The sequence below is a fragment of the Capsicum annuum genome, chromosome 3 (assembly GCF_002878395.1).
Source record: "Capsicum annuum cultivar UCD-10X-F1 chromosome 3, UCD10Xv1.1, whole genome shotgun sequence".
Classification (NCBI taxonomy): Eukaryota; Viridiplantae; Streptophyta; class Magnoliopsida; order Solanales; family Solanaceae; genus Capsicum; species Capsicum annuum.
In genome coordinates, this window is record NC_061113.1 from 107,721,490 (window position 1) to 107,793,578 (window position 72,089).

Genomic DNA, 72,089 nt, shown 5'->3' on the forward strand with positions numbered 1-72,089 from the left:
CAAATTCTTAGTCATGTCCTTTGGTCTTACCGATGCCCCTACAGCCTTCATAGACTTGATGAATAGTGTGTTCAAGTAGTACTTCGACATGTTCGTCATAGTCTTCATAGATGATATTCTTGTCTACTCCCACAGTCAGCATGATCATGCAGACCATCTTAAAATAGTATTGCAGACTGTCATAAACCATCAACTATTCTCCAAATTTAGCAAGTGTGATTTTTTGCTAAGTTCAGTAGCCTTCCTTGGCCATAGCATTTTCGGTGATGGTATTAGAGTTGATCCCTAAAAGATCAAAGCAGTGAGAAACTGGCCTAGACCCATCTCTCCATCAGATATCAAGAGTTTCTTGGGCTTGGCTGGTTATTACCAACGGTTTGTTTGTTGAGGGATTTTCATCTATTGCATCCCCTATGTCCTGATTGACTCAAAAGAAATTCAAATTCTAGTGGTTAGATTCTTGTGAAAAGAGTTTTCAGGAGTTGAAAACTCAACTCACTACAACTTCAGTTTTGAACCTACTAGATAGTTCAGATGGGTTTGTGGTATATTATGATGTCTCTATAGTTGGTTTGGGGTGTGTTTTTGTGCAGAGAGGTAAGTTCATATCCTATGCCTCTAGACATCTTAAGACCCGTGAAAAGAACTATCCTACTCATGATCTTGAGTTAGTAGCAGTAGTGTTTGCCTTAAATATTTGGAGGCACTATTTGTATAGGGTGCACATTGATATGTTCACTGACTATAAGAGCCTGCAGTATGTGTTCTCTCAAAAAGGCCTAAACCTTCGTCAGAGAAGGTGGTTGGAGTTGTTGAAGGATTACAACATGAATGTCCTGTATCATCCAGGTAAAGCCAATGTAGTAGCTGATGCTCTTAGTAGGATGTAAATGGGGAGTGTTGCTCATGTGGAGGATGGTAAGAAGAAGCTAGGTCAGGAAGTTCATTAGCTTTACCGACTAGGTGTTCGCTTAGTCCATTCATCAGAAGGTAGTGTATGGGTATTGAGTAGTTCAGAATCATCCCTAGTTTCTGAGGTGAAAGAAATGCAGGAAAGGGATCCCAATCTAGTCAAGTTGAAGGAATCAGTCAGAGATCAGAAGATAGAGGTTTTATGCCAAGGAGGAGATAGTGTTTTGCGCTTCCACGGTTGGCTATGTGTGCCAGGTGTAGATGACTTGAGGCAGCGAATTCTTGCTGAAATGCATAGTGCATGCTACTCTATTCATCCATGGGACACTAAGATAAACCATGATTTATAGAAAATCTATTGGTGGAGTGGGATAAAGAGAGATATTGCAGAGTTTATGGATGAGTTCTCAATATGTCAACTGGTTAAGATTGAGCATAGAAGCCAAGTGGGTTTATGCAGTAGTTCAGTATTCCCACCTGGAAATGGGAAGAAGTGATCATAGACTTTGTGACAGGTTTGCCTCATACTCGTCATTAGCATGATTCAGTTTGGGTCATTGTAGACAGGATGACCAAATCAGCTCATTTCCGGTGTTTATGCCTCTTATTCAGCCAAGGATTACGCCAAAATCTATATCAAGGAGTTTGTCAGATTGTATAGTTTTTTGCTGTCCATTATCTCTGATAGAGGTACCTAGTTCACTTCTTATTTTGGGAAGGCATTCCAAAAGGGTCTTAGTACTAGAGTTCACCTCAGTACAACCTTTCATCCTCAGACAGATGGTCAAGCAGAAAGGACCATTCAGACTTTATAAGATATCCTGCGAGCTTGTGCAATAGACTTTAAAGGTAGTTGGAATGACCACTTGCCTTTGATTGAATTTACATATAACAATAGCTATCATTCAAACATTCAAATGGCTCCGTTTGAGGCACTTTATGGGAAAACGTGTAGATATCCCATTGATTGCTTTGAAGTGGGTGAGGACACAGTGGTAGGGCCTGAATTGGTATTTGATACCTTAGAGAAAGTTCAGTTGATCTGGGAAAGTCTTAAGATAGCTCAGATCCAACAGAAATGTACGCAGATTTATGCATAAAGGATCTCGAGCTCGAGATTGGTGAGTTTATGTATTTGAAAAACTCTCCTATGAAAAGAGTGAAGATGTTTGGAAAGAAGGGGAAACACATTCCCTGATATATTGGTCCTTATCGAATTCTCAATCATTTTGAAAAGGTAGCTTACCAGCTTGAGTTGCCTTCAGACTTAGCTTCAGTGCATCCAGTGATCCATATCTCCTTGCTTAAGAAATGCATAGGTGACCTTACAGTCATTGTTTCTATAGAAGGCATAGATATTCAGAACAACCTCTATTATGAAGAGACCCCAGTCAAAATTCTTGATTAGCAGATTTGCAGACTGAGGAACAAAGAAGTCCCTCTAGTCAAAGTTCTTTGGTAGAATCAGTCTATTGAGGGAGCTACTTGGGAAGTAAAGGCAGACATGAATACCAAGTATCCTCACCTCTTCTACGCAAATTCAGGATCAGCTCAAGGTAACAGTTTTCCTTTGAATTTACTCAGTTTCATATTCAGATATAGCTACCAACTTGGTATCAATTAATGTTGCATACTTAGTCATGCATTCACGAATCAGTTCAGTCATGTACTCATGCATCAGACATGCATGTCCAGTAAATATACTTAACTTATCAGTAATCCTAGTCATGCATTCATGAATCATGTTCAGTTATACACCCATGCACTAGATGTGCATGTTCAGTATGATAATTCAGTATATCAGTAATTTCTGTCATGAAGTTATGTTTAAGTTGTGCATGTCCAGTATCTAAATCCAGTCTATCAGTATTCTCAATTTAATCAGTCTCATTCGAGGATGAATGTTCCTAAGGGGGAGATATTGCAAGACCTCGCAAAATCCTAAGCTCAACTCAGTCTTTTAAGCTTGCTAAGGGGTCCCAGACTTAGAAAAATTCTAGCTAAGGATTCAGACTTTGTATTATTTTGGCCTTCGTAAGTTAGCAACTGTATTTCATGACTCTTATAACCATAAAATGTCAATCTTTAGGTTGATTCATGATCAGGAATGTTAGTAGGTGTTCTCGGATGAGTTTTGTATTTATTTGGACCTCATTTGAACCACGTTTGGGAATCCAAAATAGTAAATCAATGCGATCTCAGCACGACGCGGCGGCCATCACGTCAATCAATATTTTTTCTTGGCTCCTAGGGAACTAATGTAGACTCAATGTGGAACGTGTGCCATCACATCAATGCCAATGATACGGTGCATCGGTCTGTGTGTCGACAGTTTCGTTTTCAGTAATTAAAAAGCCACATCCTCAAGCATATTAGGGTCTTTTCCCTACCCCTATTCAGCCATAAAACTGAGATTCAACTCTTATTGAGCAAAATATACTTACTTTCTCTCAAATTGCTCAAGAACAAGAACCCTAGGTGATTTAATTTCAAAGCTAAGGCTCAAGGTTTCACCATTTTTCTTCAAGAATTTAGCAACCAAGGTATGTCAAGTGTTCATCCACGGGTTCCTTCCACCCTTGGAATCCAAGAAACTTTTTTAAATTTCAAGTAGCTTGATTTCATGCTTTCCGTGATTTGGATTCAAGTGTATTCATGATTATAATGTTGATTGGATTTATATTCCATGATTAAGTGCAAGATTTATGTAAAAACAACTATTATGTATGTAGTATCATGTGAATTCATGTTAAAGCCTTGAAATTGTGATGCTCATGTGTTGATTAGTACTATGTGTATATACGATGCCTTCCAAGGGTTTGATGAGTTTATCATGAGAAGTAAGTAAGGAAATTATATTATGTTAGCATGTATTCAAGTTCATGTCATGCAAGTGTTTGCTAGAATGTCCCAATGAAGGAATGATGATCAAGTAATTATTTATCATGTTTCAAGATTGTTCCATGTCTTATAATTTATGCTATCGAGTCTTGAGGTATTTAATACCCGACAATTTAGATTATTACCTAGAGCCATGGTCAGTCTTAGGATTGTATTGGTCATGTTATGATTTTTTGTACTCTCAGTCAGTTACAGAACTCAGAAAAAACTCAGTAGACTCAGTATCAGTCTATTCTAAATCAGTATTCAGTTCAAGCCTCAGTAAATTCAGCCAGTTAATAGAATTTTGTAGTATTCCATCGTCAATAAAACTCAGTGAACCCAGTTTACTTCAGTTTTGTTAGAAAGTATAATCAATAACAGTTCAGTCAAGCCTAGTGTGAACTAGAAATCAGTTTAGTGTCTATTCAGTTGGGAGTAGGATTCAACACCGAGTTAACACAGGGATGGGGGTATTCCTTCCAACAGAGGGTCTGACCTTTACTAGCAATCCCTGCGTTATAGAACTACGTAGCCAACGTAGGTTGAGATATCCTCCTGCCAAATTAGGGTTGATGCCTCTTGTACGAGTTTTCCTGCCAGTGAGGGTTGATGAAAGAGCTTCCTATCAAAGAGGATAATTCACAATTGTGTTCACCTATGGCACGATACTGGCACCCTTCCAACTGGGGTAATAGGTTGGACCTCAATCTATTCAAAAAGGGGCATGTCAGTTAGATGATTACCTCTCATAGTCTCAGTTTTAGTTCAGTCTCGGAATAGAACTTTGTTCAGTTCTACAGATTTAGGACTGTCAGATACAGTCACTCAGTTCAGTACGAAACTCAGCATAATTCCACAGGATCAAGTTTGCCAGATACAGTCCTTTAGTTATCAGCTCCACAGTATTAGTAAACTCAGATATTAGTAATTCAGAAATCAGTATCCAGTGTTATCACAACCTAAGATTACAGTATAAGTATTCATGCATGTACTTCTATTCAGTTATATTCATTTTATTTAGTCAGTATTGTTCATACATATGAAACTATTCATTTCAGCCTACCTCACTTTGCATACTAGTACATTCAATGTACTGATGCATACCTTTTTTTTACACTATGATATTTTATATCATAGGTTCAAAACGTGCGGGCTCCCGATCATAATTTGAGGACATGATGATTATTTTAGTATTTTAGCTTATTTCAGTAGTTCAGAGTTAGTTGGGGACTTTTCCCATCAACTTTATATCTCAAACAGTTTAGAGGCTTTTTTAGATAGATGTATTAGATTTGGTATTTGTTATACCGTATTTAGTTTTATTACAGTATTGAACCTTATGACATATTTTCTTCCTAATTTCCATATACTACAATATTATTATTCAGTTATTGTAGCAGGGATAAGTCTTGGGTTATCTTGCGCTACTCTGGGATTATGAGCATCGTCTAGCATCTGAGATACAGACTCGGGGCGTTACACATAGGGAAATGGTCATTGGATATTCTTACAAGCTAAATAAATAAAAAGTAAAAATCTAGAAACAAAAATGACCAACCCATGAAAATATAGGAACCATCAGAGTGCCCAAATATTACAACCCAAAGAAAAAATTAAAATCATTCAAAAGAACATAAAAACATCCAAAAATATCAATAATACATGCACAAATAAAATGAATACGGATATAGGCACCCCCAACTAAAGAGCTATTAGTGTCGTTACTGCATAAACAATCAAGCATAAAGAGAGATAAGGGTGCTCCCTGAAATCGTATTAAGAGTTGCTCTCTCTCTCAAACTTTGCATCATCACTTGTATCCTTAGGAATAGACCATTCAACTAGGGCCTCATTTTCACTCTCCACTTGGGAGGAAAGAAGTCTATCTCGAGGTCTTAGGAACTTCCAAAGGCCCTTCACCCCTTTTAAGATCTTACTGAAGAATTTATCTCTCTTCTTCTCCTTTTTTACCATCTTCTCATGTGAAAACCAAAGCTCTTGATGAGAATTCACGAAAGATGAGTACGCTTTCTCAAGCCTAGCAATGGTAGCTCCCTTCTTCTACTAGTCCTCCTGATACTTCCCATAATCAGAGCAGGACACATATGAGTGGCGGGTATTGAAGGGCTCTCCCAGCCCTGGGGAAAACCCGACATGAGCTTCCTAATGGTCATAATGTCAAAACCATTATCCTTAAGAGGCCTAACTATTAATGGACTGCAAGACTTAGGCTCCTCACATGTCGACTTTTCTAAGTTGATCTTCCTCTTCTAGCTTTTGCCCGGTGTGCCCTCACCTCAAAATTTTAGAGAATAGATGGGGGTGCTAGGGTACACCCAAGTATCTCTATGGTAATCCTCAACCTTGGCTCACCTACACAGTTCGATAATCAAAGAGGGGAAAGAGAGGTGTGTACCATCATTATTTTTGAAGAACTTTATCTCTGATAGCATAAGTCGACCAACATTTAATAGAATGCCATCTAAATGCAAGAAACCATCCTAGCCCGCATATCAGGAGATGATGTCATGTGGGTACAAGGAGAGACTGAACAACAAATAATAGTTAGCCAAATTTAAGCCTCGGCAGTGAAGTCATTCATGAATATGTTTCTTTCGATTGTAGCCCAAGAGACTTTCTTTTTGAGATATAACCTATCTTCCAACCAACTTCTCGGCTCACAACCCTTTGCTTTGAACTCATCCATGTTTGCATTCAGGATCCCATAGATGTCATTGATTAGATCTGCCCCAAAGTCCACATCCTTTCCCGTATCCTGATAATCCTGATGGATGGTTCTGAGAAAGATACTATGGTAAGGTTAGTGTAGAACTCTCAGTGTCACTGCTCATTCGCCTTTCAAGGATCTGGGGTAAAGCTCCACCACCATGTGGCCACAAGTCTATCATGAAATGCTGAAAGCTTTTCCTATACTTTCTCCAAGAATATTCCTCTCTTTGAAAGAAACTTTATTCTTGTAAGATCACCATAGTATTGAGTGTGGCACTCGGGGGCCATGAATTGGACTTGGTCGTAGTTTTCCATGATACAATCCTAAAAAACATGAGAACAACACAACCAAATTAATTATCGACATTTTCATGCATAAACTATGGTATGTTGTCAACTAAAGATTATGGGATCGTTGCTCGTTGGTGTTTAGACAAAACATTTAAGTGTAGAATTTTCACCCAGGCAAAAATTCAGCCTCAGGTATAGCAATCGCAGTCCATAGAGCCGCGATTGTGGTCCTGATGACTATAATCGCAGTATCTGAGACCAATTTCAAGCTAAAACTTTCAATGTCCAAAAATCCAAATTCTAAGCCAAATCATGTTCCAGAATAAGGATTTACTCTAAAATCATTGAACAACATTACTAGGTACTCAATCATGCCCTTAGAATGTTAAAACAGCTAGTGAAGACTTGTTTGGGCATTTTATCAAGAACTTGCTATGCACCCTTCATTTTACTAAACTTCACACATAGTTTGGGTACACAATACTTCTCCACGTGTGTGCACACCATATTCTAGTAGCTAACCACCACACACATTCATTTCAACCTAGATTTAATAATGAAAACCATAGATTTAGGACTTCCCTATAACATGCATTCTATGGCTCATTTTCAACAATTAAAGCATTAATTCAAGACACTTACTGGAGGAATAATGCAAGATGGATGCAAGGATACTTTTTGAATGCTAAAAATTTGGCCCTAAATGGGTACAAGTTGAGAGAAAAGTTGAGCAGGGAGTGCGAGGGAAATGGGGGATTAAGATGGTCATATAACTGATTTGATCATAATCACTATCAAGGGTCCATGATCGTGGACATGTAGGTGACTGCGATTGGGACAAGGGTACTATGATCGCGGTAAATGAGGGCATTTCTGCACCTTTATTTTCCCCTGTTCAGTTTATTACTCAATTTTGACACACTTTTCGCTGATTAGTCCAACATACTAAGATTTCACACTTTCCCCTTCTCAAACTCATTCAACGCACTCTATAGTTCCATAAATGCATGGATTAATCGAATGAAAAAGTTAAAATCTACAATACAAAATTAATAACAAAGGATATGAGCCACTTTCGTGGCATTAATAATAGCACCTTAGTTATTATCGTGGCATGATGTCTTCAATCTTTTTGAAGTTGGATCCTCAAGGGATCCATCATTCACTACCCAATCTTTAACATTGACAACCAACACTACTTGAAGTTTCATGGGTTGTTTCTTTATTGTGCATACCCAAAAGGACACTTCACCATCATTAACTCTAAACCTTATTTCCCCGAGCTCCAAATCGACAATGGATTTTTTGATGGAATGGAAAGGTCGAACAAGTATAATAGGTAACTCTTGGTCTATCTTATAATCTAACACCACAAAATTTACCAGAAGAATGAATTTATCCACTTTCACCAACATGTCGAACAAAACACTAATCGACTTTTTGATCAATCGGTCCTCCATCAAAAGCCTCATCGATGTTGGTGTAGGGGTACTCGAGCCAAAATCTCCTGTATATTTCAAATGGTATGAGTTTTATACTTACACCAAGATTACATAGATTTTTTTCAAACTTATGTGTCCCAATTATTCATGGATTGTAAAGGTCCTGAGGTCTTCCCTCTTTTCCGCCATTTTGCTACTCATGATAGAACTCTACAACCATGGGTGACTTCAATGGTGTAACCTTTAACAAGCTTCTTATTCAACATCAATTTCTTTATAAGCTTAGCATACCATGGAATCTCTTGAATAGTCTTGAGTAACGAGATATGGATAGAGAGGTTGCTAAGCTTAGCCATGAATTTCTTGAGCTTGTCGTTCTCTTCTTTTCTCTTAAACCTTTGGGGAAATGCCAGAGGGATTTGAATGGTGGGAAATACATCACCTAGCATCTTATCATTATCAACCACCTCATCATTAATTACCACTAGTTCTTTTTCATTTTCTTCTTCTTGAGATTTTCAAGATCTTTCTTTTGACTCAACTGCTAGATTTTTCTTTACATTCATTGTCTCAACCTTAGGCTATTTTTTACCCACATTTTCTCCCTCAATTTCCTTCAAATGATCATAAAGGGTCTTACCACTTTTAGTGACTATTTCTAACACTTGAGGTTCATTTTCCAGATTTACAAAAGGTTCACTAGTAAAACCACCTGTTTGGTTGAGTTGCAAAAGTTTGCCTTTTAATTCACGGACCATTTTGTTCGTTCCCTCCACTTTCTTCAAAATTCATGCCAAGACATCTTCGGTTTTGTATTTTTTGAGGTCAACGGGGTTACCTTTTTTGTTTTTTTCTGATAATGAGGAGACACATAATGATCATAGTCACAGTCTCTATCCCTCCAATCATGGTCATGATCACGACCCATCCAACCTTTATTCCCACCATGCCTTTGATAGGCGAGGAGGGGGGGGGGACCCCATAAATAATAGGACATATATCAAATCTCACCATCAAGCTTCTTGGCTTCATCATCATCATAGGCCTTAGATGCCATGGAATTTACTATTTTTGTGGGTGCGCCCATCACATACTTAGTTAAAAGCTCCAATTATGTCATCATTTTTGCAATGTTTTCCTCCTTCTCTTCCTCTCTCTTCTTTTGCTCTTTATCAACAAAGAAGGTAGTAGGGGATCATTTTGGTACCTTGACATCACGGGTGTACCAACCCCGATTTTGCTTGGTGACTTCCTCAAGCAAGTTTGTAGAAGCTTGATAATTCAGCTTCACAAGAAAGCCCCCCGCCGTATTGTCTACCATGGTTTTGTTGAGAGTATAGAGAGACTGATAGAAGATTTGGAGAACTATCTTCTCCGAGACCTCGTGCTTCGGACATTACCTACATTTTTGGTTGAATCTCTCCTACACCTCGTACAACGGTTCTCCATTCAATTGCCTAAGGTTAATAATTTCATCATGCAATTGGAGCATCTTGGAGGGTGGGAAATATAGGTCATAAAAGGCCATGTTAAGTTCATTCCATGAAGTAATTGATCTGGCCGGAAGAGAGCGAAGCCACAATACCGCCTCTCCCATTAGAGAGAATAGAAAGAGACACAAACAGATAAAATCTTGGGATATGTGTGCAATATCAAAGGGTGCACACACTTCTACGAAGTTCTACAAATGCAAGTTGGGGTCCTCATAGGTTTGTCCCCCCAAAAGTACATTCCTTCGTAGCATAAGCAACATGACATTTGTGACATAAAAGACACTGTTCCTATAAGTAGGTAGGATACGAATGACATTTGAACATCTAATGTCATTGAGTTGCTCTTCGTCATCAAGAAGGTCGCCGAAGGACCCGGCAATACTTGCATTGTCACTCATAGTTCCATGAACACTAAGGGAATCACCTAAAAAGAAAACAAAAACAACAACCAAAATAAATAAACACCACTATGGGTATACCTTAAATAAAAATAAACATCACATAAGTGAAAGCTAAATTTCACTCCCCGGCAACGATGCCATTTTGATAACGCTTACCTACACCGTTCAATTTGGTAAAGGACGGTCGTTTTCAATAGTTCAACTTACATTGAGGCTGAATCCACGAGGAGAGAAATTAGATTTCTAGTATTATGGGCATTAACAATTACTAAAAAAATATCTGTAATGTAAACAAAGTAATGTACATGATTTAAAATTAGGGGGGCGATTGATTTGGATCAAGGGTTTAGCACTATCAACTCAAGTTAACAAATTAAAGCAAAGCTTGTGATTAGAAATTCAATATGAGAAGGATCTTGGAATTATTTCTACCTAAGGGAAAGTTATACATGGGAACATGATGATTTGGTGAAAATTTTAGTTATTAGTGATACGGTAGGCTAAGTCGAAAGTCCTTGAGACTAGTTTGTCAATAAAACATCAAGAATATCACTTGTTGACCCTTTTGAGTACATAACATGTGTTTCAATTCTATCCACCAAATACCTCAATTGGGCATCCCTCTTTCTAGGAAGATGCCCAAGACATAACCAACTCTCTATTCACCCTTATTTCTAAGATAGTAAAAAGATAGCAAACTACATCCATCATTGTCCACTATTACTTCGTCCCCCACAACCCTCTTTCAAGGATGCCATGGGTTCCAAAAGTTCACCCGCATCCCTCTTTCAAGGATGATGTGAGCTTTCAGTAGTTTGGAGTTTTCACCCACAAACCCATTTTGGGCATTTAGGATTTTCACCGACAAATCCCAACTAATTAAACCTAGCAATATTAAATCCCATCTTCAGTATACTAGAATATACACAAATATATCACAATCCACAAACAATTGCACATTAGTTCAACATAATACCAAGGAAAATAAATTTAGCTAGTCATGAAGTAAAGAGGATGAAATATACCAAAAGGTTTATTCAAACATCCATCCTTCAATTTCACCAAATTCAAAGAAAGAAATTCAAATACAATTGTTGTCCAAGTTAGGGTTTGTATCTTAAAATTTAATTTCTCTCCAAAAGTTTACAAGTACCAAAATGAGAAAAGATTTTAGCCTCTTAAGGGTATTGGGGTGGGTTGTATATAATTACAAAACTGCCCCTAGGTACATTCCTACATTTCCGCAATCGCTGAAGCTTGTAAGTGATCGCGGCCATCACGACCGCGGTAAGAACACCACAATTACAACCTTTTGACTTGTCTTGATTGGCCACGATCGTGGTCCTCATAGCATGATCATAGTAACTGAGGCTGATTTTCTACTTCAAGTCTTGCAGCGACACTTCTCTTCTCCTCTTTTATCCTTTTTAGCTCATATTAACATCTTTCCATCTCATCACGTGTATGCCTATAAAATGTGGAAATTAGTGTATTGAACCACAAATTTGTCTCATTCATATATTTAAATCATAGTAGTGTGCACGAATGTTGAGTGCCAATGAGTGGTAAATTCACCACTCATTAGTGGGCCAGAAAAACCCACTTCTAATCCTTGAATTCCATGTTCAGGCAATTTATACCCCAGACTAGGATAAAGTATCCAAATTTAGTTCTTGATGGTACATAAGCCATAATCCATCCTAAGATATGAATCCTACATAAAAACATGAGCAATTAAGTCAATTCCACATAAATTATGATTTCAAGATCACTAAATAGTCCAAATAAGGCTCATCATACTAAGCATGCTTCCAATGCTTAAACCACATTACAAACCTAGCATTATATTATATCTATTCTAGAATTAGTTCACTCAAGAAAAAAGGCAATAGGATTCTAAAAGTATAATAAGCATTTCATTTTACGGGTAAAAAAAAACCCTCATCTAATCTGCAAACTTAAATAATCAAAACTAAGTCATTCTACCCATAATGAATCTTAACGTTTACATTCACATGGAATATGTAATACGTATCATCTTATCAAAAAGAGTAGACAGAAGCCCACCTTAAAGCCGAATTGCAAATCCATAAATTATTTACCAAATGCCCGTCTTCACTTCACGATCCTAAAATGTCATCACGCTATCAAAATCATAATCTACTCATCAATACGATAATAACAATACCCACATTGCACCATGGTGTTTCAAGTCCAAAAATGACATCAAAAGCCCCATGTGGGTCCTACTAATGGAAAACGCATTTCCAAGACCAATCCAACATCCATACATATGATCAAGAAATTATAATCCTCAAGAATGGGTGAAAACCAAGCTCAATTGGGGCTAAAATCAAGCCCTTAAACTATTAGGGTTTTGGTCAACAAATCATCAATATTAACCAAGAAGAGTTTGGAATATTACCTTAATTCGAATGATAAAAATTCAAATGATAATCACGAAAATAGATGTTAAAAAAGTTTTCCAATCACCTATGAAAATCAATTTGAGTTATCACTCATTAGGGCTTTCTCTCTCAAGGGATGGGTGAAAAATGAGCCGATAGCAACCTAAGGGGCCTATTTATACCCCTTCCAGGTTATCAGGTGTTGCAATCACACACCTAGGCTACAATTGCACTAATTGGCTACAGGAGAAGTTGATGCAATAACCATCAGCCTTAGTGCAATTTCACTATCTCCTCTACACACCATGTGCAATCAGCAGCACCAGATATCAGCTAAAATTTAGAAATTTTCCATGTTTTTGCTAAGGTTGCAAGATTCATTCGAAATTTGATATATGCAAATGAACTATGTAACCATACTAAATTCAACGTTTTGGACACAATGGCGAAGTCGAATTTTCCATCCAAATTTGTTTTGACCAAATGTGGATCCCACACCTATATTTCTAATTTTCCTACTTTCTGACCAATAGGTCAAAATGAGCTTGGGTGCATCGGGAACAAAACCAAAGGTCTACCAAGCCTAAAATCAATATTCTGGAGATGATAGCAAAATCAGAATTTGAATCCAAGATTAGTTTACTAAAGGTTTATCCTGGTGGCCATTTAGAACCAACAAAGATTTCTAAATAAGGAATTGTCTCTAAAAACTAAACGAACTACTTGGTAACCAAACCGTCAGTCCCAGCATGTCATAAATGACTTAGGGAAACTATGGGAAAGCTTTAACAGCAAAAATAAGTGGGGCTATGAAAAATGACCTAGAGGGTTATTACAATATCCACTACTAAAAGGAATTTCGTCCCCAAAAGTCAATGGACAGAAAGATCTCAAAATCTCAAAAGGATGAGGTACTAACCCCGCATGCTCTGAGCATGACTTCCCATATAACCTCACAAAGAGAGAATACTTTCGAGAGATTTTTCTATGGTATCCCTTTTTTAGCCAGCACTCTCACTTCTCCCAAACAACCAAAACTTAAACTTTAACCACCAACTGGCCTCCAACTAAACCAAAAAATATTGATGCATGCAGATATAGACCTCAACACACTAATATCATCTTGATACAAGTACAGTCCAATAAAGTCTTATCCAAACCCAAAATCAATTGAAGACATGAGTCATACCACCGACTCCAAATCCAAAGACAACCATCCTTTACCATTCCATACTATTAACTACTCCAAACTAGGAGAGAAATAACTTGAGACTTATTTGTGTAATCTCATTATTGACAACTCAAAGAACTGAGGTTGATCCGCTGAGAGTCCACATGACAAATATGAGAATAAGCCCATACGGTGCTATCTGGGCACATAAATAGAGAAATAAAGAAATGCAATTTATACCCATGCTACAACTAGTTCGGGTGGTAATCAAACTGAAATCAGAAGATCAAGGCATAACTATACCTCACTAAATTATCCGCTCTAGGATGTTCTATCAATCGAGAATGAAACCATATTGAATCCAACTCAAGTATTTTACTTCCACTGAGTATATCATCAAAAATTCTCAAAGGAATCTAAAGAACCAAGGTCAAAGCTGAAGGAACCATTACTGGGCCATTGGCTATCATTTGAACATTTATCAATTATCATCCAACTTAAGTTGAGAAGACCAAATAGGTGACCATGGAGTAGGCTCTACCGTCCTATAAATAAAATTTGAACTGAGACAAACCTAAAACAAAGGTTGCACACAAGCTCTACAAGTCCAAGTTGAAAGTTCAACACCAAGGATGAATTGCTCGATCTCAACTACTCAAATCAAACCTAAAGATGGGTAGGCATTCGTACTCCAACTCTATCATAACATCTAAATCTCCATTCCAAGGTGTCTACTCAAACACCGAACCAATAAGTCTATATTAATGTCAACTACTCATATCAAATTTAGTATCCAAATATGACACACCCAAGCTAAATTATGGTGAGCCAAAATAAAGACATAGCTAAAAAACAAAACTACCATAGGGATAAACCATCGACTAAAAACATAAAAAACTAACACTATATCAGCTAGAGGGAATAAAATATAGCCACAAACAAAAATTATGCTGAAGGATAAAACACCGACTAAGAAATGACACTAACGCACTCCATATCCATAGGAGCACATGAACTATCAAAAAATACTCAAGGACTCATAAAGGCCACAAACCATACAAGTCGTAGTAAAAACTGTAGCAACTCGGAGACACATAACTTTAGCCGAAAGCTACCCAGACCAATACTCCATCACGACAAAGAATACCCATAGGCACATATTACTAAGGAGAAACACTCCAACAAGCCTCATTAGGCCGAACAAACTATGAAATAGGAATTTTCTAAATCAACCCAAGTAGGACAATCATAACTCGATCAATCCATGAATCACCTCGCCGAGGAAGAAAATACCAATCTTGACACCAATGCCAAGGTCAAGACCACATCCAGGAAATAAACCAAGCAACTCAAGATAAAGAACTTCCAATTTGCCAACACAAAAAGCAAACCATAAGTAAGACCACCTACCTCTAACTCTAAAACTCCACTTTAAGCAAAAGCCATATCATGATAAGAAAAGAGTATCCAATCTCCACACATGTACCGAGAACAAACCAACACAAAGAGACATACCCAACTAATCTAAAAGGTGGATCCAAGACATCTCGATATCAATATCAAAACCACTATCGAGTGATGAAATAAACATAAGAAAAGAACAGATCCTAAGCTATTCAAGCTAAACAATGGGCTATATATAAGGGATGGCTGATGCAAAAACCTTCACAGCTTAGAAGGCAAGTCTAAGAATCTCAAACTCAAGAACAAACAATATAACTAAATTACCAACTCTATCACCATACAGAACCACTGAAGGTCATGCTATAATTGACTCCCCAGTCAATCTAACACAACCAACAAAAAGAAAAACAATCAACCTCATCTCGTTATAGGTAAGAATCATCAAGTTAGGATAGAGCTACTCAAGCCACCAATTAAGAATCACAAGGAATGAGATTCTAACTAGATAATACTAGTCTAAATAGCAACCCAATAAGGATCAATAACATCAAGAAATCACAATAATATCAATATTAATATAATAAATAAGCAGTACCAAAATGAAAATCAATAGCAAGTACCACTCAATGGCCGTAATAAATACAATGTGCCAAGATAAATGGGACTCAATCCTAAATGCTACACCCATATGGAGAAAATATCAATACAAATCTGCTCTATTCATTACTAAAAGAAATAAACCACAAGTGTAGTCATATAATCATGAATTTAATAATAAGGCACACAATAACCAATATGAACTCATCAAGGCATATAATCATCAATGGCTATAAAAACCCAATACACACACTTGACAAAAGGGTAAGTGCGAGAAATAAAAATACATCTATCATGGTGAAATTCGCAATAACATGCCTAATAGATCTAAAGACAGAATAAATCAAAATGGCTTCAAACTTAGAATGGTTGATTAAATCATCAACTGAGGCACTTAGCGCACTATCTCTAACTAAAGATGTCACAACATTACGAGGCTGTCTGAATAAGCTGAAAGACTAGAAATCCCAAGTCAGGGACACTCTCTAAACTAGTAACCAATCTTTCTATAGTTATAACAAACTTCTTAAGTTCTAACCTTGGTGAGAAACACAAACAATGATCAATGGCTAGCCAACTGATACTTAGAATAGTCTCTACCATAATGTCCATCCTTTTACAATCATAGCCTGTCTCGAGAACTCTAGGTTGGCAAAAAATACATGCTAACTCTGTCTGAACGACCAAATCGCATTTGGGGCACTTTCTAAATAAATGTCCCATCTCTACACAACCAAGACAAAAACCTAAAATACTCTGAGATACTACTCCGTATAATCCAAAATAGCCGCTATGGCTTGAAGTCCTTTATTGAAAGGTCTGCAAGATCTGATGAGAACTCTGTCTGCTATGATCACCATGAATAATCTAGGAACCACACATAGTCTAAAATACTACCTCTATAGAGTTGATGGGTTGTAAGTGAAGTTGACTTCTACCAGAAGGATCCTCACTCCTGGATAAATACTACTAGCACTATACTGACTGAATGGCCTCTTGTTGCCACCTCTTTAAGTATCAATACATGCTCTGTCTAAGGCCCTCACATAATTAACAACATAACTAGATCCCTAATGTTTAACCTCAAAGAGCTAAAGTAGTCATAAGCTCAATTGGAGCCTAAATTAGCCCTAAATATTTTGGCTGATATTGAAGATATTCAATATCCATCTCTAACTCTCTAGTCCAATATTGCACTAAAGATCTGTAATACATATCAAAGTCTCATCTGTATCTATCGACCATCTTGCATCGCTAGTTTAGAAATAGAATAGAGTCAAAGAATATGCTTGAGGTTCATAGCAATGTAGATATTGAACAAGGAGTCAAGAAATAAATTTCCTAAGAATGTCCCTATAGCCTCCTAAAGATAGGCTACAGATGTCTCTATACCAATCCATAGGACTCTACTAAATACTTAGCTCTTGTACTAACATATTGGTAAACGTAGGCTCTGATACAATTGTTTTCATGACCCAATACCTCAGGTTATGATGGCATTTACTATAACTCATAGCAGATAAGCCAAAGTCATAGTCCAAAATAGCTAGTAATGGACTACCTAAATATACAAAGGAAAGAAAGTAGGATAGATGTAATAAAAGATTAAATACATAATATAATCCCAAAACCTGGTGGTATTAGTACAAGAGCTTCTAATATATTAGGAGTACAAAAATAAAGCATTAAGGGAATTACACAGTTACAACTTATCTCTGAACACAACATAGAGACTAGTCTAATAAAAAAGATGGAGGAAAGTAATACTCTAAATGTCAGGAAATCATTCTATGTCTCTAAACCATGGTTGCTCTGCATGATGCATATATCAACGGTGATAACTTATACTATGATCTGCAGGCTACAGAAGTGTAGTATGAGTACTAAACACGTGGTACTCAATAAGAAACTACTAACTAAGATCCAAAGATAACACAGATACATATAACATATAAATAAAATGTAAACTACACCCAAGTGTTAAGAAATTATATAATAAATCTAGTGAGATAGTAAGGACAACTATTCTACTCATAGCCAAGAAACTAGCATATTAAGGCAAAGGAAATATCAAGGATGAACTATCTTATTCTAACCATAATCAGGAATCTCAATGCAACTACAATACCCCACAAGATACTAGATAAGTTTCCAACTATTAGTCACATATTTAAATAGTACAAAGCAATTCTCTCACACTAAGTACAAGTCACATGGCCATTTTAACACACTAAGATTTTTGAACAATTTATTTTTTGCCTTCCCATGTTTGAAATGTAGTTTTATGAATTGAAATATGTTTAGAAATATTAAAAGGGTAATCTGGGAGAGTTTTTGAATTTTTAGTAGAGGTTCAGGGTAATTTTGGACCACGGAGGTAGTATGCCTCTTTATTTTAGAGGTGTCATAGAGGCTGGCCCTCCATAATATGCAGCGTGTCATGGAGGTTAGCCTCTGCGATAGGTAACATGTCACAGATATTACCTTCTTTGATAGGCTTCTTGCCACGCTACAGTGTAAAATCGTGTAGCCTTCATTAAGGGGTGATGGGCTTTTTGGTCCTTTCTTCTTCTTCAATACCTAATCCACAAGTTAAAACATTAAAAGAGTCATTATTTGCCCCTTTTTAGTTAGTTAATAATGTTTAATCCTCTCTCATATTCAAGAACAAATATAAGGGGTTTTCTTTAAGGAATTCACTCTCCCAAGGTCTCAATTCCAAGTTCTCTTCAAGGATTTAAGCAACTTAGGTATGTGGGATATTTATCAATAGGTTCCTTTTTCCTATTATGCCCCAAAGTTTTACCAAAAATTTCAAGTTTAATTTATCCTTTATGCTTAGAGTTCTATGTAAACTATGAATTTTCTTGAATTGTAGCCGAATCTTGAAATTGAACTATTTAAGCATGTTGTCCTTATAAGATTAACATCATCCCATACTGATAATCATGGATTTCATTAGTTTAGTGATATATACTATGTTTTGGGTTATCAAATCATGAAGTTCCTTATAGTCTTCTAATAATGTTTTGTATTGAATAAATTATTCAGTGTTGGTGGATTATAAACACCGGATACCTATATGTTCATGTATGTTTAAGATTTTCAAGTCATAAGTCATTTAGTCCATGTTTGTATCATTATATTTGAATTATAAATGCGCTATTATTTTTAGAATACCATAATTGAGAAAATCAGTTATCAGTGCATATACTATTTTATGCTTCTGTGTCTATTCAATTGGGAGTAATACTTAGCACAGAGAGACCCTAGGGATGAAAGTTCACCCAGCAGTATAGGACTGAGACCTTTAGTAGAAGTCCCAAAGTTCCATAACTACATAGCAAACATAGGTTATTAGAGGTCACCCCCTAATTTAGGACTGACATTCTCTTAGGGGTCACCCACAAGTACAAGACTGACTCCCTAGTCCTTTGAGACATCAACTTTGTAGATCCATACCATCAGTTTCAGTACCTGTAGCAAGGTATTGACATCCTTCCAACTAGGGTTATAGGTTGGACCCTGATTAGCTTAGATTAGGGCATGTTAATTTAATGTTAGCTCACATAGTCTTAGTTTAGTATTTAGACCATATCAGTTTAGGTTTGAATCACCAAGTGTTCAGTTATTCAGTTTTACAGATTATGTTAGCACATATTTTACTTGTCTTACATTCATTTTACATGCTCAGTACTTTTATGTATTTCAATTAGTCCCATATTACATACCAGTACATTTAAAGTACTAATCGCATACTCTCTTTTGTGCTATGTTGTCTTATAACGTAGGTTTGGATGCTCAGTTCCCCGATCACCCTTAGTTCAGTGCCACTCAGTAGCAGTTGTGATGAGTCCTCATCCTTCGAGGATAAGTTAATTGTAGTTATTTTTAGTACTTTCTTTAATTTAGTCAGTCGGAGTTAGTTAGGGGTTTGTCCCATCAACTCCTCATGTTTTAGAGGCTTTAGACTTTTTTTTAGTTTTCTTTCTTACCAGAAGTTCTGACATATTGGGTATTGTTTTAGCGTTATATATTATCAAAGTTTTTACCAGTTAGCTTCTGCACATAATGTTTTATTATTACAATATTCAATGCTCACAGCAGATACCAGATCATGGGTTAGCTTAAGGTACTTTTAGCTTTAAGCACTATGTTAAAACTAGGGAATAGTCTCAGGTCATTACAGCTACACCATATATCCCTGGCTAATATATGAATAAAAGAAAAAAGAATGATATATATAACGGTATACAAATCCAAGAAATGAGTATATAATTTAATTAAATGAATGAAGGGATATATGGTAAAAGCATAGCTATATATAACTAGATATACATATACATATATACAAGGTCATCTCAAATCATAACCTAAAACATCATATCTTTATTTTTAAGACTTTATAATCCTAGCAGGATTTAGTGGTAACATATTCTGGATTTCCAATCCTTACGTTTAATCATGAGTTAATCAACATAATAATAAAATTATAGGATAGAAGAGACCAGAATGATACCTTAAATCTCATTATCAAATCAATAGCCAATCTATCACAAACTAGCCATAACAATGATAATAACGATATCAATAACAATGCGAGTAACTGGCTAGTTCAAACAACTAAATACCTAGCCAAGCATATCATGTACCCCCACCGCCCAAGGCTCAAAAGGTTTATTCAGCATACAATATATCACAAGGTATATTCATCACCCATACCTATGCAACCCCCCATATGGGATAATAGATATAAGCACATACTGGTGATAGACAATGCACATAAAAGAATAAAGAAAAAGTATATAATTAATATCACAATGGCATCATCATAACCATCTCCATTATAACCATCATCATCATCATAACCATTATCATCATAATCATCCTCCAGCCTTCCCAGGTAAATAATTTCTATACATAGGGTTAGCCAAACTCAAACCAAAAGATATACATAGAGGCACATCAATATAATCATCCACCGGCCTTGTCGGGTATTAAATCATCATCACAATGTCCTCCGACCTTGTCAGGTATCAATATCATCGTCATAATATCCTTCAATCTTGCTGGGGATAAGAGCATATCATCATAATCATCAATACATATATATAACATAAATAGAAAGATCTATCATTTGGTTATACCAAGAATTCATATCATCAATACAACATCTTCCTCTGTCCCATACTGAAGAGACATTTATAGATAGAATAGGAACACAGACTTAAGATATGGCAAAAAAGAGTGTAAATTCATAAATCTATTGCTCGGGGTAAACTCTGAAACGAAATAAATATAAGAGTGAAGAAGGTTTGGAATCTTTCACGATCGGATTAATTAGTAGTATCAAATCATAGACTGGGATCTGTCTTGGTCAAATAATTAAAAACATCATTATTAATTTCTTACACATAAGTTATTCATTAAGACAGACATTTGTTATTATGAATAAATCCATTTTAAGGTGAAAAGTGGGATTTAACCCTTATTTAGGAAAAATAGTAATAAGATAATCAAAGTATAGGTAATAACTTATCAATTACCTAATTAATACCTGATCATTAGCATAATAGAAAATTCATCATTTGAATATTCATTAGCTTATAAATAGCTTGATAAATAGTTCAACCATGGCACTATAGCTTATTCATACAATAGTTAATAACATAATTTATGGATTAGATTATATAATAGTCAAGGGCTCATTCAATAGTGTATTCGGTAGCCCAATCAATAGCTAAAATAATAACATATCCAATAGCTCATCATAAGCTTAACCAATAATTCATATATATAGCATAACCATTTAAGAATTACTTCCAATGTCATTCATCATAACCAACAAGTACCGAGGCATCTAAATATCACTAAATAACTATCTTCCTAGATGTACACAACTGTATCAAGAGTCTTCAATAACTATCGGACTAAGGTGGATCAAAATGCCCACTTCTAATCGTCAAAATCATTTACCAAGTAATATCTACCCAGACTAGGATAAGGTGTTTAAATCGACTATTGGATGTTGAACAAGCCACAACTAGTCCTACAATAGTAATTTTACCTAATATAGAGTAACTAGATCAATTTCACCTATGGTAAGGCAAATTGAGAAAGTTTTATCCTAAAATCAAGTGACCAAGGAAACATTCTCTTTAATTGAGTAACTAAGGTATTTTTATCCTAACAAGATCCTACAAGGTCAATTTCATCTAAGATAGGAATAACTAAGGCAATCATGCCCAAAATGATAGTAAAATAGCCTAAATGATCCAACAAATCCCAAATATTTCAATTTATCACATCAATATCTAAAAATCATCCCAAATCAAACACAATATCATAAAAATACTATGAAGTAGCTCAATCTAACAAGGGGTGAAACCTAGCCTACTTGGATGCCTAAGAATGCTTATACGGTCTGCCAAATAACCATTTTCCCTTTCGAAAAGCTTCTACAATATGCCAAGATATCAAAATCACATTATACTCATCAAACAATGAATAATTATACCCATACTTAACTATTATGCTTCAGATACAAAAATTACATCAAAACCCCATATGGGTTCCACTCACGAAAATTGCCTTTTCGAAACCAACCCAACTTTCTCATATACTCAAGGAATAATTACCCTAAAATTAGGTAAAATCCAAGCTAAATTGGGGATAAAAAAAGACCTCAAGGTTTTAGGGGTTTTTGAATAAGAAATCAAGAAAATCTACGAAGAAAAGAGTGAATTCTTCCCTTAAATCAAAAGATAATAGTGGAAACAAGTGTTAATCAAGCTTCCTAATAACCCACAAGCCTAAATTCTACTTAGTATCACTCATTAGTGTTTAATATCTCATTAAAAAATGATAAATGGCTAAATTCTCAAAATAAGGGCTCTAGTTATACCCAGCCCAGACCCTCGAGTTTTGGATCATGACCCGAGGCATGTGATCACCGCATCTTGTGGCTGCATAGGCTGGTTATGAATGGGGCCTACATACCATGATCTCACTAGTGCCCTGCTATGGGTATTGTGATCGGGATCCTTGGGCCATGATAGCGACGACACTAGCTGACAATTGAAACTCTCCGCCAACACCTCGAGATCTATCCAAAATCTTTTATACATAAATGAACTATGTAACCATACCAAATTTGATATTTTGAACTCAATAGTGCAGTCTAAATTTTGATCCAAGATCATTTAAACAAAATATGGGTCCCACACCTATATTCTATTTTCTTAACTTTCTGACCATAGGTCGAAATAAGACTGAGTGCCTCAAGATCCAAACTAAAAGTCCACCTAGCCTAAAATCAATATTCTAAAGTTATTGGAATAGTCAAAATTTGCATTCGAGATTATTTAACTGAGTTTTAACATGGTGGCCATTTGTAACCATCAAAAGACTTTAAAATAGGAAAATGGATCTAAAAACCAAATGAACTGTCAATTCAAGAAAGTCATAAGTGACTTGGCGTAGCTATAAATAGGCTCTAATGGTAAAAATAAGCGGATATATGAAAATGACCTATAGGGTTATTACATATAAACTATTGCTCTAGTCTTAAAATTCCATTATCGTTAATTATAAGCATGTTTACCATAGTTTTATATTAAGATTTCTTAGTATATGATTTATTATTTGACTTAACTATGGGGACGTGATTCTAGTATATAAATGATTAGGCACTTATTATTGTATTATTTAGATACTGGTAATGTCATGCATATTTTTAGGCGCATTTGTACTCACTTAGTGGTGCGATTACATCCAAAACATAAATTTACTATTGTTTTCTAAAAAGAGATTTATTCTCACGTTTTAGTTTTAAAGAGGAATTCTTTTATAATAAAATTGTACTATTTTATTTAATTATTTATGAGCTTTTGAAACTAAAGATGATGTTTTGAAAATTACATTGATATTGATTTTGGTGTGTTATTTATCCACTCTTTTACCACTACTATTTACTTTGGTCGAAAGAGATTTTGACCTTTTCTATTCTATTATGCTGATTTTATCCTAGAGTTGATCTCAAGCAATGAGTTTGGCATTTATAATACTTTTTATGATTTGAGTCTGGTATCTATGATACTATTTTTAGTTCATATTCGACAGTGATTAAGTACTTATTATGTTAAAGAACCAGTTTGAGTTCAGTACTTAGGGAAAGGGAGGATTCATGGATATGGTTTACTATTGGTTAATGTTGCATCTATTTATTTTTATGCATTTTCTATCACCGGTACAATTGTTTGGTGCTTATATCTATTGGCCTTATGGGGGATTGTATATGCATAATATATGACTGTTGTTTTCTAATTGTTTAATTGGACCTTCTAGGATTATGGAGGTCCGATTAGGTTATCGCTTGTCGAGACTAGATGATTAGTTTATTATTGGTTATAATGGTTAGTTCGTGGTAGGATGATTATAGATTGGTACCCAATATTTCTGGTATATTATTGATTCCTTTTTTTTTTCATAGTAAGATATTTTATTGTTAGATTATCTCATGTCTAAACATCCTTTGGTTAGAGACCCTGATTATGCTAGTATTGTCTTTCGTTCTTTTATATGATCCTTGAGAAGTTAGATTGGTTCCCTTAGGTTATTATCTTTGAGTTTAGTCCTACATGAGTTTATTCCTATATATATATTATCATATATCCGTCTCTTTACTTATTTATTCATATCGTATTATGTATGTTTTGGCCTTGTATGACTATTAAATATCCTTCCTTCACTGATTATTTGTATAATGGCTAGTAATCTACGATATTGTACTTTACTTTCTGAATATTTTTAGAATAGGATAGTTAAACTTTATTAGACTATTAACATGATTATGTTTAGTATCTTGGATAGTTTCCTATTGTTTATATTTATAAATTACGTGTTATTTATGCTTGTATTATCTTTGGAGCTCATTCAGGTTGATGCCTACTGAGCACCACCTGTTTGGTACTTATACTACAATTTCTAGCCTTTAGATCATTGTAATAGATTTTACCCTTGATGTGTTGATAGGAGATTCAGAGTGAGCTTTTGGCGTTTACAATATTCCTATTTTCTCTCGTATTGATTAGACTGATCTTTACTTTGAATTCAGTGATATCTTTGTATATGTATTTATTCTGCATTTCTACTTTGTACTTTGATTATAGTAAAAGCTCTTATTCTAAATTTACCAGGTCTTAGGGTTGTATTTTATATTATTCTTTTATTTAAATTTATTTTGTCATTTTCTTCATAGAAGACCCTTAAAATTTCAATCATTTTATTTTTGACCTTCTCGGGTTTGTAATATCAATTTTTCACTTGAATTATATTTAGGGATTAAAAGGGTAATTTGGGTAGTTTTGGAATTTTAGGTAGGGGTTCGGGATCATTTAGGGACCTCGAGGATGTGAGGGTCCACAATATTACCTTGTCACAGAGGATACCCTTCGTGATAACGGTATAGCGTGGAGGAAAATCTCGCGATAAGGTTGTGCCACATCGAGGGTTTAAAGTTTATCCAGTTTGTTTTTTTCACTTAGGGGTGAGAGGGTTTTGCTCTTTTCACCCTTTCCACGACTTACAAACATAAAAAGGACCTTCAATTTTCAATGATCAAACTCTACTTTATTCATGTTTAACTCTTCAACCAAGAAAGCTTAAGGGTTTCATAGATAATTCATCATCTAGGATCTAAAATTCAAATTGACTTTGAATTCTTGCATGTTTCAAGCATGTCACTCTTTCCTAAACCTTAATTTTACATTGTGTCATGAATTGGATGGTTTTTCATATGATTTAAATTGTGGGTTTTGAAATTAGGTTAAGTGGTTTTGGTCGTTAATGGTTGAATTACTTGTCCCATGTTTTGAATTAGTTCTTCATGCTTTAAATTGATATTTTTGGGACTAAATTATCACAATATTAAAATACTTGGAATGGGGAACATAGGTTTCCCCAATTTGGATGAATTTTGACTTGGAATTGAATGAACCTCAACCCACTTTACGAATATGATTGAAATTATGAAAATTGTATGGTTTAACTTATTTTTGAACTCAATGCACTGTATTAATGGATATAAAAAGGGATTTAAATGGCCTTGGTAGCCATGGATTGGATTTTAATGGAACTTGAGAGTCAATATGGATTGTGTGAATTGGTTTGGCATGTTTAATTTAGTTTACAAGCACACTAGTATGGCGATACTAAGTGGTAAATGCCTTAATGAATGACTTTTAGGTTACTAGTTGATTGTATGTCTAAATTGTTTTAATTTGGGCTTAAAGGAGGTTGTGTAGCTCATCGTGAAGGTGGAGGTCCCGAGGGGACCAATACTGGAAATCATGTTTACTGGCATGGGGGTATTTATGATTGTATGCATAGTTCACACTTTATATATATATATATATATATATATATATATTTTGGAATAACTGGGGTCATGGATTCCCTAGCCTTTCCTTGGGTTTTCTTAGTTCATATGGTTAACATTCGTTGGGACCTTTTTAGAAAGGAGAGCTAAACCCAAATAGCCTGTAGGTGTCTTTAGGATGGATAAAGTTACATAGTCTAGGTTAATGGTTGAAAAACTCTCATGCTCATGACCTTTTACCATATCCCACATCCTATATATGTGTATATGGATGTGTGTGTGTGGTTTTGACTGATTTTGAACATTTCATTATGTTCTTAATTTTTCATGAGTTACATGCTAGTGCTTATCATACTGACTATCCTAGGATTCTACATCATTTCATGATATAGGTTTCGAAGATATTTCTATTGCTTTTATGCAACGTTAGGTAGATTAGTATGTTCGTAGAGTTGATGTGAAGTAGTGATCCTCTATCTTTTAGAAGTCCTTATCATTTTCTTATTCTTTCTGTATTGAGTTAGTACCTTAGGATTTTTTTGGTTTCGAGTAGAGTAATTTTAGAGGTGTATAGCGTGCCACACTTATAAGGAAGAGGTTACAAGGTATTTAGGAATGTTTTCCTTTCTTGTGTTCTATTTTAGGCTATAGAGTCTAGTGTTATGAAACTTCTCCAACTCATGGATTCCTCGAGCTTCAGATCATGCCTCCCGAAGATCAGACAATCATTGAAACTCTGATGGGAACTTTGTCCTACCTAAGGAAAATATGGTGGGGCCCTATGTATGAAGTACAAACTCGATCTAGGGTCCCTTTTCTGAATTGTGTAGCTTAATACGGAGTTCTATCTATCCCCACTAGACCTTCTTGGGCTTTTCGGGGTGGTGATTGTTATAATCAGCTACTTCAGGGGGGACATCTCTAATGAGGAGTTCCACGGGTCTATTCATTTTCTTACTCAATTGGTGATATCTCAGTCTTATCAGTCAGATCATGTAGGTTCTGTTGCTCCATCATTTGGGGTTACTCAGGTTGGCCAATTCATGAGGTTGAATCCCCTAACCTTCACCATCTCTAAGGTTAAGAAGTATTCTTAGGGGATTGTGGATGAGATAGAGAAGATTTTCAGAGTGATACATGCTACTGATTCTGAAGGTGTAAAGTTTGTTGCATATTAGCTGAAAGATGTATCTTATTAGTGGTATAAAGAGTGGGAAAAGTTATGGGGTGATGATCTAGATCTGACATTATCGGATGTATTTTTGGGTGCCTTACTTGATCATTTCTTTCCTCACGAATTAAGGAAAACTAAGACTGAGGAGTTTGTGAATCTGAAGTAAGATAAGATGAGTGTGAAATAGTATGCCTTGAAATTTCAGTAGCAATCTCGTTATGCTCCAGAGTTGGTGTCTAGTTAGAGATCTAAGATGAGGTATTTTCCTTATGGGTTTTCCTATGACTTGGTACTCGAGTGTAAGGCTATAATATTGAACAATGATATGGACATCTCTAGACTTATGGTTTATATGCAGTAAGTTGAGAATAAAAAGAAAAAATAGGCAAAAATAGGTGAGAGGAAGAACCAAAAGTTCAAGTATTCAGAGCACGGTGAGGGGCATCAGAATTATGGGAAAGATGGTAAAAAGTGGACCAAGAAGTAGAACTAGGAAAATTCTTATTCATTTCCTAGTGCTAACTATCCTAAGCCTTTGAGTGATCATCATTCTCATGCTAGTAGTGGTTCTAAGGCACAAGGTGCCTAGTCTAAGGCTAGTGGAGCTCAGTCAGCCCCACCTTATCCTTCTTATAGATTTTGTAGGCAGCTTCATCATGGTTATTGTGATGATGAGAGTAATCAATGTTATAATTGTGGTTAGTCGGGCCATATGCAATAAGATTATCCTTCAGCCAGAGTTTCCACTAGGGCTAATAAGGTTTTGATTGCCACTTCTTTATCTCATGCGCCCAAGGGTGCTAGTTCTGGTATTGGCACTAGCTGAAATTGCCTCTATGTACTTGCTACTTACCAGGAATCTGATACATCTTCAAATATTATTACCAGTATGTTATAGCTTTTTTCCATTGATGTGCATTGGTTGCTTGATTTGGGTTCTACCCTTTCTTATATAACCCCTTATGTGGCTATGCATTTTGGTTTTAGTCCTAAAAGTATTTTCGACACGTTTTTTGTTTCTACTCTGATAGGTGACCCTATAGTTGCTAGAAAAATCTATAGGGGTTGTGTGGTGTCTATCTTTTATAGGGAGACATTGGTAGATTTAATAAAGTTGGATATGGTAAACTTTCATGTTATCTTGGAGATAGATTGGTTCATTCATGATATGTTTCTTTGGATTGTAGAAACCAAAAGGTTATTTTTCACTTTCCTAATAACCTGATATTAGAAAGGAGGCGAGTTCCTTAGTGCGTAAAGGGAGGTTCACCTTTTGTGTTAGAGCTCAAAAATTAATCTTAAAAGGGTGTCTATATCATCTGGTTTAGGTTAAGGATTCTGATTCTGAAATTCTTTCTTTGTAATTTGTCCTTCTATTTAATGAGTTTCTTGATGTGTTTCCTGATGATCTTCCTAGAATTCCTCTAGATAGGTAAATAGACTTTGGGATTGATCTTCTATCGGATACTCATCCTATTTCCATTCCTCCTTATAGAATGGCTCCGGCAGAACTAAAAAAGCTAAAGGAGCAGTTAAAAGATCCTCTTGATAAAGGGTTCATTCATCCTAGCGTTTCCCCATGGGATTGTCCTATACTTTTTGTGAGAAATAAAGATGGATCTCTTCGGATATATATAGATTATAGTCAGCTGAATAATGTGATAGTGAATAATAAGTACCCTCTCCCTAGGATTGATGACCTTTTTTATCAGTGTCTATATGCTAGATATTTTTCAAAGATTGATCTTCGTTAGGGTTATCAATATTTAAAATTAGGAAGGTTGATATTCCCAATGCTGCTTTTTGAACTCGATATGGTTATTATGAGGTTTTGGTGATGTCATTCGGGTTGACTAATTCTCTGATTCCTTTCATGGATCTTATTAATTGGGTTTTCAAGTAGTTTCTAGATTTGTTTGTGAAACTCTTTATTGATGACCTATTGGTTTACTGTAAAAGTAAGAAAGATCATGTCAATCACCTTTGAATTATATTACAGACCCTTAAGGACCAAAAGTTGTACGCTTTTCTAATTGTGAGTTTTGGTCGAATGTTGTGACTTTTTGGGGGTATGTAGTTTCAAGTGAAGGGATCAAGGTGGATCCACATAAAGTTGAGGCGATTAAGAGGTGGCCTAGACCCACGACTCTGATCGACATTATAAGGTTTTTTGGCTTGGCTAGGTATTATAAGAGGTTTGTAAATAGTTTCTCTTCTATTGCTTCCTCATTGATAAGATTGACTCAGAATAAGGTTAAGTTCTTGTGGTCCGATACCTGTGAGGATAGTTTTAAGAAGTTGAAGGATAGGTTAACTTCTGTATCAATTTTGACCTTACCTGGGGTACCAAGGGGTTTGTTGTATATTGTGATGTGTCCCATGTGGGATTAGGTTGCATCTTCATGCAGCATGTTATGGTTGTGGACTATGCTTCTTGGCAGCTTAAGGTTCATTAGGGGAATTATCAAACCCATGACTTGGAGATGGCGTTTATGGTATTTACCTTGAAGATTTGGCACCATTATGTGTATAGGGTATATGTATATATCTATTCAGATCATAAGAGCTTGCAGTATGTGTTTCTAAGAAGGAGGTACATCTTCAGATCATATGAGCTTGCAGTATGTGTTTCTAAGAAGGAGGTATATCTCATGAAGAGGAGGTGGCTTGAATTACTTAAGGATTATGACATAAGGCTTTACTACTATCTAGGTAAAGATAATGTTGTTGCTGATGGTCTTATCAGGTTATCTATAGAGAGCTTATCCCATATTGATGTGGATAAAAGAGAATTAGTAAAGGACATTCATAGATTGGCTAACTTGGGAGTTCATCTTTTGGACTCTCAACATGGGGGAGTCTTTGTTCAAAAAGTGGTTAAATTATCTCTTAGAGCTGAGGTGAAAAAGAAGCAGACTTTAGATCCCAGACCTATGCAGATTAAGGATGATGTGGGTCAGCAAAAGTTTATGGCTTTTGAGATTGGGGAGATGGTATTTTGAGTAACCACTGTAAGTTTTGTGTTCCAAATGTTGATGGATTGAGGGAAAGAATTTTGATTGAGGCTCATGAGTCTAGGTATATAGTTCATTTGGGTTTGATGAAGATGTACCACAACTTGAAGGAGATCTATTGGTGGAACAACATGAAGAGGGATATATGAAATTTTTCTAAGTGTATAGTTTGTTAGCAAGTTAAGGTTGAGCTCTTGCAGCCTGTTGGCATATCTCAAGTGGTAGAGTTGCCTATATGAAAGTGGGAGATGATCAATACAGATTTCATTACAGGTCTTTTGCGGTCTCTCAATTAGTATGTTTCGATTTTGGTCATTGAGGATAGGATGACTAAGTCTACTCACTTTTTGCCTATGAGGACTAACTACATAAGAGAGGACTATGTGAAGTTGTTCGTTCAAGAGATTGTGAAGTTACACTGTGTAACGCCCCGAATCTGGTTCCCAGAATGCTACAAGGGGATCATGACACCGAAGAATCACAAGCTAACCCATGATTGATATTTGTAACTGGGCACTGCATAATATACTGTATAAATATGGAAAAAGAGGATGAAAGGCCATAAGATTCAGATGCCTGATAAAACATAACCTCTAGAAATATGGTATATCAGTACTAAAAAAACTGGAATAACTGTCTAAACATGCTATAGTCTGGAAGCCTCTAAACTGTCTAAAAACTTTGGAGTTGATGGGACATGTCCCCAACTAACTCTAGACTATTGAAATAATAAAGCAATAAAATAATCATGCCATCCTTGAATGATGAGGACTCACTTCTAGTCTGGCTGCTAAACATCTGATCTACTAAGGATGCTCTGGAGCTCGTGCTTCTGAACCAATGGTACAAAAACACCATAGCACAAATACATCAGTAAGATTGAATATACTGGTATTCAACTGAGGTAGGTTGAATGCAAGGGGTTTATATACACGAACAATACTAACTGACTGACTAACATGAATGTGAGAACACATGAATAAATATGTGAACTGTAACTGAAATCATGACATCACTGAATTAAAATACTGATAACATAAGTTTTTGTACAACTGATATACTATTATTTGAATGACTGTGTCTGACAGTCCTGCTTCTGATGGAACTAGATGAGTTCCACACTAAGAAGGGTGGTTGTATCTGACATTCCTAAATTCTGTAGAACTATCTGAGTGCTATTACTGAGACTGAGACTGAGACTGTAACTATAGGAAGTAGTCATCTAAATGACATGCCCCAAATAAGATAATATAATTGAGTTGGGGTCCAATTTATAACCCAATTAAAAGAGTGTCAATACCGCACCACTGGTAAGGACAAGCTGGGAGTAATCCGTCATCTAACAGGTACTCTAAGAAGAATGGTGGGACCTTTATATAACAGGTTAAGACGCCTAATCTACCTTCAACTAGAAGGTTTGATGTCTCAACCTATGCTGGCTACGTAGTTCTGGAGCGCGAAGATTGCTTCTAAGAGTCACACCCTCTAATAATAGGTGAGTTCCCATCCTTGTGTTTATCGGCGCTGAATCCTAATCCCATCTGAATAGACACTGAACATGATTAACTAAACTAAACTGGATTGCATTCATTGAGTTCCGTTGAGTGACGAAACACTATAGAGATTATTGAGTTTTCCTGAGTCACATGACTGACTGTGTTCTATGAATTATCGCTTGACTGAGAGTATCTGGAAAACATGACATTGGCTCTAGGCACACAGCTAAATTGTCGGGTACAAGTATCCCCAGGAATCGATAGCATAAAAATGACAAGACATGATACTTCTTGACACATGACCATAGACAATAATTCATAGTACAATCATTGGGGATTTTCATGAAGTATTCGCATGCTATAAGCTTACACATGAATAGGAATGCATGCAAACATATCATAATTTCATAAGCCTAATCTCATGAGCATTACGTCAATCCATTACAAATTATAACAATAACATGAGAGTTATATCGAACATAAGGGAGAAACATGGATTCATCAATTTTGGTCATAAATGAGTCATGAGGCATAATTCCTATTCTCTTAGGTATTTTATCAAACACCTTGCGTGCATATCTTTAGGCTTATGAATGAATATTGAAATAATACATCATGGAAACATTTTACACCTCCAATGCAAGAACTTCAACATCATGCTAACATATTTTCATGATAGTAATTAAAGACTTCAACTTGGAATTCAAACAACAACATAAACAAGGATATAATTCAATTCATACCATGAAATCCAAAGTTTATATTTCAAATAGGGTTTCTTAAGATTCATAGGTGAAAGGAACCCATGAATCAATACTTGATATACTTGGGTGGATGATTTCTTGAAGATTGGTGGAGGAAAGCTGAAATTTTTGACTTGGAATTAAACATCAAGGGTTTCTTGTTCTTGTGGATTGATCTTCGAAAAAAACCCTAATTTGGTCTTGTGGATAAATAATAATATTATGAGCTCTGGTATGGTATAATTAGGGGTCAAAATGGTTGGAAAAAGACCCAAATACCCTTTTAAAAATGGCTTAAAATCACTGATCAGAAGTGGCGATGGTTTGGAAGACGGTCCGTCGCTGGCTCGACGGTCCGTCGGTGCTGACCATCGCACTTGGCCAGAACCTGAACTTTCTGCCTCATCTGTGATGGTTTAGGCAACGGTCCATCGCTAGCTTGATGGTCTGTCGGTCCTGACCATCACACTTGGCTAGAAGATTGGTTCACTACCTTAGCCGCAATGGCTTGGTTGACGGTCCATCGCTAGCTCGATGATCTGTTGGCCTGACCGTCACTTCTGGGCAGTTCCGATAGTTCTCTGTAAAACATCCATAACTTTTTACTTCGATACTAGATTTGGACAAAACTAGTATCGTTGGAAAGCTAATTTAATTTCCCACATGATAAAAAGTTGAAATTGGGGAAATCATATCTGATTTAAACATTAATAATTTATTAAGTAATCACTCACTCTTCTGGATACTAGATTTGACTTAAAAGAAAGTTTGGGGTACTATATTATCTCCCGCTTAGGAACATTCATCCTCGAATGGGACTGAATAGACTAGGAAGGCTGATAGATTGATCTTACTTAAGGGACGTCAATATTTGAGCATGTCTATATGACTGGAACTTCTGATATACTGAAATCTCATACTGAATATGCATGCCTCATGCATGGATATGTGATGGATAGTCTTCATGAATATATGACTGAAATTACTGAGAATCTGAGTTTCTCATGATGAGAATGCATATCTGATGTATGAATACGTGACTGACATGATATATGAACATACAACTAGATATGCAAGAGTATTTGATACCAAGTTTATAACTGAAATCTAAACATGAAACTAAATAAGATTAAGGAAAGCTATTACCTTGGGCTAAGTCTGAGTTTCTGGAGAAGAGGTGAGGATACTTGGTCCACATGTCTACTTCTGCTTCCCAAGTAGCTCCCTAAACGGACTAATTCCACTAAAGAACTTTGACTAGAGGGACTTCTTTGTTCCTCAGTCTACGAGTCTGGTAATCAAGAATTTTAACTGGAATCTCTTCATAAGATGGGTTGTTCTGAACATCAATTCCTTCTATAGGGAGTACAACTGATGGGCCACCTATACACTTCTTTAGCAAGAAGACATAGAACACTGGATGAACTAAGGCTAGATCTGAAGGCCATTCGAGCTCATAAGCTACCTTGCCGGAATAATTGAGAATTTTGAAGGGATCGACATATTAAGGACCGAGCTTTCCCTTTTGGCCGAAGTACACATAATTACCAATCTCAAACTCGAGATCCTTTCTGCGCATATGTGTGTACAATTTCTATCAACTCAGACCTATCTAAAGCCATTCTCTAGTCAACTAAATTTTCTCTAAGGAGTCGAATACCAAGTCAGGCCCTACTACTATGACCTTACCCATTTCAAACCAGCCGATTGGAGATCTGCACCTCCTACCATAGAAAGCTTTAAATGGAGCCATCTGAATACTAGAATGATATTTGTTGTTGTATGAAAACTCAATCAAAGGCAAGTGGTCATCCCAACTACCCTTAAAAACAATCGTACACGCCCTTAGCATATCTTTCAAGGTATGAATGATCCTTTCTACTTGACCATCTATTTAAGGATGAAAGGTTGTACTAAGAAAAACTCGGGTACCAAGACCCTTTTGGAATACTTTCTAGAAGTGAGAGGTGAAATGGGCACCTCTATCTGAATAATAGATTATGGAACACCGTGTAATTTGAACAACTCCCTGTATAGAGTCTGGTGTAATCCTCAGCTGAATAAGAGGTATGGACTAGAAGGAAATAAGCTAATTCGGTCATCTTATCTACAATGACCAAAATTGAATTATGCTGGCGATGAGTACGAGGCAAACCTTTCATAAAGTCCATGTTTACTTCTTCCCACTTCTAAGTAGGAATACTGAACTCCTGCATGGACCCACTAGGCTTCTGATGCTCTATCTTAACCTGTTAACATATAGAGCATTTAGCCATGAACTCAACAACATATCTCTTCATCCTACTCCACCAATAGATCTCCAGCAAATCGCGGTACATCTTAGTGGCCCCTAGATGAATCGAGTAGCGTGCACCATACGCTTCTGCAAGAATTCGTTGCCTCAAGTCATCTACACTTGGAACACACAGACAACCCTAACAACGGAGAACACCATCTCCCCCTTGGGATAAAACCTCTACCTTCTGATCTCTGACCAACTTTTTCAACTTAACAAGACTGGGATCTCTATCTTACTTTTCTTACACCTCGGATACTAGAGATGATTGTGAACTGTTCTAAACCCATATACTACCTTCTGTTTAGTTGACTAAGCGGACACCTCATCGGGTAAGATGATGAATTTCTTGAGCTAACTTTTTCTTACTATCCTCAATATGAGCAACACTACCCATAGACAGTCTACTGAGAGTATCGACCACTATATTTGCCTTGCCCGAATGATAAAGGACACTTATGTCAAAATTTCAAGAGCTCTAACCACCTTCTCTGATAGAGGTTAAGATATTTCTTAGAGAATACATACTAAAGGCTCTTGTGATCTGTGAACACATCTACATAAATGTTGTACAAGTAATGCCTCCAAATAGTTAAGGATAATACCTCGGCTGTTAACTCAAGATCATGAGTCAGATAATTCTTCTCATGGGGTTTAAGTTGCCTGGAGGCATAGCCTATGACCTTACTATGCTGCATAAGGAAAAAACCTAAACCTGCTCTAGATGCATCATAGTACACAAAGAATCCATCTAAACCATCTGGATGAGTCAAAACTGGAGCTGAGGTGAGTCGAGTATTCAACTCCTAAAAACTCTTTACGCATAAATCTGAGCACTAAAACTTGACTTTATTCTGAGTCAATCTGGAAATAGGGGATGCAATAGATGATAATCCTTTAACAAACCAATGGTAATAGCTAGACAAACCTAATAAACTCCTGATATTTAATGGAGAGATGGGTCTAGGCCAATTTCTCACTGCTTCGATCTTTTGAGGATCAATTCTAATGCCATCACTGGAGATGATATGACCAAGAAATGCTATTAACGTTAGTCAAAATTCGAACTTACTTAATTTGGTGAACATCTGATAATTTTTTAGAGTCTGCAATACTATTCTGAGATAGTCTGTATGATCATGCTCACTGTAGGAATAGACAAGAATGTCATCTACAAAGACTATGATGAACATGTCCAAGTACTGCTTGAACACACGGTTCATCAAGTCCATGAAAGCTGCTGGGGCATTGGTAAGACCAAAGGACATAACTAAGAATTTGAAGTGAACATACCAAGTATGAAAGGATATTTTTGAATGTCACATTCTCTGACTCTGAGCAAACGATAGCCTAATCTGAGGTCTATCTTAGAGAAGTAGCTGGCACCTTGAAGTTTGTCAAACAAGTCATCGATTCTGGGAAGTGGATACTTGTTCTTGATTATGACTTTATTGATCTGACGGTAATTTATACATATTCTGAGAGAACCGTCTTTCTTTCACACGAATAAAATAGGTGCGCCCTACGGGGATACACTGGGTCTAATGTATCCCTTATCTAGGAGATCCTTTAATTTCTTTTTCAATTCTTTGAGTTCTGCTAAGGCCATTTTGTATAGCAGAATAGATATAGGTGGAGTATCTAGAAGAAGACCAATGCCGAAGTCTATTTCCCTTTTGAAAGAAATTCCTGGTAGATCTTAGAGAAAGACATCTGAATATTCATTCACAACTAGGACTGATTCGATACTGGGAGTTTCAAAACTAGTGTCCTTAACTCAAACAAGATGATAGAGACATCCCTTAGATATCATTTTTCATGCCCAAAGGTAGGAAACAAGCTAACCTCTGAACGCTGAAGTACTACCCCTCCACTCTAGGATAGGCTTATTCGGAAACTAAAACTGGAAAACTTTATTTCTGCAGTCGACTGTGGCATAGCATGAATGAAGCTAATCTATGTTGAGAATGATATCAAATCAATCATCTCTAATTCGACTATGTCTGCTGATGTGACTTTCTGAAATATCATAACCAGATAGTTCCTATATACCCATTGAGCTGTGATAGTTTTACCCACTAGGGTAGAGACTAAGAAGGGTTCTGCTAGAATTTTGAGACTGAATCCAAAATCAACTTCTATATAAAGAGTAACAAAAGACAAAGAATCTATTGGATCTAGCAAAGCATAAACATGAAAGTGAAAGATCTATAACATACTAGTAACCACATCAGAAGAATTTTCCTTATCTTGTCGGGACTGAAGAGCATAGAGTCTATTTGGGTGTTGCCCACTAGTAGCACTGGAATAGGCACCCTACTAATTTGAGCGACCGGACTGAGTTGGAGGGAAATTATTCTAAGCCTGAGAAACTGGCTAGGGACAATCTCTGACTCTGTGGCCTGGCTTTCCATATACAAAGAAAATATCACTGCCAGCTCAGCAAGTATCCTGATGGTGCTTGCCATATACCTTAAAAAGAGGATAAGTTTGGGCACTGCTAACACTGCCCTGAGACTTAGAGCCTGTACCCTATCTCTATTTCCATCTCTAAATTTTAGAACTAGAGGACTAGGAGAGGAAGGAGCTAGAACGGATGACTTTGGGTGGAATTGAGAATGACTTCCAGCCTCTGACTTAGGCTTAGAAAAGTTGAAACTACCTGTCCTAGCTCCATTATTCTGCTTCTCCATCATCTTAATCTTTTGTTCTTCTATCTGTTGAGCATGGATCATAAGCCTGGCTATGTCCATCTCACTAATCAGCATTGCAGATCTTCACTCATTGATCATACTATCATTCACTCGAGAAACAAACTTACTCATCTTATCTCTGCTATCTACCATTGCATAAGGAGAATATCTAGCTAATTAAGTAAACTTAAGAGAACACTCTTTCACTATCCTATTGCCCAACCTGAGGTTGATAAATTCTAACACCTTAGCCTCTCTTGCCTCTAGGGGAAAGAATATACAAGAAAAATAGTGGCAGACTCCTCCCACTCTATGGGTCCTACATCTACACCCCTCTTGGCTTTCCACTATTTGAACCATATGTGAGCCACATCCTGCAATTGATATGCAACTAGCTCAGCACTCTCACTACCAGTAACTCCTATGATATTCGTAACCTTCTGAACCTGATCGAGCAATTCCTAAGGGTCTTCATTTGACTTAAATCCAAAAAATAATGGAGGATTCATTCGAGTGAAGTCTCGAATCCTGGCTACAGCTAAATTCACCACTGGGTCGGCCGAAACGACAGCTGGTCATTCATTCTAGGAAGCAACTGAATTAGTAAGAGTAGTGAATGTAGCTCTGAACTCTACATGAGAAATATGTTCGTCCAAAGGATCTGCTTGGACAGACTGTGGGGCTGACTGATTTCCATTTCTTCTCTTGGGAGGCATGTTCTGTAGAAGAAAGGGAGAAACGAATTAGACTGAGAGTTAAATTTGAGCTCATGCTCTCTCCCACGATATAATTTCTGAAAGAAGGGAAACTATTCCTAAAATATCTTATATCTTTCTGTACATAAATGTGGCACACAACATACCCATGCACCAAAATCTACTAGATGTGGCTTTCAAACTTACTAGAACACTATTAAACCTTAGGCTATGATACCAAGTCTATAACACCCCAAATCTGGTTCCCAGAATGCTACAAGGGGATCATGACACCGAAGAATCACAAGCTAACCCATGATTGATATTTGTAACTGGGCACTGCATAATATACTGTATAAATATGGAAAAAGAGGATGAAAGGCCATAAGATTCAGATGCCTGATAAAACATAACCTCTAGAAATATGGTATATCAATACCAAAATAAAACAGGAATAACTATCTGAACATGCTATAGTCTGGAAGCCTCTAAACTATCTAAAAACTTTGAAGTTGATGGGACATATCCTAAACTAACTCTAGACTACTAAAATAAAAAAGCAATAAAATAATAATGCTATTCTCGAATGATAAGGACTCACTACTAGTCTAGCTGTTGAACGTCTTATTTGAGTTCTGTAGAACTATCTGAGTTCTATTACTGAGACTGAGACTGTAACTGTGGGAAGTAGTCATATAACCGACATGCCCCAAATAAGATAATATAATTGAGCTGGGTTCCAATCTTTAACCCCAATTTAAAGGGTGTCAATACCGCACCACTAGTAAGGACAAGCTGGAAGTAATCCCTCATCTAAAAGGTACTCTAAAGAAAAGGGTGGGACCCTCATATAATAGGTTAAGCCACCTCATCTACTCTCAACTAGCAGGTTTGATATATTAACCTACACTGGATACGTAGTTCTGGAAAGCAAGGATTGCTTCTAAGAATCACACCCTCTAATAACAGGTGAGTTCCCATCCTTAGGCTTACTCGGTGTAGAATCCTACTTCCATCTGAATAGACACTTGACATGATTAACTGAACTGAACTAGACTGTTTTCATTGAGTTCCATTAACTAACAGAACACTACTGAGATTACTAATTATCTGAAATTACTGAGTTTTCCTAAGTCACATGACGGACTGAGTTCTATGAATCATGGCTTGACTTAGAGTATCTGAAAATCATAACACTGGCTTTAGGCACACAGCTAAATTATCGGGTACAAGTACCCCCAGGACTTGATAGCATAAAACTGACAAGATATGACACTTCTTTATACATGACCATAGACAATAATTTATAGTACAATCATTGAGGATTTTCCTGAAGTATTCAATGCTATAAGCTTACGCATGAATAGCAATACATGTAAACATATCATAATTTCATAAGCCTAATCTCATGAGAATTACGTCAATCTATTAAAAAGCATAAAAATAATGTGGGAATCATATCGAACATAAGGGAGAAACATGGATTCATCAATTTTGGTCACAAATGTATCATAAGGCATAATTCTTATTTTCTTAGGCATTTTATCAAACACCTTGCATGCATATCTTTAGGCTTAGGAATGAATATTGAAATAATATGTCATGGAAATATTTTACACTTTCAATATAAGAACTTCAACCACATGCTAACATATTTTCATAATAGTCTGTCACGACCCAAAATAGGGTTTGGTCGTGAAGAACATCCCGAACCATGAACGCCCAGGCGTGCTACTCTATTTGGTAATCATGCACAACATTATATAATAAAAGATGCAAAAATATAATCTAATATGGAAACATGGTCATACTCTGGATTTAGTTTAACAGTAAGGAATGAAATCCAAAATTGACTAAACAACATCTGGAACAGTCTGCAAAATCTCTACTACATAATCAAATGACAACTGTCTAAAATTGGGACAAGGCCCCCTATAGACCTAAACCAAAATAAATAACTTAATCTGAAAGAAACAAGCCTTCTGGAATTAAGTAGGCTCACCAATTGCACACTTTACTGTTGTCTGAAAACTCTACTATTTAGCAGAACCTCTGAACTGAGCTTTAGACCCTGGGAGTTAGGGGGATAATATAAATATACTGGTACGCAGAGCAAATCCAAAATAATAATTTATATTCAACATATATGATAGAAATTTAAAATAGTCCATAAACATATCATATGGTAAGAAATCACATGGGCATTTTTGAAAGACTCTGAAAAATCATCTGAATTCTGTGACACTCTTTGTTTTACTTTTTCTCTAGTTGGTAAACCCTACAACTCTGAAATTCTATGGGCTATATGGAATCCTCCATTGACTCGGTGAGGAAGCCTCTAACCCAAGTGTGCTGCAAGGGTTGGAGTCTCTGACTCTGGTATACCATACGACCGTCGCCAGAATAAGAATAATATACCCAGATCTGCAAATCACGGTTTAGGATAAGAGTTACTTAAAATCAAGCCTTCTTCGAGTAACCACCTAACCCTCTTTAGGCCCATTTTTAACTCTTTAAAACATGCATTCTCTGAAAATATATTCTGAAAACATACTCTATTATGGCATACATACTAATGGTATCGTCATACCATTGACTTGTAAGTCACATCTCTGAGCCATTATTAGCATATTAATATCTCTATTTTAAAAATATAAATTTGGGACCACCATATCAATAAATCATTTAAAGAACTCCTTTTCTAAAACGCATGTAAACACATTTCTGCAACTCTCTTTCTCAAGCTTTCAATGATGCAAGGTGGCCATGTCAAACTCTTAATCTCATGTAAATCTTTCTCTTTTAACAAAATATATTTACATCAAGAAAATCCCTCTCTTAAATCTCAAAAAACATGCTCAAAGTACTATGGTATTTGAGTAAACTATTTTCAAGTCATAAATCATACATTTTAATCAATTACCATAAGATCATAAACAAAAGGTTATCACAAAAGAGGGATTTTCATTATTTGAGCTCTCAAATAAATCTTTAATTTCAAGTTTCATACATATATTTATATGTATAAATCAATATAAGGGGATAAGGCCTACAGTCCACAACAACAATATCATTAAACATGCAATAAACATAATAAAATCATGGATTTCAAAACATTTTTAACAAATTCATGCTTGAAATATTTTAAATCAAAATTGAGTGTTTTTAATAAGCCCATGTAGTTTTAGAATAAACCCAACGTACCTTAATTTAGAAGATTTTGAATGAACTCTCGCGTTAGGGATAATAGATGTACGATTGCTGGGTGCTTCTTGTAGCCCTCGCAATAGGGATTTTGATTCTTGAAGAATTAAGGAAAAGCTATAGTTAAATCTTGAGATATGTTGATTTTTGAGTTGAAACCCTAAGGAGTGTTCTTGGTGATTTTGAGAGAAAATAAAGTTATTTTGGTGTTTGGAGGATTTAATCCCATGTTATGGCTGAATAGGGGGTGGAAAATACAATTTTTTCCCTTAAAAATGCAAAAATAGAAACCGAAAATTGGGTGCATGCGACAGAGTATACGTCGAACGCTAATGGCATGATGCTACTATCTCAGTAATGAAAATAGCCATAACTTTTTGTTCGGGTATCGAATTTTGGTAAAATTGATATCGCTGAAAAGCTAATTTGAAGATCTTTTATTTAATATATAGTAGGACCTCTAATTCATTATATACAAAGAGTTATCATCGATTGAAGTTAACCCAAGTTTCGACTCTCACTCAAACTCGAATGATAGGAATGCTTTCAACTCATCCTTGAGTTTGGTGACCTCTATGATCTCAATTCCTGCTCAAATAGGTTCCCATACTACAAAAGTTATTAAGATCCCAAATTTGCATAGGATTTATGGCTTTTGGACCATTTATGCATAGAAACGATGGTTTTCGTACCATGAAATCCAAAGTTTATATTTCAAATAGGGTTTCTTGAGCTTTATGGGTAAAAACAACCCATGAATCAACACTTAACATACCTGGGTGGATGATTTCTTAAAGATTGGTGAAGGAAAGCTTGAATTCTTGACTTGGAATTAAACACCTAGGGTTTCTTATTCATGGGGATTGATCTTTGAGAGAAACTCTAATTTGGTGTTGTGGATGAATAATAATGTTATGACCTCTGGTCTGGTATAATTAGGGATCAAACAGGTGGGAAAAGCCCATAATACCCTTTTAAAATTGCCAAAAATCGCTGATTGGAAGTAGTGATAGTTTGGGCAATGGTCCATCACTGGCTCGATAGTCCATTGGTGGGTCGATGTTTTGTCGTTCCTGACTATTGTACTTGGCCAGAACCTAAACTTTTTTCCTCATCTATGACGATTTGGGCGACAGTCCGTCGGTTTTGACCATCGTACTTAGCTAGAAGATTGGTTCACTACCTTAGCCACGATGGCTTGGGTGATGGTCCATCACTAGCTCGATGGACCGTCGACCTGACCATCGCTTCTGGGTAGTTTCGACAGTTCTAGGCAGTTTCAATAGTTCTCTATAAAATGTCCATAACTTTTTACTTCGATACCGTATTTGGACGAAATTGTTATAGTTGGAGAGCTAATTCAATTTACCATATGATAAAAAGTTAGAATTATTGAAATTTTATCTGATTTAAACAATAAAAATTTAGGAAGCAATCAATAACTCTTCTGGATACTAGATTTGACTTTAAGAAAGTTCAGGGTATTACATATTGTGTCCTAGTGTCCATTATTTCAGACTGTTGTAAGCAATTTTCATCTTACTTCTAGTATTATTTTCAGAAAGGTTTGGGTACATAGGTGAACCTTAGCACCACTTTCCACACTCAAATAAATGGATAAGTGGAATAGACAATTCAGAGTTTGGAGGATATGATAAGGGTGGGCGTGATTAAATTTAAGATAAGTTGGGTTGATCATTTGCCTCTTATTATATTGCATATAACAACAGTTATCATATGAGCATTCAGATGGTTCCTTTTGAGGCTCTTTATGGTGGTAGGTGTAGGTTTCTTATTGGAAGGTTTGAGGTTGGTGAGACTAGGTAGTTTGGTACTGACTTGATTCACTAAGTAATAGAGAAGGTAAAAGTCTTAAGACTATTTAAATTCATCAAAAGTCCTATACATATGTAGGACGAACAGAGTTAGAGTTCAAAGTAAGTCATTGAGTATTCTTTAAGGTATCTCTTATGAAAGGACTCATGAGGTTTGGGAAGAAGGGGAATCGCAGTCCCTATTACGTTGGTCCATATCAAATTTAGAGAAATATTGAGTATGTCACATATTAATTAGATTTACCTATGAGTTTAGGTTCCATTCATCCTGTGTTTCATGTGTCCATGCTGAAAAATTATGTGGGTGATCCTTCCTTGATAGCACCTATTGAGGATGTTGGTATTATGGATTCATTTTCTTATGAGGCAGCCCAAATAAAGATAGTGGATAGGTAACTTCATAGATTGAGGACTAAGGATGCAGCTCTGGTAATGGTTCTTTGGAGAAACCAAAAGGTAGAAGAGTCTATATGGGAAGCTGAGGATGATATCCGTTATTGTTACTCGAGTCGAATGAAAGTTCTTGAGGTATGAGTTTAATTTTCCTCTAGTTACTTTCTGAGTTTGTCATTAGATTCTGGTGTGTTCTTTTTATTCTCATGCTAAAAGTGTCCTAACTCATCATTCAGGGATGAATGATCCTGGGGGGAGAGAGGTAATATAAGACTCTTAAAAATTTAATCATTTTAATTTTGACTTTCCTGGGTTCCTAATATTGATTTTTGAATTGAATTATGTTTAGGAATGTTAAAAGGGTAATTTGGTAAAGTTCTAAAATTTTTAAAAAGGGTTTAGGTCATTTTGGGACCTGAGGTAGTGACGGTCCATGATATCATCCTGTCGTAGAAGATACCCTCTGTGATAATGAAGTGACATGGTGGATAACCTCCATAATAAGGCTGTGCCATACTGAGGGTTAAATTTTGTCCAATTTGATTTTTTCACTTAGGGGTTTGGTCTTTTCACTCTTTCCACAACTTATAAACATAAAAGGGACCCTTTTCCTTCAGTTTTTGAAGATCCAACTTTATTTTATTGATCTATAACTCTACACTTAGAAACTTAAGGGTTTCATAGAGAATTCTTCATCCAATTTCTAAACACTAAATTGAATTCAAATTCTTGTGTGTTTCAGGCATGTCTATCTCCCATAAACATTAATTTTACATTGTGGCATGAATTAAATAGCTTTCTATACGATTTAAATTGTGGGTTTTGAAATTGGGTTGAGGGGTATTGGTTGTTAATGGTTCAATTACTTGTCCCATGTTTTTAATTTATTATTCAAGCTTTAAATTAATATTTTTAGTACTAAATTAGTACAATATTTAAATTGTTTGAATGGAGAACATGGGTTTCCCCAAATTGGATGAATTTTGGCTTGGAATTGCATGAAGCTCAACCCACTTTATGAATTTGATTGAAATTATGGAAAATTGCATGGTTTAACTTGTTTTTGTACTCAACGCATTGGATTGATGGATAAGTGGATGTATAAACAAATTTAGACGGCCTTAGTGGCCATGGATTGGATTTTAATAGAACTTGGAAGTGAATGTGGATTGTGTGAATTGGTTTGGCATGTTTAATTTAGCTTGCAATTGTACTAGCATGATGATACCAAGTGGTAAATACCTTAATGAATTACTCCTTGGTTACTGGCTAATTGTATGTGAAAATTATTTTTAGATGGGCTTAAAGGGGGTTGGGTCACTCGCCATGAAGGTGGACGTCCTGGGGGACCAATACTGGAAACCATATTTGCCAGCATGGGGGTCTTTATGACCATGTGCATAGTTCATACTTTAGACATATATGTGTGTGTATGTGTGTTCTAATTTGGAATAGCTGGGAAGATGGATTCCCTGGTTCTTCCTCGGATTTTCCTGGAAAGCTGAACCCATATTACCTGTGGGTTCCCATAGGAGGGATAGATCTACATAGTCCAGGCTAATGGTTTTAAATCTCTCATGTTCTTGACCTTTTACCCTATCCCAACATCCTTTATATGTATATATGAATGCGTGCATATGGTTTTGACTAATTTTGGACATGGAATTACGTTATCACTTTTCCTGGGTTACATACTAGTGCTTATCCCACTGACAAGGACACTACAACATTTCATAATGTAGGGTCTAAAGATTTTTTTGTTGCTCCGGTGTAGCGTTAGGTGGATTAGCATGTTCGCTGAGTTATTGTAAAATGGTAAGCCTTTATCCTTCGGAAGGCCTTATCATTTCCTTATTCTTACTTTATTGAGTCGGTACTTTTGGATTCTTTTGTTCATAGTCGGGGGCATGTCCCAACTAATTACTATTCAAATTTTATAGGCTGCTATGGAAAAATGTAGGTTGGTTGGTTTTTATTTTGACTCTTAGTTTTCACAGAGTTATTATTTCATCTTCTTATTACTGTCTAATTGGCTTCTGCATTATTATTTTTATTATTATTGTGATCTTGAGGTTAGGTTAAGGGGGCAGTCTCTGGTCCATGGTGGACTTAATGTACCCATCACGGCCAGGACCTAGTTTAGGTTGTGACACTTTATTTCTCTTAATAGTCCATTATTAGCTATGTCAGACTATGGGTTGGCTTACCTACCAGTGGGTCATAGTAGGTGACATCATGACTTGAGATATTGGGTCGTGACAAATTGTTATCAGAGCATGTTTCTATAAGAGCTAAATGTCTAGTAGAGTCCTATGGATCAATATAGAGACATTTGTATCCTATCTTTAGGAGGCTAAAGGGCATTTTTAGAGTTTATTATTGCTTCAGCTTCTTAAGATTTAGCATTGGAAATTTTGAGCTTTTTTATGGGTACTTCATAGCTGGAGTTGATGTCCATTACATCGAAGGGTTCTCAGACAGTGTTGTGCTTGTTCGTGTTTAGCATAAAACTTTCTCTATTCCAGAGTATGATATTTTTTTCTCAAGTGGGCTAGACATACTCTGATACTACATCCGTTAGAGCATGACATAGTGTATGGATTGATTAGTGGGTTATCTTTGCCACTCCGCTTGGCATTGGAGGATTTGATTGCAAATGTATCCTTTTAATCTCAGGTTGGTGATCATGCGAGATCAACAAAAAGAGTATGTATTAAGACTTATGGAGATAGTGGTAAGAGGCAAGGTCATCAGCATAGTGTTATTTACATTCCATCTGGGAGTATGAATCCTCTCGATAGGGATTAACATCACTTGTATCCTGTTAGTTCCATACAAGTAGCATCTCAGACTATCGGTGGCTTGTAGAATAGTCGTGCTTGACATAGTGGGTAGAGTTATCTTTATACCTTGCCAAGTATTTAGTATAGATCTTTGGGACATGGTGGCCATTCTGGATCAGTAGGTATAGAACCTCAAATTATTCCAAGAGCCTATTTTGATCGTGCTGAGGTTGGTCATTGGTCTAGAGAGTGTCCCAAGCATTAATTGGGGTCAGCTCATATTTCTGAATAGGTTAAAGCTTCAGTGATTTGTTTCAACTACGAAGTGATCTGTCACTGGATTAAAGAGTGTACCCAACATGATATTATTAGTCATTCAACTTATTTAGATCAGTCTCATAGTGTAACACCCTGAATCTAGTACCCGGAATGCTACATGGTGCTCATGACCCTGAAGGACCACAACCTAACCCATGATTGATATCTGTAACTGAGCACTGCATAATATGATGTAAAAATGCAGAATTAAAGGCTGAAAGGCCATAAGGTTAAAATATATAATAAAAGATAAGATCTGGAAATACGGTACTTTATTACCAAAACAACTTAAATAACTGTGAAAATGCAACAGTCTGAAAGCCTCTAGACTATCTAAATAAGGAGTTGATGGGACATGTCCCCAATTAACTCAAAATGCTGAAATAACTAAGTACTAAAGATATGAAATAATCAAATCATATCATCCTCAAAAGATGAGGACTCACTGCAGACTCTGACTGCTGAAACTGGAATACCATAGATGATCTGGAGCTCGTGCTTCAAAACCTATGGTGTAAAAAAAATATAGCTCAAATGTGTCAGTACGATTGAATATACTGGTATACAAGTGAGGTAGGATGAATGCAAAGGGCTCATATGCATGAACAATGCTAACTGACTGTATTACATGATCGTGAGAATACATACATGAGTGTGTAACTATAACTGGATTCATGAGTAATATTGACTACTGAGTCTGAATACTGATAACATGAGTTATTAATAACTGATTTAACTTATACTGGGTGACTGTGTCTGACAATCTAAATTTTGATGGAATTAGCTAAGTTCCGTACTGAGATGAGTAACTGTATCTGACAGTCCTAGGTTCTGTAGAACTATTTGAGTTCTATTACTGAAACTGGGTGACTGTATCTGACAGCTCTGAATCTGTAACTGAAATTGTGGGAGAATTCATCTAACCGACATGCCCCTTTTTCTAAATAGATTTGGGGTCAAACCTGTAACCCCCAGTTGGAAAGGTGTCAATACTGCTCCACTGGTAAGGACAAGCTGTGAGAAATTACTCGTCTAATAGGTACTCTAAGGAGAATGGTGAGACCCTCATATAAAAGGTTAAGACACCTCATCTACCCTTAACTAGTAGGTTTCATGTCTCAAACTACGTTGGCTATGTAGTTCTGGAATGCAAGGATTGCTTCTAAGAATCACACCCTCTACTAACAGGTGAGTTCCCATCCTTACGCGCACTCTGTGCTGAATCCTACTCCCATTTGAATAGACACTGGACATGATTAACTGAACTATACTGGACTGAGTTCATTGAGTCCTATTAACTGATGGAATACTATTGAGATTTGATAACTAACTGAGATTACTGAGATTGCTGACTTTTCCTAAGTCATGTAACTGACTGAATTTTACTGAGTTCTAAAACTGAATGAGAATACTACTAATCATGGTGTGACTGAGAATTATCATGAAACCAATGCTAGCTCTAGGCACACAGCTAATTTGTCGGGTACAAGAACCCCCAGGACTCGATAGCATGAAACTGACAAGACATGACACTTCTTGAACACATAACCATGGTGAATAATCATAGTACTATCATTGGGGAGTGTCATGAAGTATTTGCATACCACAAGCTTTCATATGAATAAGAATGCATATACACATGTCATAATTCCCTAAGCCTAATCTCATGAGCATTTCATCAATCTATTACAAGGCATAACAATAGCATGGGAGTCATTTTGAACATAATGGTAACATGAATTCATCATTTAGGTTCTGTTGAGTCTTAATGCACAAGTATTGTTCTCTTAGGCATTTTATCAAACACCTAGTATGCATAACTTAAGTCTTAGGTATGATATCTAATTAATTCCACATGATTCCCTAATTCAACTCAATTTCATAAATTTCAACCTACATACTAGCATAGTTTCATAAACAACGCATAAAGATTCCAACTTGGGAATCCTACTACAATAACTACATGAACATAATCAATCCACAACATAAACATCACAATTCATAATTTAAAATTGTCTTCTTGAGCTTCATGGACGAAAGGAATCCATGAATTAATACTTGATATACCTTAGATGGAAAATTCTTGAAAACTAATGGTAGAATCTCTTGAATTTGAAGCTCCTATGAAAACCCTAGACTTGTTCTTGAGAGTATTTGAGAGTAACAATAATATTTTTGTGAAATAAGGGCTGAATATCATGTTATAGGCTTATATAGGGGTGGGAAATTGACCGTTTTGCCCTTATAATCATGGACATTTAATGACTGAAACTGGGCATTTACGCAATTGGTGACGCAACGCATTGATGCATCAATGCGATACCCAACGCATCGCGCCATGATCGCACCAAGCCTTAGTAGTTTTTTTAGCAGTTGTTGCAATAATGTTAACCAATGTGATAGACGACGCGGCGCACTAAGATCGCATTGGTTCACTATTTTGGGACACTAAACATGGTCTAAATGAGGTACAAAAAATCAAAAACTTATTCGGGAACACCTATTAACCGCTCTGATCATGAATTAACAAAAATACAGACCATTAAAAGACATTGAGGAGGTAAAATGAGATTTCCAACTTTCAAAGGCCAAAAATAAACTAAGTTTGAGAACTTAGCTAGAATTTTCTAAGTATGGGACCCCCTTGACAAGCTTAAAGGACTGATTTAAGCTTAGAAATTTAATGGAGTCTTACAATATCTCCTACTTGAGAAAATTTATCCTTAAATGAGACTGACTGAGATGGGGAAAATACAAACTGAAGTATATATAGGACATGAATAAATGAAACATGATTTCATGACTGACATGATTAATAAATTAAATATATCATACTGAACATGCATGTATGATGCATGTGTAATTGATTCATGAATGCATGACTGAGATTTCTGATAAGCTGACTTTTTTATAATGAGGTTACATATCTAAAGCATGAATATGTTACTAACATGATGCATAGACGTATGGATGAATATGCGATGGTATTTGATACCAAGTTTATAATAGAATTCTGAGCATAAAACTGAATACCAAGTTGGTAATTAAACTAAACATGATAACTGAGCAAGCTTAAGAAAAACTATTACCTTGGGCTGAGTCTGAGTTAGCGGAAAAAAGGTGAGGATACTTGGTCTGCATATCTGCTTCTACTTCCCAAGTAGCTCTCTCAACGGACTGATTCCGCCAAAGAACTTTGACTTGAGGGACTTGTTTGTTCCTTAGTCTACGAGTCTGGTAGTCAAGAATTTTGAGTAGAATTTCTTCATAAAAGAGGTTGTTCTAAACATCAATTCCCTCTATAGGGACTAAAACTGATGGGTCACCTATGCACTTATTGACCAAAGAGAAATGGAACACTAGATGAACTGAGGCTAGATCTAAAGGAAATTCGAGCTCATAAGCTACCTTGCCGAAACGACTGACAATTTTGAAGGGACCAATATATTGGGGACTGAGCTTTCTCTTTATGTTGATTCTCTTCATTCCCTTCATGGGAGGGATATTTAAGTAAACATAGTCACCAATCTCGAACTTGAGATCTTTTCTGCGCACATCTTCATAAGACTTCTGTCGTCTTTGAGCAGCCCATAGCCTTTCTATTATCAACTGGACTTTTTCTAAGGCATCAAATACTAAGTCAAGCCCTATAACTAAGGCCTAAATAACTTCAAACTAACCGATCAAAGATCTATATCTCCTACCATAGAGAGCTTCGAATGGAGCCATCTGAATGCTGGAATGATAGTTGTTGTTGTATGCAAACTCAATCTAAGGCAAGTGATCATCCCAACTACCCTTGAAATCAATTTCATATGCTCACAACATATCTTCTTAAGTATGAATTGTCGTTTCTATTTGACCATCTATCTAGGGATGAAAGGTTGTATTGAAATGAACTTACGTACCAAGACATTTTTGGAATGCTTTCTAGAAGTGAGAGGTAAACTGGGTACCTCTGTCTGAAATAATGGACAACGAAAAATTGTGTAATTTAACCAACTCGCTGATATAGAGTTTGGTGTAATCCTTGGCTGAATAAGAGGTATGAACTGAAAGGAAATAAGATAATTTGGTCATCCTATCTACAATGACACATACTGAATTATGTTGGCAACGAGTACGAGGCAAACCCATCATAAAGTCCATGTTCACTTCTTCCCACTTCCAAGTAGGAACACTGAACTCCTACATGGACCTATTAGGCTTCTGATGCACTAGCTGCAACATGTATTTTCATCCCACTCCACTAATACATCTCCTGCAAGTCGCGGTACATCTTAATGGCACCTGGATAAATAGAGTAGCGTGCACCATGCCCTTCTACGAGAATGTGCTTTCTTAAGTCATCTATACCTGGCATACAAAGATGACCCTGAGAATGTAAAACAGCATCTCCCCCATAGGAGAAAACCTCTACTTTCTGATCTTTGACTAATTCTTTCAACTTGATTAGACTGGGATATCTATCCTATTTTTCTTTAACCTCAAAAACTAGAGATGATTCTAAACTTTTCTAAACCCATATACCACTTTCTGCTGAATCGATAAGTGGACACCGAGTTTGGCAAGCTGATGAACTTATTGATGTAACTTCTTCTTACTGTCCTCAACATGAGCAACACTACCCATAGATAGTCTACTGAGGGTGTTGGCCACTACATTGTCCTTGCCCGACTGATAAAAGACACTCATGTCGTAATCTTTCAAGAGCTCTAACCTTCTTCTCTGACGGAGGTTGAGATATTTCTAAGAAAAGACATACTGAAGGATCTTATGATCTGTGAACATATCTACATGAACACCATATAAGTGATACCTTCAAATCTTTAAGACAAAAACTATGGCTGCTAACTCAAGATCGTGAGTAGGATAATTCTTCTCATGGGGTTTAAGTTCTTTGGAGGCGTAGGCTATGACCTTACCATGCTGCATGAGGACACAACCCAAGCCTACTGTGGATGTATCACAATACACTATGAACCCAACTATACCATCTGGAAGAGCTAAAATTGGAGTTGAGGTGAGTCGAGTCTTTAACTCCTAAAAACTCTTCTTGCAAGGATTTGACCACTAAAAATTTGACTTTCTTCTAAGTCAATCTGGACATAAGGGATGCAATTGAAGAAAATCCCTCAATAAACCATCTGTAATAACCAGGCAAACCTAAGAAGTTCCTGATATCTAATGGAGATATATGGTGAGGCCAGTCTTTTACTGCTTTAGTATTTTAAGGATTAACTTAAATGCCATCACCAAAAATGATATGACCAACGAATGCTACTAACCTTATCCAAAATTTGCACTTACTGAATTTGGTGAACTACTGATGATTTCTAAGAGTCTGCATTACTATTCTGAGATGGTCGATATGATCACGCTCACTACGGGAGTAAAAAAGGATGTCATCTATGAAGACAATGACGAATATGTCTAAGTACTTCTAGAACACATGATTCATCAAGTTTGTGAAAGTTGCTAGGGCATTGGAAGACCAAAGGACATAACTAAGAATTTAAACTGACCATACCGAGTATGGAATGCTATTTTTGGAATGTCACATTCTCTGACTCTAAGCTGATAATAGCCTGATCTGAGATCTATCTTAGAGAAATAGCTGGCACCCTAAAGTTAGTCAAAAAATTCATCGATTCTAGGAAGTGGATACTTTTTCTTGACCGTGACTTTATTGAGTTGATGGTAATCAATGCACATTCTGAGAGAACTATCTTTCTTTTGAACAAATAAGACTGGTGCACCCCATAGGGACACACTAGGTCTGATGAATCCCTTATCTAGGAGATTCTATAACTGTTCTTTCATTTCTCTACGTTTTATTGGTGCCATTCTGTATGGCGGAATAGATATATGCAGAGTATCTGGAAGAATATTAATACCGAAGTTTATTTCCCTTTCGGGAGAAATTCCTAGAACATCTTTGGGAAAGATATCTAAATATTCATTCACTACTGGGACTGATTCGAAACTGGGAGCTTCAGAACTAGACTCCTTTACTTGAACAAGATGATAGGCACATCCCTTAGATATTATTTTCTGTACCCGAAGGTAGGAAACAAACTGACCTCTAAAAATTGAAGTACTACCTCTCCACTATAGGACATGTTCATTCAGAAACTGAAACTGGACAATTCTATTTCTATATTCGACTATGGTATAGTAGGAATGAAACAATACATGATGAGAATGAAATCAAAATCAGTCATCTCTAATTTGACTAAGTCTACTGAAGTGATCTTTTAAGATACCATAACCAGTCTGTTCTTGTATACCTATTGGGCTATGATGGTTTTACCCACTGGGTGGAGATTGAGAAAGGCTCTGCTAGAATTTTAGGACTGACTCCGAAATCAACTGCAATATAAGGAGTAACAAAAGACAAATAAGCTCCTAGATCTAGCAAAGTGTAAATAAGCAAATGAAAGATCTATAATGTACCATTAGCCATACCAAGATAATTTTCTTGATCCTATCAGGAATGAAGAGCGTAGAGTCTGAGGCACAGTTATGCTGACCATGAGAACCTGGATAAGGACAATCTCTAACTTTTTTGCCTAGCTTGCCACATCTAAATCAAACATCACTGCCAACTCAGAAAATGTACCCTGATGGTGCTTTCCATATATCTGACAAAGTGGATAGGTTCGGGCACTGCTAACACTACCCTAAGACATAAATCCTAGCGCCCTATTTCTGTTGCTATCTCTAAATTTCGATATTGGAGCACTGGTTGAGGAAGGATATGGAATGATGACTTTGGGTGGAACTGAGAACAACTTCCACCCTCTGACTTAGGCTGAGAAAAGTTAAAACTACCTATCCTTGCTCTCTTATTTTGGTTCTCTATCATCTTCATCTTCTGCTCTTCTATTTTTTGAGCATAGATTATAAGCCTGGCTATGTCTATCTCACTAATCAACATTGCAAATCTGCACTCATTGACCAGACTATCATTCACCCCAGAAACAAACTTACTCATCTTAGCCCTATTGTCTAGCACTACATGAGGAGCGTATCTTGCTAGTTGAGTAAACTTAAGAGAATACTCTTTCAATCTCATATTTCCCTGCCTGAGGTTGATAAATTCTAGTACCTTAGCTTTCCTCAGCTCTAGGGGAAAATATCTATCAAGAAAAGCAGTGGAAAACTCCTCCCACTCTGTAGGCCCTGATTCACCAGCTCTCTCTACTTTCTACTATTTGAACTATGTGTGAGCCATATCTTACAACTGATATGTATCTAGCTTATCACTCTTAAAATCTAAAAGCCCCATGATATATGAAACCTTCTGAAGCTAATCAAGGAATTTCAGAGGGTTCTTATCTGACTTAGACCCAAAAAAGATGGTGGAGTCATTCAGCTGAAGTCCTAAATCCTAGATTTTGAGGTGTTAACCACTAGGTTAGGTGGAATAATAGTTGGTCATTCATTTTGGGTAGAAACTAAGTTAGCAAGAGTAGTGAGTGCAACTCTGAACTCTGCATGAGAAACATGTTTTCCCAAGGGATCTGCATGGACATGCTGAAGGGCTGACTGATTTTCGTTTCTTCTCTTGGAAAGCATGTTCTGTAGAAGAAAGGGAGAAATAAATTAGAATGATATTTATACTTGAGCTCATACTCACTGGCACGACATGAATACTGAAAGAAAGGAAACAGTTCCTAAAACATCTTATAGTTGCCTGTACATAAATATGGCGCACAACACACCTATGCATAAGACTCTACTAGATACGTCTTTTCGAATTCCTAGGACACTATTGAACCTTAGGCTCTGATACCAAGTTTGTAACACGCCGAATCTGGTACCCAAAATACTACATGGTGCTCATGACCCTAAAGTACCACAAGCTAATCCATGACTGATATTTATAACTGAGCACTACATAATTAGATGTAAAAATGTAGAATTAAAGGCTAAAAGGCCTTAAGGTTCAAATATATGATAAAACATAACATTTAGCAGTACAGTACATCATTACCAAAACAACTAAAATAATTATGAACATGTTATAGTCTTATTAAAGCCTCTAGACTGTCTGAATAAGGAGTTGATGGGATATATCCACAACAAACTCTAACTGCTAAAATAACTAAGTACTAAAGATATAAAATAACTAAATGATAACATCCTTGAATGATGAAGACTCACTGATGACTCTGACTGCTAAAACTAGAATGCTACTGATGCTCTGGAGCTCGTGCTTTTGAACCTATGGTATAAAAATACCATAGTTTAAATGTGTCAGTACGATTGAATATACTAGTATCCAAGTGAGGTAGGCTGAATGCAAATGGTTTATACATATGAATAATGCTAACTAACTATATAACATGATTGTGAGAATACATATATGTATGCAACTATAACTGGATTCATGAGTAATACTGACTACTGAGTCTGAATACTGATAATATAAATTACTGATAACTAATATAACTGATACTGGGCAACTGTGTCTGACAATCTAGGTTTTGATGGAACAAGCTAAGTGGCGACTGTGTCTGACAATCTAGGTTTTGATGGAACAAGCTAAGTTTTGTACTGAGCTAAGTCATTATATCTGACAGTCCTAGGTTCTGTAGAACTATCAGAGTTCTATTACTAAAACTGGGTGACTGTATTTGACAGTACTGATTCTGCAACTGAAACTGTGGGAGAATTCATCTAACCGACATACCCCTTTTTCTAAATAAATTTGGGGTCCAACATGTAACCCCAGTTAGAAGGGTGTCAATACTGCACCACTGGTAAGGACAAGCTATGAGAAATCCCTCGTCTAACAGGTACTCTAAGGAGAATAGTGGGACTCTCATATAATAGGTTAAGCCACCTCATCTACCCTCAACTAAAAGGTTTGATGTCTCAACCTACTCTGGCTACATAGTTTTGGAGTGCAAGGATTGCTTCTAAGGATGAGACCCTTTACTAACAGGTGAGTTCCCATCCTTGGGCTCACTTGGTACTGAATCCTACTCCCATCTGAATAGACACTGATCATAATTTATTGTACTGAACTGGACTGAGTTCATTGAGTTCCTTTAACTGACAGAATACTATTAAGATTTGATAATTGACTGAGATTACTGAGATTACTGAGTTTTCCTGAGTTATGTAACTGACTAAGTTCTACTGAGTTCTAAAATTGACTGAGAATACTACTAATCATGGCGTGACTGAGAGTTATCATAAAACTAATGTTGGCTCTAGGCACACAGCTAAGTTGTCGGGTACAAGTACCTGCAGGACTCGCTAGCATGAAATTAACAAGACATGACACTTCTTGAACACATAACCATGGTCAATAATTCATAGTACTATTATTGGGGATTTTCAGGAAGTATTTCCATACCACAAGCTTTCACATGAACAAGATTGCATATAAACATGTCATAATTCCCTAAGCCTAATCTCATTAGCATTTCATCAATCTATTACAAGGCATAACAATAGCATGGGAGTCATTTTGAACATAATGGTTATAGGAATTCATCATTTAGGTTCCTTTTGAGTCATAATGCACAAGTATGATTCTCTTAGGCATTTTATCAAATACCTAGTATGCATAACTTAAGGCTTAGGCATGATATCAAATTAATACCACATGATTTCCTAATTCAACTCAATTTCATAAATTTCAACCCACATACTAGCATAGTTTCATGAACTACACATAAAGATTCCAACTTGGGAATCCTACAACAATAACTACAGGAACATAATCAATCCACAACATAAACATCACAATTCATAATTTAAAATTGTCTTCTTGGGCTTCATGGATGAAAGAAATCCATGAATGAACACTTGACATACCTTGGATGGAAAATTCTTAAAACTAATGGTAGAATCTCTTAAATTTAAAGCTCCTATGAAAACCCTAGACTTGTTCTTGAGAGTATTTGAGTGCAACAATAATATTTTGGTGAAATAAGGGTTGAATCTCGTGTTATAGGCTTATATAGGGGTGGGAAATTGCCTTTTTTGCCCTTAAAAACATGGGCATTTAATTGTTTATATGAGCCTAATTCTTAATTTAAATGCATTACACTCCAGTATGTGTGATCGTACAGGTAATCTAATGAAAGCAACTTGAGACAAAGGTAGAAGAGAAGTAAAGAGGCAAAAATAGCAAAAGAGCTAAAGATTAGTCTCATGAGGTAACCCTCAGGTGTTGCGATTGCAACCTAATGGTTGATCGCCATCAGTCAGAAAATCATAAGGGCACAATCCCAGTTATACGCTATGTGATCACAAAATCATGATCGCAACCAATGGAAGGCGATTATGAGAGGCCATGAATTTTTCAAGGGAAAAATCAAAATTCCATAGAGTTGAATCCCAAAAGCATGAAAGGCAAACAACTTGCACAATTGGGGCATCTTTCATTCAAATTTTAGTTTAGGAGATAAAAAACACTCAAATTGTGAGTTGAGAGAACAATTTGTTAATTTTATTCCAAGGGATTTTGGTTGTAAATTTAGATTGAAGTTTGGGTTTACTCTTATTTGGAAAATTATGGATCAATTGAATTCTAATTTAGGTATATCTCCTCTCTTTAATTTCATGAGTAGCTAAATCGATATCTTAAGGTTATGTTCTATTAGGTAGTGAATTATGTGTGGTGGTTGATTGTTAACTCTATGGTTGAATTGAGAATTAAGGGTAAAAACCCCAATTTCCTTGAATCCTATATCATTCTTGAAAGAGGGATATGAGTGAAGAGTAATTGTAAAGAACACCTTGAATTAGCTTCTTGGTTAGCACTATCTTAGAAATAAGGGTTTTAGTTGAATTGGCTATGCTCATAAGCATCATCTTAGAAATAAGGATTCTAAGTTTGAGGTATTCAAAAGAATCCATGAGTTAAATTAAGTGTTGTACTGAAAGGTTAACACTAAGACCTTCAATCTAGCCTACCTAAAACTTGGACTAACTCTTGATTACCCATGTATGAACAATAATTAGGAAAACATAACCCTAAGATCTCTCTCAATTTTGTTACTTAACAATTGTTCGATCTCTTATAGTGGGATTTGGTGATTGTGTTCAACCAATTTCTACATTCCAACCCCTAATTTACTTTTATGTTTAATTTTAGTTTTGCATTACAGGTTAGCATATAGTTAAATCTCAACACACATTGGTGGTGAAATCTATCTTGCACTCCTCAAGGATTTGTTCCCAACTCTTGTTAGGTATATGTTTTGACAACGACTGTCTTCCATAGAATTGATGATGTAAGTTGAGCGTTATCAAAAAATGGTGTCATTACTGGAGTAAGGCTTAGTTTTCACAATTGTTGTATTGTTAGTGAACTTGGGTTAGTCATATTGATTTAGTTTACCTTTTTGTCATTTTTGTTCTTTGTTAGGTGATCTTCTATGTAATCATAACACCATAATCCACAATGGGAGCATTTTCAACTTATTTGATGGATACCTCGAGGATGAGGATTATCTTAATGATGTAGGAGTACAAGTGCCATCTGCATCCCATAGGCAGAGGGAAATGCGGTATTCCATGTCCTGAGTGTGATGCTTCACATATTACAAATTAAAGGTCTATTCGGGGGCCAAGCACAAAAAAGATGCAAACCTATATTTGATAAATTTCATTGAGGTGTGTACCCCATTTGATATTGCCCATATTACTCAAGAGTATATTCAGTTGAGGCTTTTCCTGTTCTCTTTAATGGGTGAAATAGTTTTGTTGTTGAGATTTCTACCCATCGTGTCTATTACATCTTGGGTCAAACTTGTAGAGGCCATTTTGGATAGATATTTTCCTCCATCTAGAATGCTACAACTAAGAGATGAAATCACAAATATTTTCCAACTTATTGGTGACTCTTTATATGAGGTGTTACAAAGGTTCATTGACAAACTTATGCAATTCCCTAACCATGAGGTCCTAGAGAAGATGCTTTTCCAGATCTTTTATAGGGCATTGGACCAACTAAACAAGATGGTTATGGACAATGCATCGAGTGGTTCTCTTATTGTCATATGGTGTTACAACAAATCTACTTGAGTAAGTCACTAAGCAAAATAGGGGATAGCATATCCGGGACTCTAAAGTAGCCATAGTTTCCCCCTCTAAATCTTATGTCAACAAAGAGCAAAGAAATAAGGATGATGAAAGAGATAAAAATATGGCCGCAATTAGATCTCCTCTCCAAACACTTAATGGGAGCACCGTCTAAGGCAGTCAATATTGTTTCCTCTCAAGGTGCTAAAACTTATTATGAGGATGAAGCTAAGGCACCTGATAAAGATTATGGTTTTTGGCAAACCATTCAAATGGTTCCCATCTTACCTACCAAAGGCAAGGCATAAATCAAAGTTAGACTGATCGAGGTTGAGATTGTTATTGGTGCGATAGAGAGAGGTATTGAGACAGAGAATGAAGGGACAAGGATAAAGGATATGATAGATATGTGCCCCCTCATGATTGTGTTAAGTACAAGGAATTAATCCTGGTGGACTCCAAAATAATTAAAATTAAGGATGTCCTTGCTTAAATTTTGATATGAGTTGAATGTATCGACAAAATGGTAAGGGATACAAAAAGTGACTTCTCTAAATTAAACCAAATGGTCATATGTAATTTGGCCTCCATCAAGCAATTGGAGATGTAAGTGGTCCAAATTTCAATCCAACTCAATGCTAGGCCAAAATGAGGTTTACTTAGTGACGCGGTGGTCCACCCCAAGAATGATATCCATGTTATGGCAATCATCACTAAGAGTGGTATAAATCTTGGTGAAAATATGGTTGAGGTTGATCATAAGTATCTTGATGAACAAGCAAGTGCAAAAAGAAAGAGGTCTAAAAAGCCAAATAATGGTACCACAATGTATCATGAAGTGAGTGATGAGAACTAATGATAGTTGAAAGAAGGGTGATAAGAAGGAGACTCCTAAAGTAATTAATGGAAATGAGCAAAAGGTGAATAAATCTCAAAGTGTACAATTGCCCCCAATGAAAATTCCTCCACCTTTTCCACAAAGGTTAAAGATGAAAGTTAACGATGCCAAGTTCACAAAGTTCCTAGCAAAACTAGCAATCTCTCAATCAATATCCCACAGTTAGAATCTCTTCAATAGATCCCAAGGTATGCTAAGTCATGAGGAACTTGATGTCCAAAAATTGACTTGAGGATTGTGAGACTATTTAAGTGATGCATAGTTGTAGTACTATCATGTTAAAATCCTTGACAGAGAAACAAAAAGACCATAGTGCATTTACCATCCCTTGCACCATTGGGATATGCCAATTTGAAAAGACATTGTGTGACCTTAGTAATAATATCAACTTGATGCCATATGTTATGTATCTAAGGCTAGGGATTAGTGCTCCTACACCCACCACCATTATACTTTTAATGGTGGATCATTTAATTAAAAAACTGGTAGGTGTATTGTTTAATGTGTTGGTCAAGGTTGATCAGTTTGTTCTTTAGGAGTTTTTACAGTCCTCGATTGTGATATCAATGATGACAGATCAATATACTTGGGAGACCATTTTTATCAACTGGGAAAACTCTAGTTAATATGGAGTATAGAGAGATAAAGTTCTGGGTAAATGATGATGATGTCTCTTGTCGTGTGTGCAATACCAAAAAGCAACCAATAGAGTTACAAATGGTGTCTGTTATTGATGTTGTGGATGAGGAATGGATATTGAGTCACCAAAACTCAATGATCTAACAAGATAATAGCTGAACATCATGTTGCAGTAGTAAATTAGGCGCTGGATGGGAGGCAACTCATCATTGCCATGAATTTGGCTTGTATCCTTTGTATTTTATTTATTAACATAGATTTTGCGTTTGTTTTTATTAATCCATGCAATTGTGGTACTCTATAGATGCCTTTGAAAAATTAAAGGTAATAGGTAATAGGTAAAGTGAAATTGAGTAAAGGTAGGACAATTGAAAAACAGGGGATGTGAACCTGGTCTAAGGTGTCGCAACCGTGGCACTTAAATTGTGATTGTAATATGAGACTTAGGTTGACCCAACTATATCTTAGGTACAACAATTGTGAAACATGACTGCTATCGTGGTCCCCACCCAATTGCGATAGCGATTCTATAATCATGATTGAAATTGGGGCAGTTTTAAAATAGAAATCGTCTTCAAAACAATTCCCACACTCAACTCCGTTTGAATATCCAAAAATCTTCAAGTTTTCATCATAGAAAAAAGTCTCTTAAGTGATAAGCATATGCTTTTTCACCCTAACATCTGGTATGTCCTTCAAATCTTTTCTTTAATGTTTAAATTAGGCCTTAGAATGTATGTGTAGGACAACAACATAAATTGATGAATTGTTTGATTAATTAGTATCTAATTAATTGTTGTGGGGTGGTACTTGTTGCTTGTGGTGTTCACATAATTGAAGAAGTCTTAACTACCCAAAATTGTTCAAAAACAGGATGAATCATAGATGCACATGAAGTGCTTGGTAAAATGTCCGAATGAATTCCTTGATAATTTTTCCATATTTAAAGGGAATGGTTGAGTGTTTAGGAATTGTGTTTTCTATTTTTAATGTCATTTAACTATTAGGAATCCAAAATTGGTATAAAAAAATTGGCATTTTTGGTCATGAATCTTTCTAGGCCTGTAGCCTTACTTTCTTCCATCACGGTCACCAAACTGTGATCACGATAGCATGATTATGGCTACCAAACTGCTATCACAATAGTGTAATCACGATGTAGTGCACTATAATTGTGGCATCTCAAAATTGTCTGGTTAGTCCTATTTAAACTCTAAAATTCTCATTTTAAACCTAAATTTGACCCGGGAACCATTTCTTTAGCTTAATTAAGTCACGTAGCATTGTTTTTACATGATGATATTAATTGCTAATGCTTTGTGTAATTTTCTGGTCTTTAAAGTTTAAGATGGTAAACTATGATCAAACCTACTTTATGGCCCTGAGTGTCAGTTTGTATATTATGAGGACCTCGCCAGGAGAAAGTTACTACTTGAGAGGGGTATATCAATGGAATAATTTCCTGAAAAGCTCCTAATTTTCTTGAAGAGGTTGGCGGCCATGGTTGGAAATGCTTTTCCTCATATCCATGTTGGGCCAATAAGCAATGGTTCAGAGAATTCTATGAAAATCTCAACATAGTGAAAATCTCTAAACCAGTTATGAGAATCTAGGATGGGAAAGTTTGTTTTACAGCTAAACAGATCAATGAAGCCTATGGGCTTTTGGATACTGATATGATACAATAAAAGGATAAGAGTTATACCCCCGAAAGCTTGTTAGTTGCTCAGTTATGATCGGGAAAAGACTTCTCATAGTCCTCTAAAAAAATAGAGATAACAATTAATGAGTTAAGGATTGAGGCTCAGATTTAGTTGACCATTATCTATAGTAGTGTCTCATTGACTACCGACATGACTAATTTTCCTATTATGCAATCCCATATCATAGCTTGCCTTATGGACAATATTTCTTTAAATGTTAGACGCTTTGTGCTTTCAGATATCTATCATTTCAAGAACAAAAGTGGCCCCATGCTCTTGTTTCCATCATTAATAACCGAATTATGCAAGAGGGCTGAAGTTGAGGAGTACCTGAGAGACAACTATATATCCCTAAAGACTCCTATTTACCCTTTGAATATATGTGGCAAGGGTGCATTTTCAAAGGGCAAAAAGAGAAAGATCGACTTGGGTAAGTCGATGGACGATCGACTTGGGTAAGTCGATGGATGATCATGCTGACTCTTGGAAACCACCCATGATAGGTCCATTTGAAGAACTCTCTAGTTAGGTGTGGAAAATGAAGGAGTTGGTGTCTAATCTATCTTAAGGGATAGAAGAGCCTTTTACCACTCACCACTTTTACAATGCCATGACTGATTATGAGAGGTTTCTTGAGGATCAAAAAAAGTAGGGAGCTACCATTTCCAAGCTTGAACGGGCCTACGCTTACTTGGAATGGTTACATTAGAAGTAATGGGATTCTCATGAAAAATTAAGGAGAAAAGAGAAGAAAAGTGACAGATTTTTCACTCACATATGGAAAGGGGTGAAAGTCTTATGGAAAATTTGGAAGCCCAAAGACAGATTTCCTTTCTTAAAGAAGATTTTGATTATGAGGTCCCAGCCACATGGATAGATAATTATAATCCACAGTCTAATGATGATAATAAGGAGACTGCGAGTGATGGAAGCACTTGATGCAATTTCAAGGAGCCCCTTAAACTCTTTCTATGTTTTCATGATATGCAGTGAGGATACTATAAGCTCTTTAGTTAAGGCTGATCATCTCTGTATACATTTCACATTTGATTACTGGGTCTTTATTATTTAGATACTTATTTGGATGCTTATATTTTATTTGGATGATTTACTTTTGATTTCTTTGGATGATTTGATTTGGGTTGTAATGTTGGCCATTCTGATGGTGCCTATGATTTGTGGATTAATCATTTTTGTTTTCCATTTCAAGTTTTTATTTCTCTTTTAATGTGGTGCTGGAAGATCCTTTTCCTATGATATATCGAGTGACGATATTCTTAAGGAAAAATCATTATGTTGGGATTTTGAGCTATAAATACAGGGGAAGTCTAAGTACCCGTGACATTATAGATTTTGGATTGCCATTATTCTTATGGTGAAGTCTGAGTAGCCTTCTGTTTGCCCTTTTGAGATCCCAAATGTGAGGTGACGGCTTGATTAGGTTCCAACAATATTTAATCTTGCATGGTGAAATGCGAAGCAAGCACCCCCCTCCGTCCAAAAGTTTTTCTGAAAATCAAGGGCATGGACATGAATGATTTTGTAACAATAGTTTACCTTTTTTTGTGACTCCAAATTCTTTAGTAGGTAGTGTGTGGTAATTAACTCTTTTTGTCAGTAGTAGTAAATGTAATTAATACTCCTATAAAAGTATGCATACCATGTGCTGTGAGCTTAGTTGATTTATTCTCATACTTACTTATGTCATCTAGAACTTGCCCCATTGGTCTTTCAAAGCTGATCTTGATTATGCATGGTTGGTGAAATGATCTTAGGCCTTCTTTGGGAACATGGAAATCCACTTTATCCTAAAAATCCTACCCATTCATGGATGGTATCCTTAGTCACCCCTTTTGAGCCTTTAAACCTTTCTTTGGTAACCGCATTATAAGCCATGAACCATTTGAACTCTACCCATCTTTTGAACACTACCCTCCTTGAATTTAAAAGTACAACTTGAGGCCAAAAGTAGAAGTTGGGGGTGGTAAATCTTAGAAGAGGTAATCTTGTGACACGGTGTTAAAAATGAGTGCCTAAAAGCTAAGCAACAAGAATAAATGAATGAGATGAAAGAAAAGGATCAACAAAAAAAAAAAGCATGCTATTGCACAAAGAATATAAATGATAAGAAAATGTTTTCAAGAGATGGATGAACCAAGGTAATTAAAGTAGGCACATATGTGAGTCATGAATAAATAAAGTGGTTCATGACCCAATGTTTCATTTAATAGTGTTTTATGTGGAGTTCAAAGAGTACGTAGTCACTTTTATCCTAAATATTTATCCGACCATTCTCTTAACCTATATTACAATCTTGAAAAAGTCCTTCGAGATCTTCAACCAAGTATTTTTGTGTTAGTAGCAATTGAAAATAAGGGCAAACATATGGCATGATACTTGTGTGTATTGAGAAATTCTTTGTCAGAGTGAGTGCTTGAACATTTATCCCTTGTTACATGATAGAAATTATGGTGTATTAGGACTTTTCTTCCGTAAGGAGGCATGTAAACTAATAAAGGTTGGTGAAGTTGTCATATTCCAAACATGAGGCAAAGGAGTGTAGTTTAGTCACTATTGATTGAGACTCACCTCTTAAGAGTTAGTAGTTGTTTCTTGATTATTCTTAAAAGTCTTTTGCATCCTATAAAATGTGATTGATTTTGAGGGGAGTTGGACGAATAGTTCTTTCCATGTTTGTTGGCTAATTATTAGTAAGAATCAAGATTAGAATCATTGGTGATCATTTGGTTACAAGTGGGATTATAAGATGAGAAGTCTCATTGAGTATGAAGTAGTGTTGCTTGAGGACAAGTAATGTCTAAAGTTGGGGGTGTTGATGAGTGGAAAATTTGTCACTCAATTACATCCAAATTCTTCACACTATAATAAATTAATTGTTTATATGAGGATAATTCTTGATTTAAATGAATTAATCTCCAGGATGCGTTATCTTGCAGGTAGTTTGATATAAACAACTTGAGACAAATCTTGAGAAGAATTAAAGAGGCAAGAAGAGAAAAAGAGTAGAAGATAAAGCCCAGGAGGTGACCTTGAGGTGCCACAATCACAACCTAAGGGTTGTGATTGCCGTCGGTCAAAAAATCAGAAGGGCACAATCGCAGCTAGATGCTACGCGATCTCAAAACCGCGATCGCAGCCAATGGAAGGCAATCATGAGAGGCCAGGAACTTTTCAAGAGCAAAATCAGAGTTCCATAGAATTGTCTCCCAAAAGAACAAAAGGCAAAACCCTTGCACAATTGGGGCATCTTTCATTTAATTTTCAGTTTAGAAGAGGAAAAACACTCTAATTGTGAGTTGAGAGAAAAATTTGTTAATTTAATTCTAAGATATTTTGTTTGTAAATTGAGATTAAATTTTGGGTTTACTCTTACTTGGATTATTATGGATGAATTGTATACTAATTTGGTTATATCTCCTCTCTTTAATTTTATGTGTAGATAAATCAATATCTTGGGGTTATGTCTAATTAGAAAATGAATTATGTGTGCGTGTTAATTGTTAGTCTAAATAATTAGTTAATAGTGATGGGTTTTGCTTTTACTCTATGGTTGAATTATGAATTTTGGGTGAAAACCCCAATTATCTTGGATCTCATATCATCCTTGAAAGAGGGATGTGGTTGAAGAGTGATTGCAAACAATACCTTGAATAAGTTTCTTTGTTAGCTCTATCTTAGAAATAAGCATCATTATAGAAATAAAGATTCTAAGTTTGAGGTCATGGAATGTTGAACTTTCCACGCTCATGAGGTATTCGAAAGAATCCATGGGTGAAATTTAATATTTTACCAAAAGGTTAACACTAAGACCTTCAATCTAGCCTACCTAATACCCTTAGCCAAAACATGGACTAAATCTTTATTACCCATACATGAACATTACTTAGGAGAACATAACCCCAAGATCTCTCCCAATTTGGTAACTTAACGATTGTTTAATCTGTTATTCATATGATTTGGTGATTGTGCTCACATATATTTCTACATTAAAACCCCCCAATTAACTTCTATGTTTAGTTTTAGTTTAGCATTACGGGTTAACTCATAGTTAACTCTCAACACACGTAGGTGTTGAAAGCTAGTTTTCCCTCTTCGAGGATTGGACCTCAACTTTTGTTGGGTATATATTGATAATGACCACGTTGTATTGAAATGATGGTGTAAGTTGAGCGTTATCCAAGATGCTTCAATTTTTAATCCTTTAGGAACGTTAGGACTATGACTTTAAACTTTATCGATATACATGTGATTTGACTTTCTATTTGTTAGTTATTATTTTAATTGTGTTGGAGTTTCTCTACCCATCGATGGTTTATGTCTTGATATTACTATGTTGGTTGTTGTATGACTTGGGTAGATTCATTCATAGGTTTCTACCCCCCTAGATAATTTATATTAGTAGTGGATTGAGTGGACCAGTATGGTATTTTCCTTAGGGTGTAATATTTGGACTAAAGCCCTTTTTCTTTGTATTATTGCTTTGTTGTGACCTTACAGTGTTATTGGTTCTATTTTCTATTTTCTTGTTCCACCTGCACTTTATCTTATTGTTATTAATGTTATTGTTTTGACCTTTAATGATTCTTGCATGATAGACAACTAGACTGGTGTTATCCAGTTAGTGTTTCCCTTCTTGTGATTCTTATCCATTTGACCTAAGGTCTTAGTTAGTTGTTCATCATTTTTGTTAGTAGGCAAGGATGATTGTTGCGTGGATTTTTAAATTTAAGGTAGCTTTAGTCTTCGATAGTTCTATTATGATTCTAACATTGACAATTTATTTCAATGGCCCATTCTAAAGATTGGTTAGTTCAAAGTTTGCCCTTTTAGTTTGGCAGGTTTTTGTCTAGTAGTGGTTTTAATCTTGGTATCAATTTTTTATTGGGTTGTCTGGTAGTTGTCTTGATCTTGGTATCAATGTTTTGTTGGGTACTCTATTATTTAGATGATTTGGTTCATGATTCAGTTGACATGAGGTTGGTTTAAGAGGGTAAATTAAGAAACTCTTTAGTTTGGTAATTCGTTTGGCACTATTTGACTTCGTGGGATGCTTCTACTTAGTGATATATGCTTGGGTATCAGATTCTAGTGATCAGGCATGTGTCTTTTTATTTAGTATTGGTTTGACCAAATTTAGGCTAAGATCATACTTTTTTAAGTTGCTTGAGCATTGTCTATCACTAGTACTATTTGTAGCCTTAATGAGTTTTTAGTTATGCCTTAATACATTTTTTCATTCAACAGACATGGAGTTGATGGATTATGTCTTCTATTGATGCGTTTTCCCAATTTTTGGTTTTGTTCTTCAACTATATTTTAGTCATCTCTTGGGGGATAATTAGGGATATGCTTGATTTCTAATAGTAAGGTTATTTTGGGTGTTTGTCCTTAGTTCGTATTTATTGGCTCAAGTTTAGATTGTTGACTCTTTGAAATGGAGGCTTGAAGATTATGATCGATTTTGGAATTTGGCTCCTTAGTTGTCAACATGATTGGTGTCGATAGTTGAGACCGATTGGTTCAGCTTTGGTGTTGAGATTTCAGCTGTGAGATGTAGAGCTTGGGTACAACCTTTATTTTTAAATTTGTTTTAGTTGAGACTTCATTTGTAGGTCGTCTAAGTATACTTCTTATCTACTGGCTAGATTTTCTTTAGTTTAGATAGGGTATGCTTGATAGATGCTCGAATGATAGTTTACTGTCACGCGGTATTGGATTTTAATGATCTTGACCTTAATTCTCATTTTTTGTTGAAATTTCAGATTGTCTTCTCAACGGAAGAAGTCTACTTAAGTTAGGATCAGCATGGGTTCACCCATAGTCAATGGAGCAATCTAGAACGGATCATTTGATTTTGATATTTATGATTTGGACTCCTGATTATTAGTTTATAGGGTCATTTGGACCAGTTGTAGCTTTGGCAGGAGATCACGGGCTTTGATTATCTCCAATTGTGTATTCAGGTATTACCTTATGGACTTATTCTTGTGCTCGCCGGTATGGACTTTTTATAGATCAGCTTTATGATTGCACGGATAGGACTTGAATGATATTCTGTGTAGTTCAGAGTAGAAATCTAGTTTATAGAAGTAGTAAAATATTGGATTTGGAAATTGGAGTTGGTGGTATAGCTCATTCCTTTGGTGGCCTTTAGCTTGGTTGAGTTTTTGCTCTGTTAGGCTTGTTTTGGTGTGATACTAGCGTGAGTTGTGGTTTGGGTTTGTGTGCATGGGTAGTTCTCCATTCAGTTGAAGGCTAGCTGGTTTTTGAGCTTGAGTTATGGCTATTTGGAAAGTGAAGTAAGGAAGTTGGAGAAAAAGGGATATCTTTGGTGAAATCCCTTGAAAGTATTGGTTTGCCTTAGAGGTTATCTTAGGAGACATGCTCGGGGCATGCGAGCCTAGTACCTCATTCTTTTTAGTTTTTCCAATCCATTGACTTTTGTAGATAAAAGTCCTTTTAGTAGTGGATATTGGAATGACCCTTGAGGTCATTTTCTCAATTTAAGGGCATTTCCAATTTTTTGAGCCTTCCTATGGTGACTACAGGTCATTTATGACTTGCCAGAACTGTGGGTTTGTTATTGGGCATTTCATTTGGGTTTTAAGTTTATTTCCCTATTTTGTAACTATCATTATTAAGAAATTACTCCTGGACCAAAAAAACCTTTTAAAGGGCCTCAAATAAGAGATCCAATAGCACTATTAGCTCTGAAATATTAATTTTAGGCTAGCGGGACCCTTATTTTTTGTCTCGAGGCTTCTGAATTTATTTTGGGCTATTGGGTGAATTTTAGTTAAAATGGCCCTTTGGGTAAGGCTCCCACATTTGATCGAAAAGACCTCAAATGAAAATTTTAATGGCGTTGTTGATTTTGAAATGTCAAATTTAGTGTTGTAGCAAGTTAGTTTGGGTACCGAGCCATTATATTTCATTTTGAGTGCTAAGATAAAAATTTGTTAAAATTTTCTAAAGGGGATCTCGGGGGTTAATTTGTTGTAAACAACCTTTTTTCCTAAATACAATGATTCCATTTGTTCTGGAATATATTTTATGATCAATCCACTATTGGTTCATGTTGATAGGAATTCGGCTGAGTTTCGGGGGTCAAAAATAAGTTTTGAAAGTTGTTGATGCTGGTGTCGTCGTTTAAGTAACCATTGACCACTTTACTGGGTCACTTAAGTGACCTTTTGGTTTCCTAAGAGGTATTTTGATCCTTTGATCAAGTCTCTTAAGTAAACAAAGTGTTGCTTAAGCAACCTTCACTGAATATAAGACGCAAAACTGAACCCATTTCTTTCAAATTTTGGGATCTAAGAAGCTCTATTTCTTACGATTCTCAATGCTTTTCCTCATATAATCACTATCTATGTGATTAGAACTTCATATTTCTCATTTTCCAAGAATACCTAGTTTGTTTTTCATAATTTTTGACTAAAATTATGATTCAAAACCCTTTCCCATCATTATTGGAGCTTGGGGAATGGGAAATTGTCCATTGAGGCTAAGGTGAGATAATTCAACACCTCTTGATCATTTTTCATTGTTTTCCGCATCAAATTCTGCTCTTTTCCTTGTAAATTCCTTGAAATTAGTATTTGAATTTCTTAACTTTGTGGGCTGATTTGAGTGTCATTTGGGCTCAAATTTTGAGCATGCATTCCTTGTCTTTCAAGGAACCTCGTGATAGATTCAATTTTGGATTTTATTTGTTGGCCCTGTGGGCTTGTTCTTGACCCAAATAATTTTATAGCAATATGTGTAGCACCATGGAAAATCCAAGCCTAGACTATAATTATGCTTCAAGTACAACTAGGGTAAACCACTATGTTTTAACAGCATAAGAGGGGATTTGTCCATATACCAAGGCCACCAGAAACTCCCCCTAACCAAGCCACCTCTACCTTTATCGATCAATTCCTAAAGTATTAATCAGTTTGAAACGAGTATAACATCCGTAGTCAGATGCATTTTTGAGTCTCAAATCCACCAAGTGATTGGTATTTGAATTTCTTTTTCAATGCATCTAGTTTTGCCTTAATCTGTACATGGGAGTAAGAAGTTAGGAATTTTTTAGTAAAGCACTACTCTATATTGAGATACCACAAGACCAACAACAAATGTGGTTATATTCTACGACCACACAATGGTCTCATCTTATCAAGATAACCTCAACTTCAAAAATTTTACTAAGTACACCCTCATGCCATAAGAGGAAACCAAAATCGTGCTTTGAAACCATGATCCCCAGGCATGATCGTGAGTCGACAGATGCCCCTAATGTAATTAGTGAACATATAAACCAAGGTACGACTGATGAGTGGAAAATTTGCCACTCATTTTCATCCAAATTTGAGCACACTACGATGAAATGATTATGTATATTAGGCTAATTCTTTATTAAAATACATTAAATCCCATGGTTTGCATATTTGCAGGTAATCGGATGAAAAGGAGTTAAAGCAAAGCTGAAAAAGGAATAAAAAATCAAAGGTCTTACACCAGCTGTAAATCAGAACTAGGGATCGACCCACAGGTACTACGATCATGGCCTAAGGTTCGGGATCACGATCCAAAGCTCAATCAGATCACAACAATTGGGAGGTAACCATCTCAATCACGGGAGTCACAAACTTGATAGATATAGGGAGATTACGATAAAGAGGAAGAGTGCAATGGCAGAATTGGAATTTTACCAAGCTGGTTTCTAAATTCCTAAATTGCCAAAACCCTTACACAATGGGGAGGATCTTTATGCTAATTTTTAGTTTTGAGAGTATGGAGAGTGAATTGTATGCTTAATTACAATAGAGGATTTAGTTGAAGATTCAAATTGAAGTTTGGTTTTTCTCTATTTTAGTTTACAATGGAAGATTTGAATGAAAATTTAGGTAATCCTCTTCTCTTTAAATCCATGAGTATCTAAATTCCTATCTTGGGGTTATGTTTGAATAAGGTGTTAATGTGTATGGGTATTGAGTGTTAGCTTGAATTGATAGTTAATGGTGCTGGGCTTTAGTATTACTCTACATTCAAATTAAGAATTGTGTGGGAAAACCCTAATTCCCTTAGATCTCACATCATCCAGAGGGACGTGGGTAATAAGTAATTGTAAATAACAAATAGATTTTAGCTTCTTCCTTAGCATTGTCTTAGAAATAGGGATGTTATATGCATTTTCTATGTTCATAAGCATCATCCTAGGAAAAGGTATGCTAAGTTGAGGTATTGGGTCGATGAATTTGCCACTCTCATGAGGAATTCGAAAGAATACATGAGTGAAATTTAGTGTTTTATTTAAAGACTGGCACTAAGATCCTAAATCAAGTCTATTGTAATACCTTGTGTCTTTAAGTTCACTGTGGAACCTACGACTCACTCAACAAGTCATGAAGACTCCTTATGAGTCTTGAGACGTAATCATAGTTAAGACAGTGTGGGGTGGTTGAGGTTCTGCTTTGGTTACGACTCATGCTAAATAAGTCGTAGTGACACTATACGAGTCATATAGTCCTGTCGTAATCAGCTTAATGGGAGCCAAATGTTTCTGTTCACATAACAACTCAACCCTATGAGTCTATATGAGTCATATAGTGATAGTCATAGTGACAACAGTGTAGGACCCTAAAGTTTTTGTTAAAGTTATGGTTAGAGGTTATGAGTCACTGGGAAGACTCTAGCCAGATATCACGTCATAATGTGACTTGTGACGACTACCGAAAAAATTTCTATATGTTCAATTAAGGAGTCTTTTGGTCTTTTATCCTTTTAAAACATCCAACCCATGAGTTAAAACATAAAAGAGGCATTATTTTTCCCTATTCTTAATTAGTTAACGATGTCCTTTCTTCTCCCACTCTCAAGAACAACAAGGCTAGTGTTTCTTCTTCAAATTCACTTCTCAAGTATCCAAGTCTAAATTCCCTTCAAGGAAGTCAAGCAAATCCAGGTGTGTGGGGCTTGAGCAAGGGTAATCTTTCATCTTTGTGCCCGAAAACTTTATTTTTTTAGTTGAATTTATAT